This window comes from Diadema setosum, chromosome 14 (genome assembly GCF_964275005.1).
Source record: "Diadema setosum chromosome 14, eeDiaSeto1, whole genome shotgun sequence".
Taxonomy (NCBI): domain Eukaryota; kingdom Metazoa; phylum Echinodermata; class Echinoidea; order Diadematoida; family Diadematidae; genus Diadema; species Diadema setosum.
In genome coordinates, this window is record NC_092698.1 from 33,432,025 (window position 1) to 33,504,113 (window position 72,089).

Below are 72,089 nucleotides of genomic sequence, written 5' to 3' on the forward strand. Positions count from 1 at the left end.
CCCCTCCCCCTGTCTCCCTCTCCATCTCTCCTCTCTCTCTCTCACTTTCCTTCTTCCTCACTTCCCCCTCTCTTAAAGAAGTGCTGGAAGAGGGGAAAATGGCTTCCCCTAATGGAAGTGTTCCGATTTGTGAAATGTTTTCGACAGTTGGCTGTCATGTCAAGCGGGAGGGGCGGTGGCGGAAAGAGACTTGAGGGAGAATGTTGCCCCGCAATCTGAGCTGCTATTGGTGGTGATGCGGCCAATCAGGAAATTGAGCAATGCGATTAGAGCACAGGAACCACCTCGGGGAAGAACTGGACAAAGGTGTCCATTAAATATTGACACGCATATTCTCTGCGATCGAGGATGATTCATTCCTTAACACGGCATTTGCCGAAACTTCTTTTCTTTGTATAAACTCTCCCATTATCTACACAGCCCCAACATTTATCGGTTTTCAAAGGATGACAAATAATTCCACTTCTCGTTGCAGAGTGAGTATCAAAGTTCACAGCAGTTCACAGTGTGTGAAGTGCACCGAATCATTCATAAAATCCCCCTTCTTGAGCTACTGACTTTCGTGTATCATTGTTCTTGTCATAGCTTTCCTTTACTGGGAAAATTTCTCCCGTTTGTTGGTTTCATATCCGCCCGAAGTAAAATGACCAGGAAGTATGCTACACTTAAGATTCATGGTTGCTGCCTGCTTGGCATGTAATCACAAATTATTGTGCAAGTAATATGGCTCTGCAGTTGTATACATTTGTAATGATATGAAACAAAGAGTAAAGTCATAACACATGGCTCAGTGGTTATTTTCAGTCCACTTATAATCATTACTGTGCCATAGTGTAGATGAATGACTTATTAATTGCTTTGTCATTGCAAAATAACCAGTCTTATTTCGTCACATTTCTATCTGGATCCAATTGAGGCATCATAGCTGAAGTGCTTCTGAAGCACTTGTCCAAGTTGTTTTGGCTTTGTGAATAAGTTACCAACTTTTATTCTTGAAGTCCCTGGTTCAAGTCTGTTGTCAACAGCAGTAGTGTCTCTAGCACTTGTCCTCCAGAAGTGGGCGGTGGAAGGCTAAGGTTTTGGTCTCATGGATGCTTTGCTAGTGAGAATTTTACAGGGGAATATGCAGAGATATCAGAAGAACACATCAGCAAAGCTAGAGGAAAATCGGACAGCCTCCGTAAAATTTTTGAATTGTTACAATTTTGGTACCGCCATCGCTGGATAAGAAGACTACAACAAATCATGACGTCACAGTAGGAGGATATTGAGAAAATATAAAAAGAATTCCACAAAATTGTATTTTTAGGTGAAAAGTACACATCCCTTCTATTTGTTACTGACATATGTAAAGGGTAATTATACTTTCCCTACATTCTGAAAGAGGTAAGCCAAGTGCTCTTTCATTACATAAAAAAAATGAAGTACATGTATATTGAATTCTCTGTATGTTTCTTTTTTCATAATTTTGCGTGGATGACAATAACCAAAACAAGACAAACCCAACAAGAGAAACAGACTTACTCATAATATTTGCAATATTTATGTTTGATACCTTAAGTCAAATTCTACGGTTAATGATAAGTTTCATGCACTTCTTAAGCCATGTATTCTTTTCTCTCACATATACATTGCTCCTACTTGTCTATGTCCAGTCTGCCATAATGAAAATTAATAAGTCGATTATTTTCTTTATACCTAAAATCTATCAAACTTATACCTTAATCCTCCTATGTTCTACTTCTGTCATAAATTATCATTTCTTGTATCTTTGTCTTTCTCTTTTACTTCTATTAATGTAAACTACTTTTCCTTCTACTACTCTTCTTATTTCTTCTATTTTTCTTCTACTTCTGTCTATCTCCCTCTTTCTGCTGCGTAGTCCAATGCTCCTCCTCCCATTTTCTCCGTTATCTTTTTGAGTGTCATTACTGCCATATTTCATGCTTATCATCACTTTGTGCATTGTATGACGCTCCACTGATATGGTATTTGTGTGAGGAGGGGAAAATAAAGAAAGGAGAAATGTCGAGAGTTGCAGCTGGTTCCTTTCTCTACCCACTAGGAAGGCACATTTATTGGGGAAACTGTACGTTTGCAGTGTCTTCACTTCCCAGATTATGTTGAATCCTGCTCAATTATACCCCTTTCAGTTATCTATGGTCAAACTGCCCCAACATTCACATGATGCATATGAAACCAAAGAGATTGTATTCATGTTTAACCTTGAGAAGTCTGCACATTCTATGACGACTTAATGTTTCCAGCGATACAGTTCGACCTCGATTATCCGACCTCCTTTTATCCGGAAATCTCTATTATCCGGACGCGTTCACGCAGTGAAGGACATTTTTTTTTCATCCAAAAATTGAGAAAAAACAGTGGATCTATTTCACTAATTTCATAAGATTTGCATGATAGGTTTCTCAATATCTAATGAGGTAAAATATGTATGATTTTCACGTAAAGATATACTTTATTTTTGTGAAGAAGGGACTACAATTTTGCGCAGGCTAGCATAGATTACACCACCGTTGCGGGGTACACTACCTGCCTAGTTGCCAGTGCACTGGGACGGCAGGTTTGGACGGCGGCTATATACATTGACATCGTGTCTCCCATATCTGGCCAATTCGCTTATCCGGATGAGCGCTGGTCCTGACATGGACGGATAATCGAGGTCAAACTGTACTCTGAAAATGCATGCTCACAATCTGAGCAGCTTATGGTGTGGGGATGATCCACATGCATGTGCATGCAAGGAAACACGCTGAGATACAGTGAACATGCGGACTGTACCATCAAGCAACCTTTTGCTTGGACTTGTCTGAACATGTCACCAAATGCATTCATGTATTCTTCAAAGAAGTCTGCATAATACTTGGAGTTGTTATTTTTCATATAATAGCAGCATAAAAACAGCGTACACGATTGTAGGCCTATAATCCTATTCACATAAGTGGTTTTGTGTGTATGTGACTTAGCATTCAAATTATTGACAGCTGTGATCACTGGAAAGGGGTTTAGAGTGAAGCAGTAATGATCCATAAAGGATTTGCTCATAATGTGTGGTGAAACATGCACATCATTCCTCTTCATACTTCAGACTTTCATTTCCCATTCCCAAACTTGTCTGTCTGTTTGTTCCTCAATTTTTCGCTCAGCATTTGGTTTTCCACTGTTTCCCATCTGACTCGGTTCTCCATATTTTTATTAGAGTTCAGTTCATGTTGCCACCACAGTCTCATGCAACAGATGATGGGTCTCACTTAGAGCCTGGCTAGAAACCTGAGGACATATCTATATCCAGGAAGGATGTGAATTTGAAACCCGATCGCCCTTCTGAGAGACAAGAACCGTCCCGGGCTGACTGCGATCCAAGCCAAATAGAGAGACATCTCAATCTGATCACCTTGGAATGGAGTAAAGAAGGGATTTCCTTCTCGCGAAGCCCGATAGCCTCACAAATTAGCGTTCCAACGGGCAGCACCGCACTGCGCCGCATTTTATCTGTTGATTGTTATTATTATTCAGCAATTTTCATATCAAAGCCCCAGAAATGTGATGGAATTTCAAATGTGGACTAGGGAAGGATTAAGCAGGTACCTGGTAGGGACAGATTACTAACCCAACGAATTCAATACTTGTCTCATCCTAGTCCTTTGCTCAGTGCAAGTTTGTAATGTGTGTTCATTTGTCTATAATAGTAACAATCATACTCCTGTAATGTGGAAATTTTCTTTTGATGATGTGTGATACTTCAGTGTTTTTCCCCATCGAGGGTCTTCTAGCATATTTTAGTGCCATACATATGTATAGTACGTGGGCTATTTATGATTTCACATCCCACCTTGAGAAGCTGTAATAGTAATCATCATTGTACCTTGTTATTTGCATTCTGCCCACAGTCTGTTTATTTTAACCCTCCCATGGCTACAATCCTGAAATCCTGAAGACATTTAGAGTGAAAAAGTTAACATAATGTTTCCTTGCGGAAAGACTTGCATTGTATATCCACGGGAGCATTCGTTTTATTGTTCCTGTCAATTTTTAATCATATATTAATGTCTGATTCACCCCTCCAGTCCTTGTTCAATTTTGCTGAAGAAATTATCATCTTTTACGAATTTCTGAATTTCACTGCATGGACTTAGAGTAAGACCAGATAGGACTGGTCAAATTTGTTGAATCTGTACAGAATCATGAAGAGAATGATACAAAATTTGGTAATTTGAGAAAATATATCAGGCAACTTTAATCTTCTTTTATATGTTGGCAACATAAAGATTAGTTTATAGATTTAGGGAATGAAAGATTTTTGATAGTTTTGCAAGTGATATACGTAATGGTTTATAACCAAATCGATGACCAAAATAGGGATTGAATGAAAGAGAAGTTTTTCTTGTCTACCTTATGAAATACTATATAATGAAGGTAGATATAATTATAACAAGATACAGCTATAATTCTAGGACTGGATAGGTTAAAGGGGAAGATGCTCACCCTTGATAGTCAAACTAAAGCTACTTTCAGATAGTATATAATATAGCAATGGTGTGACCTGTAAATCTGTTTTTTGCTTGTTTGTTTTTAGATATTTGAAATGAAGTATGATTTATACTAGCAGGCAGGTAGTACAGTATAGAAAAAAAAATCTAAAGCTTATAGAAATATTTAGTGGGGTTGAAACATTCATTCTGTTGCCTTGGTGTGAAAATAAAATGAAAAAATGAAACTGTTTGCCTTCTGTATGAGAAGACGTGAATATGACAGACATGGGCCCTATTCAAGTGAAGAAAGTTAAAAGTGATTTTTAAGAAATGCCCTTTTGAAAACTTTTCATACTTCTGGTGAAATCTGAGCTGCATATCTATGGATGCTATTTGGGTCAACAAGAAAACCTGCCAAAACACAGGAAACATTACACGAACTCTGTAGATGGTCTAGCAATTAAAATATTTCTCTTGAAAAAGGTGTGCAAACTTTGTTTCAAAATCATCAGCTACAAAGTAGATCTAGTTTCACATATGATATGGTATTCCCTGTATGAACTATTAGCAAGGATAGCTCTCAAACTTGACCTTTCTGTGAAAGAACAAGAACAGATCCATGTAAACTTGGAAGATTTTAGAATGTACTTTATTTCATCAATTTCAAATGTTTTGTAGTGATGAACCCAAAACAGGATATCAGATGAAAATGACAGCATCTTGTAATTCATATCTCATGTCTGTATTTCATCTAGATAAACTTATTGGTGATTTTGCATGTTGAAAACGATTGTTGAAATATTTCATTACTTTAGGGGTGATTTCCAGATTTGTTCATGGGCCATGAAGTTGATTGGTGCATCATATTTCCAAATCATGGAATTTTAGGGGAGGATGGGAGGCAAAGAAAACTTCCCTGCAATTTCTGGTGGGCGCAAGTGATATCTGGTATGGAATTTGAATGCAAGGAAGGGTACGTTGCACTGACTTTATGGCGGAAATGTAGCCCACATGACTGTTTTACTGGGAATCATGCTTCATTCACATATCATGATAAACTCCTGGTGCATCATCCTTCTGCTTTCAGACCGAACAGAAACTTGGAGAAGGACCAAAGAGCATGAAGCAAGAAAGTGGATGGGGTGGGGGTGGGTGGAGCTTTGAGTCATGACAATGATGAACCACTGGTAAAAACCCCAGTTTTTTGAAGAAGGGTTGCAGTTCTATAGGTAAGAAGATTTTGGAAGACAAGTAGAAATAAAAAGTGAATAATGTCTGAGAGAAGGGAAAAGTGAAGGAAATTCAGTTGAGATAGTATTGGTAATTATGTGATGAGGGTCATTCGCTAGTGAATGACTATAGGGCTCGGGGAAAATTGAGAATTATCAATATTACATCAGAGCATTGAGAATATTACAGGGATGCACATTGAGTGAGAGGGGTTGAATCTTTATGGCATGACATATCTTTATGAGATGTAGTGTTATCTGTTTTGTTAAAGACATTGCATGTCTTAGAGCAAAAGACAGTCTTTCCTGCGTTACATGAAAAAAAAATATTTGGGCCTCTTTGTATCTGTATGTGTGTGGGTGGGAGTGAATATGTTTCGCCTGCATGTCTGCTTCTATGCCATAAGGCATCGTGGTGTGTATTTCTTTTCTGTCTCTGTTGCAATTTTTTATATGATCCTACCAGATAATGTGTGCAGTGTGTATTATTTCACTTGTGCTCACCAATGTGTGGGTAGTTTCCATCACAACTTGTCCATCTTGGCCGGATCCCACTGCAACAGGCAGAGGGATACAATTTATATAAAGATGCGAGATGTTTTCAGGGGTGGCATAAATCACCATGCCCAGGCTAAATTGTGAATGACAATGAACGCTTCATGAGTGTGAATGGCTTCTATTGTCAGGGGCATCATCAGGCAGAGATATAAGTGTAAGAACCTCAGTGTGCTACCATCTCAGCTAGCCTCTCCCACTATATACTAGCCAATAACGGTTACACGCCGAAGTTCGCCGCAGCATCTGTATCAACACGTTCAGCAAATAAGTTGATTATGTGTCATAATGTCACACATTTTCCCCTATCCCCTTAAAGGGCATCCATTTTCCTTTTTTTTTCTCCCCTTTTTCAGACCCCCTAATCAATTTTGTCGACCGTGTGGTGATATTGATTGTCTCCGAAGAAAATGTTAAAGGGATTTGATTGCTGCATGTGGCTGAATACATTCTCTCATTGTTATTCCTTTTGTTCTGCTTATGTGAGGTAACAGGGATAAAATATGATTCATACAGGCCTGCACAGTAGCTAAGTCTTTTCTGAAACCTAATGATGCCCACTTGCTGAATCATTGAACTGACTTTCCAAGAACTTGGGTTTTCTGTGTTGGAGATTGGTTTGGGTAACACAAGGAGGGGGATTAGCGATACTGAGTGGGTGACTGGGGAACTTGATCTTCAATGCGGACATTTAGAATGAATGCGATGTGAAATGCCGTGACATGAGAACATTAGATTTGCAATTGACAGGTAATCTAACACAAATGAATGCTGAATCATTTGATGAAAGTTAGATCAGTGAGAAAACATATGGTAGCCAAAGGTTATTTCAAGAAAAAGGTTTCTACTGCAGAAGAAAATATGGATAACCCAGAAAGAAATGAAGAGATCAACACAGTGTGGAAAAAAAAAAACCAACAATCAGAAAACAAAGACAACTGCAAAAACAGAAGTGGAAGAATGGGGAAGAAAGAATGAAGCAGTTAAGTGATGAAGAAAGAAAAATATGAAGTGGGACAGGAGTTTAGGACAGGAATGGATAAAGACAGAGAGAGTGTGTGGGAGAACGAGAGGGAGAGAGAAGAAGGAATGAAAGAGAAAACTTGTTGGTCTATAGCCTGAAGCCAATGTGGCGCCTTCATGCCGTCAGTCAGGCCAGCTCATTGTCGCGGCAACCAAGATGCTGTCCCCGCATCCTCCTAGTGATGACTTCTCCCTACAGGATGAACAGGTGATAAATCTTACCAGCATCCCAGCACGGGGGTCTCCAGCTCCAATCCGGTAATTTGAAGTGTAAAACTGGCATTCATCCCATCCCGTCGTAGTCATAGGGGAACTATCATGGCAGACAGAGTGTCTGGCGCTCCGACACTAAGGTTTCAAAAGCAAGCTCGCGTTATTCGTCATAAATGTTTTATTAACAAATTCACTTTATATGACCAAGATGAAAGTTTAGTTGCCACAGCCGACTTCTTACGGACCATTATAGCAAACTTATCATCATCAGTTGGCAAATTAAAATGCAATACGGTGCCGTCAGAAGCAGAAAAAAAGAAAAAAAGATGCACTTTTTTTGCAGGAGCTAATCAATGTGCAAAGAAACGTTGATGAGTGCCAGTGCTACTTTGTCTTTGTCTTTTTTTTTTGTCCATAATGTATGTTGTATTTTAGAATGAAAAATCAAACAGGCATAAAAAAGTAAGATGATATCGTTCAGGTGAAAGTATTACACCAAATCTATGGAGTCCTACACTCCTTGAGACCATCACTGACAAGGTAGCTCCACCCAGTAAAACTGGATGAAATATACCTGCATTCTCTTGCTGGATTTGTTTGACAAGATACTAAGAGAGAATGAGTCAACACTCTTGTCAATATTCATAATCTTTGTTTTCATCTTAGTTGTTTCAGATAGTGAGAGATTCATTTCACTGACCTTGTGCTACAAAGCCATTTTGCCACAATTAGCATGTTGGTCCAAGATGGCCGACAAGGCAGAAGTGTAGTATATTAACGTCAGGGCAGAAAGGAGGTGTGAAAGCTTGAGGTTTTATTGTTGACCCAGTTTTATTGGCCAGACCCTACATACATTTTTGTTCCTGGTGAACCTCCATTAGTCTGTGTTTTATTTCATACAGTTCTTCTTAAAATGAGAGAATAGTATGTCTCAGTTTCAGTTCCTTGGATGTTGGTTATATTTTGCATCAGGAAAAAAAGGTAGATTACATTTGATACATGTTTTGTCTCATTGGAGGCAGGTGCAATTTTTTTTTTTTTTTCTACAGGAAACCATGCATCTCTATATTTCTATTAATGTGCATTCTATTGAAAAAATGATAATTTGGAGCAAAACAGGCTGTTAAAGCTATTTTTGTGTCTTGGAGCTTTACAGGTATATGGTTTTCATTAAACATGTTTTTATTAACATGTCCAAAGCTCTCTCTACCTAGTTGCATGAATGGTGTAATTCTTGAATGGTGTAATTCTATGCATTTGTGCAGAGAATGCTCCGGTACAAAGTCTTAAAGCAAAGAGGATATCAGAAAGGTAAAACAAACAGAATTGATTTATGGGAAAATTTTCTTGCAAACAGTCTGCGCCATTGTGATCCCAGGAGGTGTTAATTCAGAAGCTGCACACTACCTAACCATCCTTCTCCTTGTTCATGTGAGCAAAAATCTCCATCTATGTCATGGTAAATTTAATCAATGTGCATTATAAATTTAATCTTATGTATTGTCTTTACATCTCCCTGTGGTGTGTCCTTTACTTAAACAAAACCGATGCTCTTAAATGTACGATTTTTTTTTTTTCCGCCAGCATCCTTCTAGGAGTTGGGGCATAGACTCCTGTCTCCATATCCTGTAATCCTCTTTTCAACACACCCACCGTGGTGTTGCAACTGTAATGTTTAAGTTTACTCAATTTTCAATTTAATCTTTCCCCTCTCTCTAGCATGTTTTCGCATTATCTATCACATTATTTGGAGTTTTTTAGTGCCCTACTCAGGGCTTATATAGTTGTAGATTCTCGCTCCTCACAAATCACCATGAAAACAATCCCGGAGACAGGAGACAGCCAAAGTAAAAATAAGACAGAATTAGTTAGGGGGGTTCGCACTGGCCGAAGAAAAGGCAAGACATAGAAAATATGATTTTGAAAAATTTGTTGCGGTGCCACATCGCCTGTCTTGTCGTCGCCGAGTCGTTAATTTAGTGGAGGTCTGCGCGTAGTCGTCGCGTGGCTGACTGCGCCGAGCATGCCCCGAGGAGAGAGAAGGTGTTGGGCACGACGAGACGGCACTATTCTCTATTCCAGACCACACCATTATTGAGGAGAAATTGAATATTCGGAACAGAGGGAGAGAGAAAGAGAAGAGAGAGAATGAGGTTGGTCGAGGAGAGATCCAGTCATCTATCATGGCTTGTCACTTGGTCTGTGAGCCAGCTCCAGCTATCCACACTAGATGCTGGTGCCTCCATCTTCCCTGGTTCCTCCTGACCTCATAGCAGCTCAAATCATCTCACTTTGGTGGACATGCTGGAGTTTATCTCTTTTTGAGTCATTTGCCTTCTCTTCCAACTCCTGGCTTGGTTTCTACTGTCTCTAAACAAAGGATTGCTCTATAAGCCTGTGTTTGTTGGCAATAATCACCTTTTCCATTACCTGTTATAGCAGTGGCAATTGAGAAAAAAAATACTAAAATCAATATAATATTTTAAGTACTTTATGTAATGAAAATTATAAATTTACTACCATCTCATTTTAGAAATACCATGGTACATTCTTTGAAATATAATACCAATTGGCTCATGATGCCTTCCACAAATTTCTATTTGATATGCGCTTATGTTATTCATGTCACCTTCTCCCCTTATCCCCAAATATTTTGTGCGTAGAGTGAGTAGAAGTGGTCCAGGGCTGTTTCATTGAAATCAGCTGATGAAAATAGTAAGAAGGTTATACAAGAGAGAGCTGTCCTTTTCTCACTCAGTGATGATTTCATTTTTCACCCAGCAAGGACAATTGCATGTAAACTATGCAAAGAGAATTGACAGACATGGTGTCGTTGAAGGGGGGGGGGGGGGGGGGCACACACCCTGCCCTACTTCCTTCCGATTGGCCCTCACTTCCTTCAGCCTGAGGAAGTGGACAACTCCCTTTTGTCCAGTCACTTTCAAGGGTGTCAAATTACGCCCTCTATTTGGCCAAGTCCCCAGTGTTTGTACAGCAATTACCTTCCCCCTTCTCATGCCCACTCAACCCTCTACCCCCTTTTTCCTATCCTGCTGTACTGTTATCTTGTGTGTTTGTGTGAGTGCATGTGCGTTTTGTTGTTTTGAGGACCACATACACAGTGGCCACTACTAGGGGGAGATTTTTTTTTTTATATAATTATTTTAGATTTTTTGTACTATGTACTTGAATTTAATTGCTTGTGTGCTATAGATTTTAGCCCCAAGAAATTGAGATGGGTCATGATAAATCTCTTCATGTTTGTGTGTACGTTTGTGTGTGTGTGTGTGTGTGTGTGTGTTTTGATTTGGTGGTGGGGTATCCTGGAAGAATAAAAGTGCTGAAATAAAAGCAGCTCAAAAAAGAAAAGAGTAAATTATTATTATTATTATTATTATTATTATTATTATTATTATTATTATTATTATTATGATTATGATTATGATTATGATTATGATTATTATTATTATTATTATTATTATTATTATTATTATTATTATTATTATTATTATTATTATTATTATTATTATTATTATTATTATTATTATTATTATTATTATTATTATTATTATTATTTTATTCAGGTAAATATCTAATTCAAATACAATGAGGAATGATTAGCTGCTGAAATTTGAGGCAGTCAACAGATATGATGTTCTGTGGGTATATTGTCACATTGTAAGTATGGCTTGTATAGTGTCCGTCTGTCTTTGTCACAATGATGTAGTGATTTCATTTTTAAAAATTCCCTTACCTGGCTCTACAAACTCTTTTCCACCTGAGGACCTCACCAAGATAATTTCAGTTTCTGTTTTTGTTTGTTTTAAGTTTGTTTTTTTGTTTTGTTTTTTTGGTATTTTTACAGTCTTCTGTAGGCAGCCATGTGAAAAAGACCAAACTCTCTGGAGAGCAAGACTAGCAGCAGACAAGCCATCTGATTGGCTGGGTGTAGATTTCAGTGATTACCATCAAGGGGTCAAGGAAGGTCATCAGGATGACACCAGAGACTGGGTTACTGGTTACAGAGCATCAGTTGGTGAGAGGTGGTGATGTACTGAGGAGCAAAATGTCTCCTCTGCCATACTGTGGATAAGATGCATCCTATTTTCCGCCTCTTGCTGTTTATTGCTCATTTGTAATTACACATTTATGCATTCCCTCTCTCTCTCTCTGTCTCTCTTGATAGAACAGTCTACTTTGCATGAGTTGAAGTCTTTGGGACAGAAGAAAGTGCTTTAACTCAAGTAGCATTCGACTCTCATGAGAATGATATGGTTGTGTTTTGTTTTTTTTTAACGGACTCAAGCGATTTTTTTTTAAATTTCTTGAATTTGTTTACAGGACAAAGTTTCTTGTTTTTGATTTTATGTGTGTGTGTGTAATAAAGGTGTGTAGGCATGTATCTGTAAACTAAATGGATTTTGTCTGTGAATTGCATGTACTCCCACTAAGTATTGCTGATTGGACATTACCTGGAAAAAAAAAAAAAGATATGCATGTGCTAATGTAGGTACATTGTACTACATATGAATTTATGTTTCAGTCTTTGTGTGCAAAATCATTACATTTTAATATTTAATATTGCTGTTTGGCTAGCTGATGTTCCATTTACTTGAATAGTCCTCATGGTAGACCATTGATCATGACAGCCATCTGAACTTTCATAGCTTTCATAATCAAAATCAGAGAATTACGCAAACAGACACCAGCACATAACACTGCATACTCTGCAGTTCTTATGTTACGGCTTCATATAGCCATCATTCATTTTCATTGTGACTGACTTGTCACATTGATTCAAAACAGACTGGATTCATCTTTCTACTCATCCAACACTTGACTATGCGACTTTGACTCATGCCAAGTTTACTGCATATATTTATATATATATATATATATATATATATATATATATATATATATTGTGTGTAGATGGTATAATCTAATATATATATATATATATATATATATATATATATATACATACATACATACATACATACACACATGCACATAAAGAGAGTGAGAGAGAGAGAGAGAGGGAAGAATTTTATATTGAAATTACATAATGGTATCTAGCTTCATACCAAATATCTTATGAATTCGGCTAAGAATAAAAAGATGGACTGTCCAGACACAAGAAGCAGATTGTGCTATGGGTTACTTCCAAGACTGACAAAGAAGATAAACCCAACTGAAGAATGAAGATAATCTCTTTGTGCTGACCCACACCAGACCAAAACCATGCAAGACAGAAGCATCCGCTTGCCTGAGAGAAACAATGAAGAAACAGCACACTTGCCAATCAAATATTTTCTACAATATTTATCCATGTATTTATGTGTGTGGTCATACTCACAATGTTTGTGCATTTGTATAAAGTTTTCACTGAAGTATCTAGAGCAGATTTCAAAGAAAAATACTTCTTTAAGAAAATAGAGAAATTGGAGATATTATGTGCTGAAATCAAGCAAGACATAATAATCAAATAACACTGGACTCTGTGATGAAGATTGCTGTATTGTATCTAATTTACATTGAGGTGGTCATTGCTTTTTGAATGTATTTCAAAGTAAATTTGCTTTTGCCCAGATTTGTTGGCTTTTAACACATTTTTCTCAAACATCTTTTTCCTCAGGGAAGTCCAATCTTTGATTTGGGAAGTGCATATGGCAAACCTGGGATTTCCTTTCATCAAAATGTACTTTTGGGAAATATGTATCAAAATGTCAGAGGAGAATTTGCCTCAAAAAAAGAAAATGATATGTGAAGGAGATTGACAATAAGAGAAATATCAGAGCTATGGAGGGATTAATGTTCATATAATATCCACAGCTATCAACATTTAGAGGGTCATGAAAAGAAGAGGAATTTTGTCTATTGATTTTTGTAACTATTGCATTTATATAGTTGTGCATTTCAGTGATGCTCGTTATTCTATCATCTGCCTGTTCGTGGAGCCACATTTTTAAGCTACCCTTGATATTGTCAAATGGCAGTTGTCATCAAACATTAATCATACCACCAATTATTTTCTATTTCTGGTCAAGATATCTACTTAGCAACTTAAGTTATGACAATTTTATACACAGACCCCAATTCTAATCAGGCATATATCATTGCAGTTATACTATGTAATAGTAGTGTAGTAATTTTATGTTTGCCTGCATACATGCAACAATGAACAGTTAGTAAATGCTTCTAGGAGGACCAACTGCACTCACATTATAAATATCTCTGAAATTTTTATTAAAACTACCATCATTGTTTCAATTTACACATTGTCATCTTTTTTACCCCTTTGTCTCCCTGTAAGAAAATAAATGTGTTTTATGTCTGTGGTCTGCTGTATATTTTACTTCAATATGATAAGTTGTCCATCTTGTTGACTGATCATAATAATGGTTGTTTTTAAGGATTACCACATTCAAATAACCTGTATCACAAATGGTATGTTTTAACCAAACTATTGCTAACTGGTCCAATGTCCCAAGGATATAATGAAGAAGATAGAAAGATAAATTTTGTGTGTGCATGTGTATTTGTAGACATTTGTAGCTGCAATATTTATGTCCTGGCATTGCCAATTTGTATGTTTCACACTACATATGTATTTTGTTTTTGTTTGTTGTACAGATGCACTTTACTTGTGATTGTTTGTATATGTTTCCATGTGTGTGTGTGTGTGTGTATGTGTGTGTGTGTAGAATCACATCATATTTATCTTAGGATACCACACTTCACAGTAACATGCTGTTTAAACAATAATATTTCAATCAAGATCCTGGAATGTGTTCCTGTCCATATAGCTTATTTATAATGATAAAGGTATATTGCTGGTTTAAACAGGAGCATAGAGTCCTCTCATAGTAATTTTGTCATTGATATCTGTTTCTTTTGTTTTATATAATGCATATTTTCCCCTCGTATGTCTCTTTGAACAAACTTTTTATGCTTGTGCCCTGAAGGGTGCTGGAAGCATTGTTTTGGTAGTATGTCCATCTGTCTGCCTCAATCTCCTTGAACACCAGTGATCACCTTGTACTTCCACAATTCTTGCTGATCCATTATTGTTCCTGTGCACGAGATGTGAGACAAAAGAATGTGAAGAAATTACAAGTCTTTGTGTTTGGCACTGAAGCGATGATGGCACTGCACAGGGGGGTGGGGTAGGGTTGAAATGGACCAAAGACACAAAAATGTTCCATCTATCGCCTTTAGTTTTTAGTAGACAGCTGGCCACTCTTTACCACAAAATGGGGATACCATCCCTCTCTTTGGGGGAGGTGGGTGCCACCTTTCCTGCTCCCTTCCTGTTCTCTTCCTATTATACTTATCACATCCCCCATGGAGGAGAAAGCTTGTCCTCATAGTCCAGGCTCTTTCTAGCCTTCTTTTATGTCCACCCATTTGACTTTGCAATTTTTTTTTGTTGTTGTTTATTTACTGCATGATATACTTTACAAGTCGTCCTCTTTGATAGGAGAACCGGTGGCTTCTTAGACAAACAAAGATAACAAAAGGTGTGCTTTGGAGTTGGCAGTCCATCATGAACTTCCTACTAATATGCATATACAAAACCACACCTGACAACTCTTTGTACCTACGCTACTTCACCAAAGATTATCTCTGCCCCCTACTGACTCGGTTGGTAGTACAGGAGCTTCCCTTTTGTTCTCCCACTAGTGAGGTGAGACGCAGACCACACTGTGCACCTGCCACAGAAATATTCCCCTTGTTCTTCATTTGCATACAGCTGTTCAAGAGCCAGGCTCCCTACCAGGATTCTTCACTTTTACATCTGGGAAAGGTATTAGCAGCGGTGGCACCGTCTCCAGCCCAACCCCCACCCCCACTCTCTGGTCCACATTCTAATGAAGGCGGTGGATGAATGGGTCAGGATAGATACATGCAGGCATTCTTTCTTTGTCACCTCTTGCATGTGTGGAGAACTCAACGAGCAGCATGCTTGCTTGTAAAACTTTATGAAGCAACCCTGGAATTGCCATCTCCTTGTTGCTAATCATGCAGACATACCTTGCTTTCTGAGAGTAATTAAAAATACGTGGGGCTCCGTGTGTGTGTGTGTGTGTGTGGGGGGGGGTTGTTTTTTTCTCTGGCTGCTTTTTCGACAAATAAAGAAGCATAACTGCTTAGTCATGGGAGTAGAAAATACTATGGAAGTTCTGTATGCAACCAGAGATGTGACTGCAAAGCTTCAATTTTTATGTGCATGCTAAATGCATCTCTCTTTCTCTGAGTGGGAACGTTCTATTCTACACTTATCTAATATCTGAGATGTAATATTATAGATGAGATTTATATAAGATATCCGAGTAAGATTTACAGATCTAAGATGTATATAATTTATATATATATATATATATATATATATTCCTACATATGTATAGTCCTTCTCACCTAGTTATGGTCTGTTGAATTCACATGTTCCTCTTGTATTGATTTCAATACAAATTGTGCTTGGAATCTATTTTACATGGAGTAGTTGTTGCTCTATTAGGCAGTATCAAGGCAAAGATTTTGGTTGGTGGGAACACGCTTGTCCATAAGATCTAATTATATCCAATAAATTGTAATAGATATTAGAGAGAGAAAATGCATTTTGAAGGTTAATTAATAATTTAGCAAAGGCAATGGCTCCTTATGCTATTGATTGTGTCTTTCTGTCCCCAATGACCCTTTTTCTCGCTTTTTCTTTTCTTCATACTTTGCTTCCCATTCTTCTCTCTCAAAATCTCTCCTCCAAAGTTCCAATCTGACCTGAATGGATGATAGAGCTATCATTGATGATGATGATGATGATGATTGATAATAATAATGATCACAAGCAGCATTTAAGAAGCACATCATACAACATGATTTAAGGTGCCAAACATATGGAAGTGATTTACACTGATTACTATCAATGTCCAGTACCTTTATTACAAATGAATATAAAATATCTACAAAACCATCACCCGATACAGACTATGGAAGAATATAATCATATGTATATAATATGTATATATATATATATATATATATATATATATATATATATATATATATATATATAATATGTATATGTATAATATATATATATGATATTATATATATATATATATATACACATATATATATATGTATATATATATATATATATATATATATATATGTATGTATATATATATATATATATATATATATATATATAGTGACAGCAATGGACTAAACTAGAACACGGCAGGGCGATCCAAGGACGGGTAGACGGTTAAATATATTGCCAACAAAAGTATATATATATATATATATAAAGTATATTTTTGAATTTATAGAATTAATATATTGAAGGTTAGTTTGGTTCTGTACGATTTTACACCGTGGTTAATTTTGTTTGAATGTTGTTGTTACACATTGTCCTTGTAGATTTTGAAGAAGGGCAATCAGCCTCAAAGCTCAGTTAAAGGAGTTGCAAGATTTGTTGGCAACGTGTATATAACCTCGTGTTTTGTGTTCCTCTTTCCTTTTTTAGCCTCAATATAATAATTTCATCCATTCTAGCCACGAGGAACACACACAGTATGCACACGCGCGCACACACTCACACACACACACACATGTATCCATATACCTTAATGCTAACTCCACACTGCTTTTATGGCGTAACCCCACACTGCTTTTATGGCGATCATGAAAGGACATCTTTGACTGCATGGATGGCGAAACAATCTGTCGAGTATCAACTTTGATGCATTAAAGATTTTAAATTAAAGAGATTATACGCAGTTTAAAGATGCGCATCTACGTGAATTCTACCTCATTCTTAACCCATCCCTTCTCTTTCTCTTTCTCCCTGTCTGTTTCTCCTGCCATTATGTGCTGAGAGAAAAGTACATTGTATTTCCTTTTCTTTCCCTGTTATGATATGCATGTTTCTCTGCTCTCGACACTTGCTAACTATAACATCCCACTTTTGTTTATCACACTTCTGTTGAGGTCCGCGTTCGTGTAGGTTTCATTCTGTTTATGTTGATTTCTCTCTTTTTTTTTCAACCAGACTCGATTGTACGACGTAAATTAAAAAAACAAAAAACAAACAACTGTCATCATAATTATGGTTGCTTGCATAGACGTAGTTTAATCACACTGTGTTCACCACTATTGTTACAAAACAATCTTCTTTTTTAAAAACATGCATATCTATGAATTTAAATCGAAACTGAACAGCTTGCCTCCCTTCAAAGAACTAATATCGAGAAGGTAGAATTATGCCCTTCTTTATTCTTTCCTACCTTATTCATGCAATATAATCACATGGTATATTGTAGAGTTCTTATACCCTACGATCCTCCCATCACTAAGAGAGAATTAAACCAAGCGAGCAAAAGCAAAAAGCGAGCAAAGATAAACAAGAAGAAGACATTTTAGAATACATTTCTGGTCATATTAGAAATGTCTTCTTTGTATTGAATGATTTCATATTGGCATAGATATCTTCCTGATTTCTCATTTAGAAATATGTTATCAGAATGCGTATACAAATATAGTGATTATGTATAAGAAAAATCTGTTTACAGATATTGATATTTTGGCATATGATCAAATAATAATCCACTAACTCTGAACACACTTTTTAAATACGTTGTTTTTCAGAATATGCATGCATGGGAGATTTTAGTCTTCATTCGAAACATACGCAAAACATAGGTTTTCCAATAACAATTTTGTCCAAATAGATAAATATAAGTCATTCACATGCCAGTTATTTCGTTTCCGCTTTCAAATGTGCGTAAATATATTTTAGCATTACATTGATTTCGTGTTTGCATTTGAAAGAATTTATAATTGAAGATTTGAATTGTATTGAATTGAAAATATGTTGAAGACACTACTGTATACGGTTATGAACGCCGAGTGACAAATGATGTATACTACACACTAAAAAATAGGAGAGCAAATATGTACCCCTAGAGGTACAGATGCTTGTCCCTATACAAGGAACCCTAGCGGCACTTATATGTACCCCATACAGGGGTACATATAAGTACCCCTACCTGGGGTACAGATATGTACCCTATGGAGTACTTATTTGTACGTTTAAGGGTACTCATTTGTATCATCATAGGTACTTATATGTTCCCTTAGGTGGTACTTATATGTTCCTCTGTATGGGGTACATATAAGTACCCCTGTATGGGGTACAGATGAGTACTTCTAGGGTTCCTTGTATAGGGACAAGCATATGTACCACTAGGGGTACATATTTTTACTCCTATTTTTGGTATGTGACTGCCTAAGTAAACAATATGACACACACACAAACACGCACACAAACACATGCATGCAATCTATGAGAGTAAGTTCACAGCATACAACTGTATGTATAAGACATGCTAAGGTGTTTTTCCTTGATATACAATGTACAAATTATATGCTTTATTTACTGGAAACTTATAACAAAGCAAAAGCATCCACGTGTTGAAATTGCACTACAAACACAGAGGGCTATACATACGAATAGGGTTGTTGCATTTAAAAATATACATGTACACGATGTAGTAGTGCATTGTACCAAATAAGTTGCCATTTTTGTGAATTTGTGAATCATTTTTGGTTGGCAAATTTACCAAGCAAAATTCTTACCAAGCGCTACTGGGGTATAATATTTAGTGCATTTAAGATGGTCTCAGTGTCAATTCACGAAAATAAGATCTTGTGACAATTCCTGTGACCTTCTCATTCACAAAAATATTTATGTAAGCAAAGACGAACAGCTTATGCAGTACAGGTAGTTGAGACTGCTTATCTTTGGCACAATGTACAACAGTGTAGGTACCTACAGGAATACATAACAATTGCACAACAAAGAAATATGTCATAATATACACTCAAATATTGAGATTACACAGCCATGAAATCCATACATGCTCAAAATTCACATTTCCATAATTTCTCATGAATCATAAGTTGGCTTGAAGAACATCTTTCACTTGTCCACACATTGAACATCCTACACAATCATATCAAATGAAATATCACTTGATTTAATTTGTTTGTAAATCACTTCAGTTAAAATTATAGAAACAGCTGTTCATAATCTTTAAATCAAAGGTAAAATCTTTGACAGAAAAACACTGTGGCACTTATAGGTAAATATGGAACGAAATTTGGCATCAAACGGGCAAAATGAAACAAGTATATCAGAATTGCTCTGAATTAAGAAGGGTTTTGTTTTTGAAATGGCCTTTTTAAACCTTTACCTTTGAATTTCAAGAGAAATGGAATACATGTAAAACTAGAAATATTGCTATGGTAAGTGGTATACATCCACCATAATGCACGCTTCTCCCAATAGGTCTATGTTATGTCTTGATGTGTGACGACAGTTTCACATAAGTGGCAAAATAGTAAAATGAAAAATGTTACAAGTGTCACAAATATGTTGAGTGTTTACTTTCCTTGAACTAATTTTAATTGGATAATAGCTAAGAGAGAGTCTTATAGTCTAAGAAAGCAGGTATTTGGGGATCGAGGAAAGTTCTTTGCTTTCATAATGCACATGAACAGATTTTATGTCCCATGTGTATATCCACTTCTTCGCAGTAATAGATACTTACTGTCAATACACTGTTAATGTCTGTCTACCTGTGCTTATCAAAATTCCTCTTACTCTGTCACGAAGAAAACTACATTCAACTTGACGCATTATAAGACAATGTACAGTGAGTTTTGATTAAACCAAAGTGATACCCCTTGCTCTTCACACAAGAAACACATTTGTATCTCAGAAAAAAAGTAAACAGATTATGCACCATTAAGAAATGGGTAGGCCACAGATATGAATTGGATGGCGGTAGTAGACATACTGCATGTACATGTATTATTATCGCACTGTTTGTCACCATCAATTATATTTTAAAGTACAATATTTCTTCCTATAGAACACAATTTTATATACTGGCGCATTTAGTGAAAGAGATTTGTATCTTCATTATGTAACAGCACACTGGTCATATCATAATGTAGTATCAAATCCATGTAGTGAGTGCTTGTTTTGCACGCTGCGTAAATACAGCTTTATATCCGACTGGAGAGAAGTCATGACCCCCCCCCCCAAAAAAAAAAAAAAAAAAAAAAATGAAGATGTGTGAACCCGCTGAAAAGTCGTGAGTATACTGAGGCAAATGTCTATGGGAAATGTGTGTTGTAGCAAAATCAAACCGTCCTCAATGGGTTAACATGGTCTTCTCTATCAGTTCACCACTGAACAGTAACTTTTGGATGAGGATCACATTTCTATAAGTAAGTTTTGACCATCAGGCTAAATCTAATGGCAATCTCCTTACAGTTCTCCCATCTGTTGAGGTAATCTCACTTTGCACAACACTGCCCACTGGCACTGGTAAAACAGTCCAGGACCAGTGAAAATCACCGTTGGACCAGTAACTGTTCGGAATGGACCATTAAAGATGGACAAACTGGGTACCTACTGGTCAAACAGATGGGTATGGCCAGTAAAAAAAGAAAAGAAAAAAAGATGGGTTAGTGTGCAGCCATGTCATGCAAACCATTCAATTGTCTGCTCATGTCTCGTACACCGCAGGTACTACTGTATGTACATGTATATCAATCTGTTCGAACATACTACAACACACTGCTCAAATGTAGTGAATGCTCTCAAGGAAATAAATAACTTAACAGAATATCGCTAGATCTACGCAAGGTCAACTTAAGCAAGGTTGATTGCACTTCATATTCATTCTAAATAAGAAAATATAGATTTAGAAACGGCAGTGGCAATGACAGGAATCTTCATGAAAGTAAAGCTCATGCTCATGTATTTTTTCAGATTACTGGGAAACACGTAAGATCCTATTGTACATAGAAGCTATGTTGAAGTTTGTGTTTTGCTTTTGTGTGAGCTTGGAGATTTAACTTCAATATAAGTAAAGAGAGGGCAGGTATATGATTCAAAGTGACCAAATCCTCACCCTGTTACTCACAATGTAAAAACCTCAAGAGTGATTTAGTTTTCCACTACCATCTGAACCTTTAGAAATTCTTGACTCTCCTTTGGCTGTAAAAATATACACTGCAGTCAACCTATATTTGTATGGTCAGCACTTGGGATTAGTATCATTTTGGTGAACTGCTTCAGTTGCCAATATTCCTGTATCAAGTTAGTAGGCTCCGCCTGCAAAGAATATGTACACTACAAACACATTTTATAACAGATTTTTCAATTGATACTGCATCTGGTGCATGTGTACCTCAAACGGGGAAGGCAACCTTTACTATGATTTGCAATGAATTCAAGTAACATGAAAAGATTTCCTTGCTCATAACTATGATGGAAATCACACTTTAAACTCAGTGTTAAGAGGCCAGAGACATACAATCATTGTAAGCAGCAAAACAAGAATTGTATTTAAGGATATTCTTTTAAATTCAAGTTAACATACTTGAGACATTAAAGCTCCAAATGAGAATTTGTTGCCTAAATTCAGCGGAGGTAAAAGGTTTCTGTCCTATCAATGGGCCAGAAGAAGTAAAACCACCATGAATTTATTGGGATATAACGTTAATCAACTTTCCTATCTTAAAGAACGAATTGCTGGAAATATTCAAAGCAATTTCCAGAATCGACCTGAATCTACTGGGATATTTAAGTTGATCAATCTCTGTACCTGGAATGGTAATTACTTGTAATATATCCTAATCTTGTGAGACAGGGTTGGATGAAATATTGGTGCGCTCTTCGTGTTGGGATATTCCAGCCCAAATGTGCACTACACAGCCAAAGTTGAAGCAACCCCTGCAGAAATGTTGGTGCAGGTGCAGACGCGAGAACTGTTCCTTCCACCTCCATGAGAAGGCCATCTGGTGCAAAAGGAATCCCACATATTACTAATAGGGACTTTCTGATTGTGTGGACATGGCCATCTTTCTTGTACAAGAGTGGTTCCAGATTGCTACAGTTCGTTTGTCACATCTGGGATGATATTGCCCATTTTGATTTCCAGTGCACGTCGTTCACTACGTACTGCTACGACGTCATGGCTCCCTTCCCTCCAACAGGCTGGCGAGTGGTTGCACTAAGTGATGACATCACTCGTGTTCTGAATATAGGTGGCCATGAGATCCTTGGCAGACGCGTTTGCAATTCAGGCGTTGGGATGTACTGGAGAACATGGAGTATGCACAGTTCCTTAAAACGACGTCATTACTTCGACGTCGACATTCAGGAGGGGAAATCGAAAAGTCCCTATCGTTGGATGTGGTCCCGCAGGTTTCTGGGCAAATAGTGAGGAATGAATTCACAACAAATTTGTTAATAACAACAAACAAACTTTTATTCACATTTTATTAACTGCAATCAAAAGTGCAACATTCAAAAACATTAAATTATCAGTTAGTTTCAAACCCTGGTTTACATTGAAAATGTTACTATATGTATTATCTATGCTCAAAGTAACCATCACCTTTTATATTATTTGAGGTTGATGTGAAAAAAGAAGAAGCAGCATAATTGCAAAACTTATCACATTTGCTTCAATAATAACTATCAACCCCTTTTTTTTGGGGGGGGGGGGCGCAAATAGTTAACTTACAACTCTATAAACATTTACTTTCCACAAAGCATTTGGAATGTACAAAGGCTCTTCTTATTTTGTGACAAAATATCCAATCAAATATAGACTCATTCCCTTTCAAATCATATTTCACTTTACACAAACCTGTGGTATTACAGCCAGGGTCTTCCAAGATGGGGGCCCTTTTGATGAGAGTCCTTGCAGCTTCAGAGTATTGTAAGGGTGAAGAGAACCCAAGTGTGAATCTATGGACAGAGAAAAAGAAACAGGAAAAAAAGGGGACAGTTTACCTCATTTGAGATAAAGGAATTGGTCACTTTATCTGATTGATTATTCATAGGAATTACAATCATGTCATATACGTCCTACATATAATCTAATAGGAAAATCATAATTTACAATACTTGCAAAGTCATTCTTTCTGCAAAGGTATTATAAGAATTTATAGTAATTCACAGCCTATCATGGACCACACATACATGTATCTTGCCACTTGTTAACTGATGCTACATCCAGCAGTCATGGGGCCATCATGCCACTGCCACACAATCAGTAGTGCTGATAAGTATAGGCCCTACCCAAAAATGGACATGCATCTTCTGGTGTTACAAGTCACAATTTATCAAATGATAGTAAGACCCAGGGCTGAACTCATGTAACTACGTGTACATCATGTAGTATTGTGCTCTGCATGGTTCTTTCTCGTTTTAACTACAGTACTTATGTGTCATTAAAAGACTTACCATTACCAAGTATGCTTGATAACGTCCTTGAAGAATTCTTGAATAATCTTTGCTCTCCACTGACTTCCAGATGGTTAGAACAGATGTATTCCTCACCTCTGTCACATCCATTCACATGTGACATGAAGTTATCCACAGCTTGGTAGTGGAACAGCTGCATTTAGCTGCTTGTCTAAATAACAACAACAACAACAAAAAGAAATGTGTAACTGGTAGCGTTATAATGTGAGGTTTAGGTCTTACATCAGTTTCTTGTAAGTGTTTATTGCCTTGTAAATTCAGAAAGGGAAAATGTTCGCGTCACAACTGCTTCCAATAAGAATAAAAGTTTGCGAAGGTAGGAATGCACTGATGAATATTGCAAGTGACATCAACAATAGGTTCATACATTTTACTGGAACTACCCTGTCATGATCCTGAATGCCACAGTCCGCAGCCCCATTACGCTATGCGTATGGGGCTGCCGGTCGCAGTTAGCACAACCCTAACCCAACAAGACGCCAGGCAAGGCATGGCGTTGTGTAGACTACAGCGACAGGACTGTACTCTACCTCACCGATACATTTACTAGTATTATAGCAGTCCAGCCAAGTCTAGCTGTGTGCAGCTGCTACATAGGATTAGACATGTTTCAAGAAAGATCAAGGATTGATGCTGTGAATTGAGATCAACATAATTAATACTATAGGTTAGTCATGTTTGTTAGTTGTCTTTGTTCTGACATCAGATTCTATACTAATCTAACAAAACAAAACAAAAAACTGTTAGATGTCAACTGGCATAATTTTCAAGCTGTGGTAGTGGTACCATTATCATGTAGTACCGGTAACTCACTAACCTAACTTAGTAACTGCTTTAAATTTGTGACATGCACAATTGTCTCGATAATGGTGTACTGTCACATAGACACGGACACTATACAATACAGTACAGTGCAGTGCACTCCCTCTGACATGACCTGTATAGTTTACTAGTTTGGCTGTAGTAGTGTTATTGTTGGGACTTAGTATAAACAACATTTCGACAAACAGGCCTTAGAACTGTTAGTGGTCTGCACACTATATACTAAGAACATTCTAGCTAACAATGTTTTTAGATCCTCAGACAGACTCTAAGTCAGTTGTGATCCGTCAAGGCGTCATGATCACCATACACTCACTCACCGTGACATTACGAGAAGTGGTCAACACGTCTGGTCTAGTGCCGAAGTTGTGCATCAGTTAATGGCCTTCTGTCGACTGCGTGCTTGAATTGAAGATCCTTACAGTTGCACGTTTTTTACCAGCTGAAGCGCGATAATAAATGTTTAATCTTGCTAGTCAGCTTGATACACTTGATGATCGACACATTTTGGATCAATACAAAAGTTGCTCGGTTACATTCGGTTACGTGTAAGCTGTATGCAGCGCGATCATCCTGCGTGAAAATCTACCGCTCGGCGACACGTACGTCGTCGCCGCCGCTCCAGACATTTGAATGAGTGGCCAATTTGGCTAGTTGTACAGATGAGGGAAAAAAAAGAATAACTAAAATAATCATACGTAAATTTTTAAGTGAATAAATCATTATAAATATTTTGTAAACATTTTTATTAATTTTTTATGTGATTTCGTCCATTAATTGGGTATATCATTCAGAAAATTACACTGGTGTTTGATAATCGCAGGAATTGATTTCTTTCTTTTCGCTTATTGGTCAACCAGTTTGGCGGTAGGTATTCTCGTTATCAGAACGTGAATTTAATAATCGTAAAGCCTCCGAAAAACAGTTCCAAGATTACAGGTGTATTGACACTTTGTCTTAAAACACGTACTTGCAAGTTTTATGTATACCAAGATATGTAAAATGTGTTCTTTGAAATAACCTTTGTATCCACTACCAAGTCTTCCAAGATGTAATGTAACATGTACATGCATAATTGGTCTTTGTTACAAGACTATTCAGGGTAACGACAAGTAGGAAGACCTACGCTCAAGGATACCTACCCGTTCCCGCACCAACGAGTACTCCTAGACGAACTTACTTGCTCACAAGCCCGATACTGGCACACAGGCAGAAACGCCTACCCCAAATGTACCGCTAGTTTTTAGTGTGTAACTACCTAAACAATCAATGCACAAAACCAGAATAATGATTAAAAATGGAAGATGAAAAGAAACGACATGGAAAAATATATGAAGGATTGCGACGTAATAAACATGGGAATCTATCATGTCATTATACGAAGAGAGAAAGAAAATACTCTGACTTTTGTTGAAATCACCTGGGGTCTGTTTCGTAAAGAGTTGTGATTGATCTTACGCTCGATTTATTGAGCGTATCTCGGTTAATCGAGTGAGGTTCAATACATGTATTGAGCGTAAGTCCTGTTTTATAAAGACACTTGCGCTTAATTTCAAGAAAAATCAAGCATAATTTTTAGTAGATAAAGCGTTACTTGCGATCAATCGCAACTTACCTCAATCTTTATGAAACAGGCCCATGTTGTCTACCGTGTCTTACTCTTCAAACAAGCTCCGCTAGAGTAACCAATCCTGCAGGATCAACTAAGCAGGACAAGAGAAATTCATCCGTTCATGATCAAGATGACGTTACTGAATTATACCAATCAGCAAGCAACTTGAAAACTGACAGTTTTCATTCGAATCGAACAAAAGAAAATTGATGAATATATTATAGTCTCGCCTACTTTCACGCTGCCATTGGTTTATACATTTATCAATTACAAAATAAAAGAAATCATTAATTTAAGTAAGTGTATAGTATAATGTATCAACTCTCTTATACAAAGACATTAAAGCTAAATTGGTATAACTCTCGAGTCATTTACAATTATGTTATGTTTCTTTATCAACTTCCAAAATTTAATTTCAGCGTGGTATTCACAAGGCCATCACAAGGTGTCGTACTTCCCATGCCATAGCAGGAAGAAGACTTAAAGTTTTATATTTGGTTGATCTCGATTTGGCTTTCTTGGAAGTGGCTAGTAGGAGATCACATAAGCGCTCCTAATGGGTGTAACTGCAAAGGAAACTGTGACTGAAAGTTTATTTGGGTAATGAATGAGAAAGAAATAAAAGAGAAAAATCGGTCTCCATTTGTGTCTTTATACACGTGTCATTTGTGAAATCACAAATAAAAATGGAAATTATCCGTGTTCCCCACGTCAGTGTCTTTCGGTTTGTCCGTATTTTTGTAAAAATTGTCCCTGACCTAGGGTTGCTAAACCTCGATACAAATCTTTCTTTTTCAAGTCTCAGTCGGCAAGATAACGGGCTTCATGACAGCTGACGTATTTTCTCATAACCAAGCCGTGATTTTTTTCCCTGATTTGTTTACTTAAATTAATTTTCTTTAAGAGGGTGTATAACATCATGCACTGAACGGTTTATTCAAACAACATAAGATTATTCAATGTGCACAGAAAGAGCATCTTTTACGAAGGTGACTTGATTTGCAATGATTAGCACTCTCCGAAAACAATCAGAGTTTTATACACGTTACAAGTTTGTGAAAAACTTAAGATTTCCTTTAATGATTGCTAACAGTATAATGATGTTACTTTAATAAACGACACACTTTACCACAATTTCAAATAAACGCAGTAAAGTCCTGTCAAAATCCAAATACGCGATTTATATATAGACAAACATTAAATAACTATAGGAAACTATAAGTCAATGAATGTCTGAAAACATCTTTTGGTGTCCAGAATTAGCTAAACACTTTTTTTTTTCTTGTTTACGTGCTGTTCGTCATTCATTTTTAACAAGAAACACTACTAATTTCATATTTTCTCAAAAGATTGTACGTTTTCTGCAAACTTACAGAAAAATAGTAATGTATATTATTTCATTATGATTTCATGGTAAAGGCGCCGGAGGCTCATCCGCTATGCCTGAAAATATCCCTTCGTCTTTGTCATTTTCTCAACGTGTAGCTGTTTTTTAAAATGTATTTTACATGCTATCCAACGCAATTTATATGGCAAGAACGTAAGAGAATCAGTATCATACTTTTTTTTGTTTTTGTTTATGATCAATATTATCGTACATTCCGCAATCAATAATTGCTCTGATCCACCAATTCTATGTCCTGTAAAGTAAAAGGGTGTGTACAGTTGTGGTCGAGGTAAGGATTTAGCTTTTAACGTTTTGCGAGATATTCAGAAACCACACTGAGATGTCAAAGAGCATGCAGTTCTCAGGGGTATCAAAAGTTTATTCGATGAAAATCGGTTTTGAAATGGCTGAGATATCCAAAAACAAGGTGAAACAAAGAGATCGTAATAAAGTTGTGGCATGTCGCTTTTTATTATTAGCACTTTTTTTGGATATCTCAGCCATTTGAAAACCAATTTTCATCAAATAAACGTTGAATCCTTCTTAAAATTACATGCTCTTTCATATTTCATACGAGGCTTTTCATTATCTCACTTAGGAATGTTCAAAACATGAATCCCCACCTCAACCAGTACTGTACAGTCCCTTTAAACTCGACTCCATGGTTAACTTCAGTAGAACGTGAAATAAAAGGATGCAGAAGAAAGTAAAAAGTTTCATTACATGAAATAACGAATATAGGAAATTCTAGTATTTTATTCTTGTTTCTCAACTCCAATATCTTAAGATGCAGTATTTAAACATGATTATGTCAAAAAGATGATTATAGTAAACATTTGAGGAAGATCGGAAAATAGTACGTTCAAATGTGAATTTTTACAATTCCAGTTGTTTTCGCGTTTAATTTCCTCCAGGTATAGGAACTAAGATTTATAATACACATCTCGGTTGTTGAATGATATCAGGAAAATGTGAATTTCATAAAAAGATTACTCTTTTTTCGAAAAAAAAAAATGCTCACCTCGCCTTGACCCGTTACAGACAGTATTCCTATTCATATTTTCTTCTTATTTCTACCTCTGTGACGTCATAAATTTTCGCAGGATTCCTATCTAGAGAGGGCGGCATATGTATAATCTCTTAATGAATTATACTGTGCTTTGAAAAAAAAAAAAAAAATCTGATCTTTGTGTATTCGCTTAATCCACAAAATGTTTGTGGAAACACATTTCTAAAGCTCACAACTGAAGTCGAAATGTAAGATTCCCTATGATACACAAGACGATAAGCATTAGAACAATAAACATATATAAAACAGAAAAGAAAACAATGAACAGATACATTGTCTCTTGAGAATGTCACGCTAGCTGTAAAAAAAATATGTGTACATGCGTCGCAGGTATAATCGTCATGTATCGTCGTAAAATGCTGTCTTGAAATACATACAGTATATTATAGTCATCACAGATCAACTCGTCACTATTCGACGTATGAAGAGTTCTTATTTTTCTAGTAAAATCTTCAATGCGTGTTCGTGGGAAGGCAAACATGCAATCAATTAAAAATAACCAGAAACAAAAATTGTCCTACCACATTTCGACCCTGATGGGACTCGAACCCACAATCTTCAGCTCCGGAGGCTGACACCTTATCCATTAGGCCACAGGGTCTGGCGCCTTGCGCGTGGGTATAAATTATTATATATAACAGTACACAATATGCACGCAATATTCTTGTTGAATGAGGTGAAAATGTTTCTGTCGACCAACACAATGAGTTAATAGTTATTTTTTCTATTTAATTCCTAGTTTTCTCCAAATTTTTGCAAACACACGGCAAGGGAAGATAAACCACGAACGCACAGAATGTACGGCATTTTATGGTAACAAAGATTCACGAGATGGCGCTGTATACAAAATTTGTACTGGGAACTTCAATAGATATCGAATGTGATTGTGTGCATTGCATGCTTCTCGCTCTCGGTCGCCGACGACGCGTCGACGCGATCGCGATCGCGACAGGAAGACCGTATATAACATCAAAAACAGAAGAACAAGAAAAAATCCGCGAAAGTCAAAATTTTTTTCCAACCGCTGGAAGTAAGTGTGCTTGAGACCGGATTTAGTAGTTACTTATACAACATCAAACTTTTTTTCATTGCCTCAGGTAAGAATTGTCACCTGGTTATATGACCAATAAGTTGTTCGTTTCAGTAATAGATAAGAAAAAGAAACCCGGACCATTGGCACAATTATGTGTGCAGTGCCCTAGTCCCAGTCATTTAAATTGGTGTATTGCATCGAGTTTGCATTCAATCATGTAAACTGCAATGATTTTATTCAATAACTTAGTAGTAACATTGGAAAGTATTTCTGTGTCTTATCACGTGGTTTAGAAGAAAACATGACCTAACTCGTTACACAAAACGGGAAAGAGACATGGAGAGCGTGAATTCGGTTTTCAATGTTTCGTTTGTCGCGTGGTTTGAAAGCGGCAAGTCAAGAAACGGAACGAAAAAGAAAATGGAATGATTTTGATTACCTGGTAATATGTTATGTGGTTTAGAAGAAATATGGAAGGAACAGTGCTCGGTTATTCGTCACTGATAATGGGCGATGAAGAAGGATAACGGCGGGACTGAAACATGTTTGTTTCCAAGTCTTCCCGCTTCAACTACCGCGGTAGTACATACATGTATAGATCTAGAGATCGAGACGGGACTGTCACTTCAGTTCGGGAAACCCACTCACAAGGGGGGCCCCTCCTTATAAGTAACCCGTCCCCCTTATAAGTAACCCCGTCCCCCTTATAAGTAACCCCCGGGGCACCCCTTATAAGGAGTCTCCACGCTTTTTTGCAATGCAACGCGAAAATGAAAGGACTGCGGCAATTCGCTTGATTATGTCCATAAAGCTTCACAAGTTTCCTAGTTACTCACGAAATTTGAGCAAAATCGGTTTGAGGCATCATATCTAAAATCATGGATTTAAATGCGATGTCAAACGACCCATGCGAATGCTGAAATGCGAGCGATTACTGGCGTGAGTGTCGCCAGGCGCGGCGGGGCGGCAATGTTTGAGTGCAGACGTGGCGAATGACCTCCGTACTCAGTCGCCACGTCTGCACTCAGGCATTGCCGCGCCGCCGCGCCAGGCGACACTCACGCCAGTAATCGCTCGCATTTCAGCATTCGCATGGGTCGTTTGACATCGCATTTAAATCCATGATTTTAGATATGATGCCTCAAACCGATTTTGCTCAAATTTCGTGAGTAACTAGGAAACTTGTGAAGCTTTATGGACATAATCAAGCGAATTGCCGCAGTCCTTTCATTTTCGCGTTGCATCGCAAAAAAGCGTGGAGACTCCTTATAAGGGGTGCCCCGGGGGTTACTTATAAGGGGGACGGGGGTACTTATAAGGGGGACGGGTTACTTATAAGGAGGGGCCCCCCTTGTGAGTGGGTTTCCCGAACTGACTTGTGAATGTATTACTGCGTTCAGCACAGACTCTGTAAAACGGGGATAGCGTGAATTCGCTTTTCAATGTTTCGTTTGTCGCGTGTTTGAAAGCGGCAGGTCAAGAAATGGAGCCTCGTTGTATCCGATCAAATTGCTTATGTAACTTTTTCTTTATTATGATGCACCGAAAATGTCTTCTATATACAATGTAGATATCTAACCGGAATCTCGTTATAACTGAACTCGTTATAACTGATTCGTTCTGCCATAGGTTTACACGCAAAGGAAAACGGGACCGACGCGATCACCTCGTTAAAAGCGGTTCCTCGTTATAACCGAACTCGTTATGACGGGGTTTCACTGTAGACGTCTAGTATACTTTTACCTGAGACTCTCGCCCAAGTTCATCATTGATCATTCTTGGCATGAGTGAGAATGGGCATCGATTTCTGTTTATAATTTCTGTTCTGTTTATAATTCTATATGTAGGCCCTACAGACTGTACATCATGCAAGGTACTAGTAGAAGTAGGAGGCTCTAGTACTAGTAGGCCTATACCACTATCTTCCTCTATTCTCCTCTTTGCAGTGACCTGTGGACCCGTGCCCGTGGAGTATATCAGTCCGGGAAATCGCGCTCATGTCACGGGCTCCATCTCACAAGTCACACTCCCCCTCATGAGCACCTCTTGGGTACTCAAAAGGCTCCCTCTCCGCAGTGGTCATGAGGCCTCCTCTTCACTTCTCATCCATCTCACATCGATATATAAATGGTCGCAAGTTCGCACTGTGATTTTTTGTTCCACACACATGTTCACTTTCCATGATGAGAAGACAAAAATCAAGTTGTAATGCTGCCTGTGTCATCAACCTGGTCAACAAAAAATATCAAGTTTTAATCGAAACAAATAGAAGTTTTTCTTCTTCTCATCACGGAGAGTGGACATGACTTATTGTGTGTGTCAAAAAAAAAATCACAGTGCGAACTTGTGACCATTTATACAGTATCCAATCGATGTGAGATGGACGAGAAGTGAAGAGGAGTCCTCATGAGCTCTGGAAAAGAAGCCTCTTGAGTACCCCAGAGGTACTCATTAGGGAGAGAGTGCCTTGTGAGATGGAGTCCCCCTCTTGAGCAGATTTCCCAGACTGATAGGCATATTAAATTTGTTTATGTTATGTGTGGACATCTATTGGGGTTTGTGTCTGTTTGCATATCAAAAGGGCTGAGGTGGGGGAGTGAAAAGAATGAGAATTTAGAAGAAAATAAGTCCTTATAAGAGTGTGCTGTTAACTTTGATTGTGCGTGTTGCTGTGATGTTCAAAGAACACATGTCATCAAGTTAGCCCATTGAGGATGAGCTGATTTTGGTGTAAACATGCATTTCCCATAGACACCTGTGTGAATATACTTGGGACTAGAGGTCTAGTCGTAAATGGGTTGGAAGAACAAAAGGCAATTTGATGTGATATGTCTTGTCTTCTAACCTCTGAAAGAGGATTGTATCACACACACACACACACACACAAAATCATGTTTTGTTTCACAAATACATTTGGCTGAAAATAGAGCCAAAGAAAGTTGTAACTTGTCACTCACTGCTTGATTGACAGTGTTACATGTCTCTTGGTATCTTACACATGTACCTGTTGCATTGCCACTAATGGCATTGGTAATCCTATAGGCCTACAACCTTTCTGGGTGCTATGGTCCATAGCTTAAGAGTTTGTACCCCAATTAAATGGAAGAAAAAAAAAATCTTCTTTCAACCCACATTGATGAATTGGGGGTCACTGTGTAGGAAAGAAGTTGGAGATTTTACTTTTGTTTACATGTTTCTCAGCTTTTTTTTCTGTAAATTTCTTTTCAGTTTACTATGCTTCATGACCTGAATGCACGCCCGATGCTGCAATACTTCTGACTTCTTCTGTGTCCTATAATTCGTCATCATGCGCTTCAGGGCTAGACTGACGGATATCAGCAGCATTGAGCAGTTCACAAGTATGTGTATGTAACAGTAGATGAAATTAACATCGAAACGTTTTAGAAAAAAAAAGGAATCATTTTGTTTTGAACATTTTATGTGATAAAAATGGAAACAAAAATAACAGTATTTCATACTGCTTACCTCCTCATCCAGGTGTCACATGTGAGTATGTGATTTGCAGGGCTGCCAACTCTCACGCATTGAGCGTGAGACTCGTGCATTTTGGTCCTTTCTCACTCTAAAACTTTATTTCGTTTGCATGCATTTCTATTGATCTCACTCATTTTGACTCCTAAATTATAGCATTGGCCTATGGGAGTCTCACTCTCAACTAGTTTCCAGTGTTGGCAGCCCTGGATTTGGGGGAGTCGTGATCGCGATGGGCTCTGTAGGTTATCACATGACTTCAAAACAAAACTACAAGAATCAGTTAATGCCTCCCACAGTTATCTGACATCACTCGAGTAATTTCTTTTCCTGTTTCAGGTCTGTAGTCTTCAGAGATCTACATGCGCATACTTGTAACAAGTGTGCAAATTAAGGCAAATCCATAAATGTCTACATGAATCTCTTTATCCCTTGTTTGCCTAGATATCCTTGGTTTTCCTATGGAACTACAAGGAAATTGACTGCTATAATTTGTGGACACTCGCACAAATCCCTAAGCTGCTGTAATTCCATGCATATTAGAATCAGTTTCCTCAACAGTCTGCACTCTGGCCCTCTCAGCATATTCAGTATTTTTATTTATTTATTTTTTTTTTCATTTTTTATTCATTTATTTATTTATTTATTTATTTTTTGTATTTCATGCTCCCTTGGTCAGTTTGTACTAATTTGATGTTACACTTCTGTGCTGAATTTCCATTCCCTTACGAGAGCTTTTCTCCATGCTGCTTTATCATGTTACTCTGGAAAAATGTCACAACAACAGATGTTCAAATGTTGGATAATCATGATGTGGTCAATACTGTCCCCATGATTAGTATTCATGAAAGGCAGTACGAGTGGACTTCTCATGTTGTTCTGATGAAAATGATCCCTTCCTTGTAATTACAAGAATATGGCTCTCTGTGGCAATGTGGCACACTGTGACTGAAGTGAAACTATTTCATTTTTAAATTAGTACTCATCTGATTTTCTGCAAACCACTGAGAGAACCAAATTTGCATTTGTCATCAAATGCAATAGAATGTACCCAGCTCAGTTGTTAGGGAACAGTTCAAAGCAATACAATTGATTTAGTTTTCATGTTGAATCGTCACCGTTGTGTTTGTTGTTGCTTATGATGTTTTTTATGTTGCCTAATTTGATACCTTCAAGCAACACATAATTTGATGCTGTACTCTTCTTCTGCTAATATTGTAAATTAAAATGATTTCCCTGCAGGAGTCTTTGGTACGATAGCAAAGCTCACCCAGCTATGTGTGTTGAGGATATCAAAAGAGAGAATGTTCTTCATCCTGAATGACAAAGTGGCCAAAGGCAATCTCTGGTGTGAGTTGCAGTCGGTGAGTCGTGTCTGCTGAATTCAGTGGCTTCTTGATAAAAATCTCATCAATGTGCATGATTTAGGAGATGATGTGGTAGGCAGTTCTTTAAACGACACAATATCACAATGGGTTGTTAACATGAATTAATGCATTGTGACACAATACTTTTGCTAAACATTCACAATATTATGAGTGAAGGATCATATTACAACAGAATCCGAGAAACTGATAACCAGCAATTGAAATGTTTGCTCAAAAATAATTTTGTCCTCTTTTACTTTTAGAAAGTTTGTGAGATGGTCGTCAATTTCTCTGTCAGTGATTCTGAGTGATGGGACATTTGAATTATGGACTGGTTACTATTCAAACTTTGAGCATTTCAGGTGTTTTCAGTCCTCATTTACACGTATGCCATCACTGTTGATTACATAATTGTATGATTTATCTGACATATGTATACTGGATGCTATGAACAAGACTAATAAGAATATTAATTTTTCATAAAATTGTCATGCATTGTTGCCATATGAGGTACTAAAATGGTTAATCGTTACTGAACTGTAAAAGTTTTAGGCAAGTGCTGTAATGCATACTTCCGAATGTCAGGTGAAAACTCTATACAACTGTTCAGTCATCTGTATATTTTCCCGACTGTAAATCTGCAAGACATGACACAATCATATTGTAGAGTAATGGGTGCTGTCATTAATTTTTTGTGGGGTCTGCACAAGCAAAATGGCGATGTAATTGGTTTCCTTTGCAGTGCAGAGCTGGTGCTTCTCATTGGGCCAGGATATTAGCAGTTCATTTTCTGCCTCACCAATTCGGGTATACATAATGTGTGAACGTGGTGGGCAAAGAATGCACAGGATCAGTGAAATTAAACATCGCACCACTTAATTTTACATGTCCACTATCTGCAGATGAATCTCTGCAGCGAGTACCAGATGGAGGGTGTTGCAGAAGACGCCGATGAGATCTACCTGGAGATCACCCCCGATGACCTTGTGCGTGCCCTGAAGACAGCCCAGAGCGCCAAATCGGTCAAGATCAAACTCACCAAGAAATTCACCCCTTGCCTCTCTCTTGAAGTAGAACTGGTAAGAGTTCAGACTTTGAAAATGTAACTGGCAGATATCACTGATTACAAACAAACAGATATTTGAAGGAGAGGGGGCATAAATCTATTCCTGTGGGGTTACATCCCTAAATCCCCAACACTAGGTGTTATAGCAGCTTAGTAGATAAGACAGTGGACAGTCAGTCAAGACACTACTTTATCCTCATTGCATTGAAAATGGGACTAGAAGGGATCACTGATTATACACAAATTGATACTGCACTAAAGGGATGACAGGCAACCAAGAGCATCTCAAAGACTAATGTGTGAATTTCATTGTTGACAAATATCTGTTTCCCATGTTCAGCCATCGAGGACAGGTCACAGCCGGGTCATCACCCACGACGTCCCAGTGACGGTCATCCCCAGGAGACTGTGGTCAGAATACAAGGAGCCCAAGCTGCCAGACTTTGATGTAAGCTGTAAAGGAAATTGTAGGCCTTCTTCTAGACCTCTATCCATGTGGAGGGCACTGGCAGCCTCGTGTCATCACGGCACCTGGGTAGCCCATCGCAGGAAGAGGTCTCCTGTGGATGAAAGAGAGTCTATCAGACACTTTCAGATAATCCATTTCATTGATATTCCTTGAGACATTACATGTTAGAGTTAAACCGACCTCTCAATATTGCCAAAACAGACAAGTATGTCTTGGCTAGAGTCTCACATTGACTCTAAACATGGAGCAAGCAACAGAGATGTGAGAGAATTCAGTTAAACTTGGGTAGAAGGTGAACACCAACACCTCAGACTTACTTGTAAAGGGGGTTTATTGAATAAGAGATTTACAGCTTTTTAGATTGACAGCACCAGATGAATCTTCTGCACCAACAAAATGGTAGACAGAGAAGATAGGGTATATAAGTTTTGCACTCAGAACCAGGATGAAGATGAATTTCATGTCTCGTCAATTTTGCGAGCGGTCATGACAACTGAGCAAGCACTTCAAAGAGCTGACTGCTGCCACGGCAGCTAAAGGTTTTGGCAGCACATGCTACGGTAAACGTAAATGGTCTGCATCATGACAGCAAATTCACTCATGCTGCAGGACTAGCCAACGTGAAGACAACTACAAATAACATAGCAGATATACCCCTCCAGTATACCTATCCTGAAATAGAATATATGAAATAATATAACATATTACATGCAAGATATTTGCACACTTCTATTATCGTGTGAGCTTTATGTTGCACAAAAAAAAAAAAGATAATTAATAAAAAATCAATTTTTACAGTAGATTAGAGAAATAAGTGGCAGAGAAAGACATATCCCTTTATATCTTAGTTACTTTTGCTTTTGTGCATCTGTTCCACCTTTCTTATTTAAAAATGTAACACTTAACAGCAGTATTCATGCTTCTATGTGTACAAGAGCTCTAGCTCAATTGCATATAGAGTATTTCATGTCACATATCAAAATGACTTTCCTTACCACTGACTTGTATCCATGTTATCTATAGACTTCCTTACAATATTTGCATTAATTAGATGTATGCTATCCTTTGGCGAAGAGTAAGTGTTGTTTTCACACATGCTTTTCAGTAATGATGGAAACTTCCAATTGTTCATAATGATTTATGTTTTCCTTCAAAGGTAACCATATGCATGCCACCCTTGAAAGTGCTCAGAACTGTTACAGAGAGGATGAAGAACCTAGGGAGTTATCTGGTGAGAACTTCCATCAACTCAATCTTTGTAGTATTTCATTCCCTCAATGCCAAACATGGTGAATGGAGATGAAGATGATTAGGCAATTGTTAGGTTATTGCTGGCTGTGTATGAAATCCAGATATTGCAGCATGTCAACAATGATGACATTCAACCTGTAAGACCCTTTGATCATCGAGGTAACCAAGATACGCCTTATTTGATTCATATACAGACCACAGAATTCAGACAAGAATTAGGAAAGTTACAAAGAGTACCAATTACCATATGAGAACAAAATTAATTGTTGAGACATCATGGAGATCTCAATATACTCCCCAACAGCTGGAACAAACCTTGATCAGAATATTTAGGACTTGCAGGTGCCATTCCAAATGAAAGTCGATCTGTCTTTCCCCTAAAGAGACCTGAAAATAGCATCTCATTGACCCCTACTGGCATAGGACCTGGAAGTCATATTTAAGATATGGACCGAAGGCACTGTGAGAAATTCATATTAGTTTTCATGGTCTGATGGTGATCCAGACAGGTTTTACTCTGACTGACCAGTGGGAGTGCTTCTCACATTGTTATTGTCCATGCATCAGGAGCTGTCGGCCAATCAGAGCGGGGACATGAGACTCGGGGTGGAGAGCGAGCAGGTGACGGTGTCCACTCATTTCCGGGACCTGGAGAATCCGGAATGGGGTAAGCTTTGTCCCCCCCCCCCCCCCCCCCCCCCCCAAAAGACTCGCACCTGTGGTGATGCTGTGGTCTAGTGCATTGCACACCACACTCTCAGTGAGGAGGTCTAGGGCTCAAGCCTTGCCCCAGCATTTGTGTCCTTCGGCAAGACACTTTATCCACAACACTCCTCTGTACCTCGGTGTATAAGTCATCTCCCATTAGGAAGCTGAATGATAGGTGGTTGGATTTGATGCTGTAAAGTAACCAAAATGCCTCCTTTTTAGCAGCATGAGTGCACTGTAGGTTCAGTCTTGTTTTATTTTTTTGACTAAGTTAGTAATATGCTCTAGATTGCTTTGAACTCCATGATGCGGTGGAGAGGCACACTACAAGAAACATGTACTTTCTTGATAATTGTTATCATTATCATATTTTTGCTATTACAGCATGTTTAGACCCAAGAAAAAGTACCATAATTTGTAATGTAAAATTTGTATTTTCAAACTGATGCTTTTTTTAATGTCATCTTTATAGAGTCACCTTCAAGTAACTTTCACTGTAAGTTTGATATGATGCAATGATAATGAAGAACAGCTAATCATTAAAATGATTACCACCATTTTTAGCCCATTGAGAAAGATCTGATTTTGCTACAACACGCATTTCCCATTGACACCTGCCCAAGTATACTCAGGACTCGTCCTCAATGGGTTAACAATAGTATAGGGATAGAATTGAAAGAGGATGCTACCTCTCTTGGTAGGGACTACAAAATTAATTTCTTTAATGTTGTGCTTGCATGTTTGCTGCTCTGCCTCTAGAGGGCACCGATTCCCAGTCAAGCCAAACGGACCCCTCTGACATGGTAGGGGCCAAGGTTGACATCAGAAAGTTCATCCACTTCTTGTCTGGACAGCAGCTGAATCCCTCCAGGATTGTATGCAGTAAGTATGCATTCATATCCATGATTGGTTTAGTCTGAAATTTGATCAAATGGTTTGCTCTGTCATCGTCATGATATATGTGGTATATAGACTATTTAAACAGTGTGTGCCTAGGAGGGAATTTCACATATATGTTTCCCAACAAGTTTTCAATAAGGGATTTCTCTGCATTAAAAGGAAGAAAGAAAGAAAGAAAGAAAGAAAGAAAGAAAGAAAAAATATATATATATACAACAAGTATTGTTCATTGTTACTGTTATTGCCCATGTGTTTTGTTTCTTGTTTTGCTTTTGTTTTTTCAGGATAGTCATTGCAAGCAATAAAGTGAGTTAGGGTCTCGTTTGGAAGGTGATTGGTTGTCAATGTAGAATGGACAAACGGTTTGATTACATACATCCATGTGAGTTTTATTAGATAGTGCAGAGATCTTGCAGTGTCTTGGGTTTTGTCTTGTACACATACTTCATGTGGATTAATAGCTGGTTTTATGACCTCAAAAAGCCCCAGATGTAACCTGTGTATAATCTCTTTAATAGTTATTGCTAAGTTGGACACAAGTATACTCTGAGGATATTTCCTCACTTCCTATTTGGAATTTCTGTTTCTCCTTTGCAGGTATCGTAGATAATCGAATCATCCATTTCTTCCTGCTGCATGAGGATCTCTCCATCCAGTACAGCATGCCTGTCATCTATTCATGAGGATCAGGGCCGAAGGAGATGGATGGAGGAGTTGGAAGACATGGCCCACCAGAGGGAGTTACCGGTACTTTGCAAAGATGGCGCAGATATCATGGCAGGACAGTATATTTTCTTTGCTGGTACATGGTCATCGTGATGCAAACTCGTAATGTGTCCAGGTAGAGGAACCATGATGTGTATCTATCTATTGGATGGACCATCGGAACACAGAGCCTGGTTTCTGTCCATCTTCAAGCTCGACCTGGATTGGATTGTCATAGGAAAAATGCCCAAGGGTATCAGACATCTCTGTGTATGTTTCATCATGACTGTTAATGCGTCATCAATATGTGGTTTATGCCTTCTTCCCACTAGGATCATGAAGTTGTCACAGTACATGAGTAGCACTGCCTCTAGGATGTTTCAGATACTACAAATACTGCAGTCGGATCCTGAAGCACCTCTAGAGGTGGATGTGACGTTGCCTAGTGGACTGTGCAATCATGATATTCAGGGTTCAAGCCCCAAAATGGCAGCTGCATCCTTCAGTAAGATGCTATACCCATAGCACTGCTCTGTCCTCTGTACCCAGGTGTATGGGGTATGTTCCCCAACACAACTTGCTTAAAAGTTTCATGTTTGAGCATTTATCACATTTATTTATAACTGGATGGTTGCCAGTCCTGACAAGGCTGGATAACTGAGGTTGGACATTAGTATTCTTGTTCTTATGACAATCATTAGCACTTAATTTTAGAACTGTGGGCAGCATGCCCAGGGAACTAAAATGTTGCAGATTTAACAATGACACACAATTCTTTCAAGCCGTAAAACCATCGTATAGGCCTACCATTCCGTGATTGAATGAAAGATAAATGCTGTTTTAATGGAGTGGATTTAAATTGAAAAAGCATAAAGAATTTAGACGTCTCTATCAGATACCAAAGAGCTGTAACACATGTGAAAGTTAAATCATATTCAATCTGTATGTTCGCTTTCAAACATTCCATTTAAATCTTCTTCTCATAGGATTAGTGATAGCTATTTCATAAGAGCGAGTTCTATGAACAATTTGGTTGAATGGATATGAAATAACTTCACACACCATGGCACGACCTCTTTAGAGACATGTGAAGAGTTTAACAATACTGTAAAGGTGGATATTTTTGCGTGAGTAATTTTTCGCACTCAGCCAGATAAGATGAATTTTAGAATCAATACATTAATCACTGGAACATATGGCAAACAAAATATTGTAGGGCTCCAAGTTCACTCTCATATTCTTAGAGGCAGTACAACTTTGTGGTAGTCAAGACACAGCTGACACACGGTCTTGCCTGTATGAGATCTGCTGGTGAACTGTCCTTCCCAGCAATTTTATTGTATATCTTATCCAGGCACTTGCCATTCAATGAATATTCATTGTATACAAATAAGTCAACACAGGATCTGAATATTCAAGAGACTCAGCACAGGATCTCAACAGAGGATGAATTACTATTCATGACTCCTGTATGTAAATTCATAACAAGGGTGGCTGCACAGATAAATATTCATTACAGAGAAAACCAATCAGGAGAAATGGAGGGAAATTCTAACAGTGGCTCAGGTACTGGTATGACATGGAGATGTGGCTTGGTGGGTATAGAAGGAGAGTGGAGTGTACCATATTGTGAAAGAGGTGTGACATGGTGGATGGCATGGGAAGAGATAAAATCTGAGCTCACTTAGCACTGGGAAAATAAATTAGGTTAAAAATAGGTCTACACACTAGTTTCTGGCTGCATGAAATGCGCGAAAATTTCTACACCGCAAAAATTTATACTTTTACTTGTTACTTTTACAGTAGATAATGTATTACTATGTTGACTTTGAAATTTGAAGAAAGTTAAAGAAGCCATCACAACATGTACTTTTCTGATTTTCATTATTGTCTGCAACCAACTGCATAAACTTATTGAAAAAGAAATATGTATGTATTCCTTTGATACACTCTCTGTCTATTTATTTATCTACAATGTATCTCTTTCTCTATCTCTTTTTCTCTCTCATGCCTATTTGTGTAGAACTGGCTGAACATTTATTATTAATTCATATTGGCTTGGCACCTGTAATGTTATGTGGAGTTACACAATGAAATTCAGTAGCATACTGTACAAGTGGATATTGTTGCTCGGTTGATTTTTTCGCACTTGGCTGGATAAGATGAATTTCACATGTTTTTAATTCCATGGAATCAAGAGATTCTTTAGTGGAATATATGATGTGCAAAAGTATTTGTGTGTTTTTTTATTTTCGCGCTGGTTTCTGGTCACGTGAAATGCATGGAGATTTCCACACTGCAAATGTTTCCACCCTTACTGTATATGATGACTGATGAGGTATTATAAATACAAACATATAGGATGTGTTTAGCCTTGAGGTGAAAGATCATGCACAGAGGTCACAGTGACTTGAGTAGCAAGTGGTTTAAATATGTGTGAGCTCAGGTGACATCAGGGTTTAATGCAAGACGCCATAAACTCTATCAACTCAAATGTTTTAGGATAATTAATCAAGTCTGCAACCCGTATGGGAACAAAAAAAGAAATGAGCAGAGGTGATTCCAGGCTAGATTATAGATATGGCAAAGGTCAGGGTTCCACTTTGGCTGGTGGGATTATGCAGACATAACGGTGTAAGTGCTTGTATGTGACAAAATTTAGTCAGTGGCATTTGGATAAGTTGTTGTTGTTGTTTTAAAGAACGAAAGAAGAGAGAGAGAAAAATGGGGCCCTATACAAATAATAAGTTATCACAAGTAAATATAATAACTTATGCTGTTGATTGCATGTAGGCACAGCTGTTGAAAGACGAGTTGAGGAAGGTGACAGACATCATTTTCTTTGGTTTGTGTATGAAATATAAGTAATGTATTGTACCAAACACAAATCAGATTTGTCATAGCAAGTTGTTGAAAATAAAGAGAGAGAGATGTAGAGGCTTATTGATCAAGTGTAAAAAATGTATACTTTGTTTTGAGTGGTGGTAAGAAGTGGAAAACCCATCAAATGCAATCATATATACTGGAGTGAATTGTTTTCTCTTTGTAAGCAAATTATTCTTAGTGTATAAATTTCCAATGACACTGATATGTGTGGTCACTACTAGGGACAGAGGTCTATCTCAGTGGTGTAAAGACAACTGGGGGAGCTCTGGGTGAATTTATATTTTCTTTCATAGGGTTTATCAGTGATTAGTCATGGATGGCTAGGAGTGCACCCTCTATATGCAGAGAAGTGTAGAAAAAGTAAGTACACAATGCAGCAGGTGTTTTCATTGCAATGTCTGAATTATGGAATAGAAGAGTCTAGGATCTGACAAGAGCAGTGTATCAGTGAATGCCAGATGAATGCCAGCATCCTATTTCAACCAAAAATAGATAGTAAAGAACATTAAAAAAAAAGTAGCTGGAACAAAACAAGACATAAAAGTGCGGATTGCCACCCTCAAACCTCACCTTGTTCATTTGTTTTTCATGATTGACTTGCTTTACCTTGTCATATGACTATCCAAACCCCATATCAGATATATTTAGCTTCTAGGACAGGCAAAGGCAATACTTTGTTGCTGTTTTCAGGTTTTTTAGCTCACCTGAGCCAAAGGCTGAAGTGAGCTATTGCGATCCTCTTCGTCCCAGCGTCTGTCGTGCGTCGTCGTCGTGCATTAACTTTTTACATTTTCATCTTCTTCTTGAGAACCCCATGGCCGATTTTCACCAAACTTGGTAGGTAGCATCCCTAGGAGGAGAGGATCTCAATTTGTTCAAATGGGCACCATGCCCCACCTTGGGGGGGGGGGGGGGGGGGGGGGGCAGGGGGCCCAAACCCCCAAAATAAGGGAATTTTTAAAAATCTGCTTCTCTAGAACCAGAAGTGATAGAGCTACGTTAATACTATGAATTAGTACATTGATGACTGCAGTTTCAAGTTTGTTCATGGCAGAATCAGGGGTGCCCCCCTTGGGACCCATTGGAGGGGGTGGAGAGGGGTCCTAATGGGGCCTAAATTGTACATTTTCTTCATCTTCTTGAAAACCCAGTGATGAATTTCCACCAAACTTAGCAGGTAGCGCCCCTAGGAGGAATAAAATCTCAAGTCCTTCAAATGGGCACCATGCTCCACCTAGAGGGCCCCCAGGCCCCCCCCCCCCCTCCTGTAAGGAATCTTTTAAATATTTTCTCTAGAACCAGAAGTAATTGAGCTAAGTTAATGCTATGAGTCAGTATATTGATGACTGTTTTTTCAAGTTTGTTCATGGCAGACTCGGGGTGCTCCCCCCTTGGGACCCAGGGGAGTGGGATGGGATGGGTCCAAATGGGGACTTAAATTGTACATGTTCATATTCTTCTTGAAAACCCCGTGATGAATGTTAAACTTGGCAGGTAGCATGAATTTGTTCAATTGAGTACCATGCTCCCCTTGGGGGCACCCAATCCCCCCCCCCCCCCCAAAAAAAAAAAAAAAAAAAAAAAATGAAATATATATATATATATAAGTCTTCTTCTCTAGAACCAGAAGTGATAAAGCAAAGTTGATACCATGAGTGTGTACATTGATGAGTTTAGTTCCAAGTTTGTTCATTGCAGATCCAGGGCTGCCCCCTGATCCAAATGCAGACCTAAATTGTACATTTTCATCTTCTTGCTGAAAACAACATAATGGACTTTCACCAAATTTGGCAAGTAGCATTCCTAGGGTGATAGGATCTCAAAGTGTTTGAATGGGCACCATGCTTTCCTTGGGGGCCCCAAACCTCCTTAATTAAAGAATATTCAATAGTATTCTTCTCTAGAATCAGAAGTGATGGAGCTTTAATTCTTTTTTTTTTTTTTCGAAACTGCATAGTCCAACCTTCTATAAAGTCCAAGGTACTTGGCAGGTATTTTTACCAGTGCAATGGAATATGCAAATGGACACCATGCCCCCAGCTCTCAAAGCTGCCCCTGCCCCAAGTTTCCAATGTTCTCGGGAAAGAGTCTGCAAGAATGCATGGAGGATGAACTTGTGATACTCAGGTGAGCGCAAGACCCCCGGGTCTCTTGTTTAAATAATAATTGTAGCAGTCAGTTTCTCATCCACACCTTATTGGTAGGGGTTGAGACAGGGGACTGAAAATGTTTACGCAGCTTTTCTGATGATTCCATGGCTTACTATACAATTACAATGTGTATCTCTTACTTTCTTTTTTATTTCTTTTTCATTGCTGACACAAGATGCACTAGTTTTCTCAGTCTCCTGAAAGCAATATCGTTTTTGTGTTTCCTTGCATGTTGCATTGAGATTTTTCTTGTAAAATAAAATTACTGAGGGCAATAAAACACCCCAGTCGAATAACTATACAATGTATTCTGTCCTTCTGGTACTTGTCGAGTCCGTATATCTTCCAAATTATAATACATGTACAGTGTATATATACTGTGTTTATATATATATACTGTGTTTTTTTTATTCCACGTAATTCACCAGTATTTCATGCAATCCGGTTGCTCGTCTATTCTATTGGCTAACTTATACACATTTTTTCGTTTCGTTTCGTTTCGTTTATTTATTTCCATTTCAAATAAAAAATACAACGAATACAATGCATACAATACACTTACTGTAATCAACTCTTTCATACAATCTGAAATTACCCCTTTGATTAAAATCGAGGTGAAATGTGAAATAAACAGAGAACTTGAAAAAAGGCTCACAGGCCTTGTGGGGGAAAAGTCGTGTATAGGCACAATCAACAAATTACATTAACACATGCACAATACAGAACACACATCATATCACAAACAACTGGAGGAAATAGTGGAGACATTAAATGATCAGTATTTAGTGTACTACAAACATTTTTTTGCAAACCACATCAATTCAAGTACTAGGTGTTACAGAAAAACATTTCCCACTAACTATATATCAGATAACACTGACTGACATTGATATGAGCAATAGCTAAATAGTGTACAATTTTGTTGAAAATATGTAATCTAAAAATGAAAGCATAAATCAGTTTCATTGAATGCAAGATTTATTTTTCACCCATTGAGGACTCGGGCAAGTGTCTCGGAAATATATTTTGTAGCAAAATCAGTCAGTCCTCAACGGGTTAAGTTAGAGTTCAGATTTTGCTTTATTTTCAATCCTCTGTACAAAACTTTAATTTTGCAAAGTAGTCAGTTGGTGTGTATGGGAGCGTGTGGTTAACAACCAGACAATGGTCCTGAAGGTTTTGAATGCTCTATTATATATTTATGAGGAAATCCACTATCACGGATAGTCTTTATTCATGCCTGAAATGTAGTGTATGCAGGCACATGAAAACATAACTTACTTTATTCATGTGTGTGCATTTTACCCTTTTCCATGAATTAAGACTAGCAGTAGTGCCCACGGCAATCCCTTATGAATTATTAATAAAGCATTCATGTGCTTTTGAGCAGGAGACCAGAAGCCTAGTCAGCATAGCTCTGAAAAGGTGGTATTTGTGACATTCATATCTATTGTTCAGGGCCATTGTAAGCACGCACTTGTATACACATCATTGGTTCCTGTGCAAAGTACATTTTTTTTTACGGAAGGTTCAAATTTGACCAAAATTTGGAACTTCAAAATTAATCAAGGATTTAATGAAACTGATTCAACTTTCGTATTACTTTAGTCAGTGAGGACAGAAATAAGGGCAAAGTTTGTCTTTGAGAAGGGCCCCAATATGTCTTTTCGCCTGGATGTCAAATACAATTTCTGCAATGCAAGCTAGAGATGGTGGTCAATACAGAAAATGCGCTTCAAAGCCCATTTTTGAAATGCATTTCTCGATACAGATGACGATGTTGATGACCCATTGAAAGAAAAGGTATGTGGTGGGGGAAATAATTTTTGTTAGTAATGAGTACCAGCATGAAATGTACCCGACTGCCATGTTTATGACAACTCCATACAATGTCTTTGGGATGAGTTGAAACATTTTGTTTTTTATCTGCTGTTTGTTTTATATCATTTCAAATCCGATTCAGTGTATGGAAGGGTATTATCTAAAATTTAGTTATATATCATTGTGGAATGTGATGGCAGTCATGTGCATTCAGTTTTTATCCTTCTGATAATTTCTTTCACATTATTGTTTTTATTTCTTTCTTCTTTTATTTTAGTTTTTGTCTGATTAATGACGATAAGTTGTGGGGATGTTAAATTGTGTTATGAGAAGTGCAATACCCAAATTAAAAGTCCAACAATGTGTCAGATTTTTGGTTGGATGTTGGGATTTTTGATAAGTATAATAATATTATGTTGTCTGTCAGATGTCAAATATGTCATTGTATTTGTGATGAATGTGTTGTGATTTGCGATTATGATTAGACATCTGTTTCATGACCTTAAAGTGTTTATTTGTAAGACTTGAAACAAAAGGAATTTCCAATTGGACAATACAGTTGAAATTGAAACTGAAATTGAAAACTGAAAATGATATTCAAACCATGATGCACTGGACAGAAACCCTCAGACGCGCAATTGAGCCCAAAATGTCTCGTTTCCTCCACGAGTAGTCATTTCTCCTGAAATTTTGCAGTTAAACTTAATAATTGTTCATTGTATGTATTGAAAAAAAATGTATTGTATGCAATAAAAAAAAGTCCACAAAGGACGAACATGGAACAAGTTTCTATAAAACACTTGATTTAAAAAAAAAAAGAATGAAATAGTAAGATATGAATAATTGATATAATGTTATGATATAATAATAAGAGTTATGAATAATTTGAAATGTACATTGCCTTGTAGTGTCCTCTTATTAATAATGCATTTATTTTACCCCACACAGTGATTTGTAATGTGCTGTGGGCTTCTTTACATCCCTTTAAAGTGTCAAGAGTGCTCCGACTCCAGAAGAAAGCACTCCGTGGGTGTGCGAACACTCATTATTTGCTCCGTCAACACCATTGTTCCACCGCTTTCACATACATGTACTGAATGTCCATGAATGCAATGTCTTGCATGTTGCCTCTTTCATGATGCATAGGTAGGCCTATTTCACCAAAAGCCTTCCCCATACCTCACTGAAATGTTTTGTTTTAATGAAAAAGTACATAGTTACAACACCCGACAATTAACTAAATTCCACCGCTAGAAAATGAAAACAAACACCCATTCAAAATCGATTCGCCACTTTGGTCCGGTCAATTGGAATTCACTACCGCCTAGTATTCTAAATTCACAATTATTAACAGGACGTCCAAAAAAAAAAAAAAACCCAACAACAACAACAACAAAAAACAATTCAAAATATTTCTCATCGCCAATAATATTAGCTTCAGTTGCTTCACACTAGCTGTGATCCACCACTTGTATTATTTACCCCAAAAAAGCGTTGCACTTTCTTTTATTCTTGTGTATAACCAACTCGGGTGCTGTTCGTTATTCCGAAGGTTCGTTATTCCGAAGGGTCGTTAATCCGAAACACACAATTTCCCTATACCTAGAGGTTCGTTAATCCGAAAATGAAAAAGGGTTTGTTAATCCGAACATTTGGGGCGTTATTCCGAAGGTTCGTTATTCCGAAGATTCGTTAATCCGAATATGAAATTCGGAACAATGAACCTTCGGAATAACGAATCTTCGGACTAAAGAGCCTTCGGAATAACAAACCTTCGGAATGACGAGCTGTAACCCCCTAACTCACAGTCTGGTGATCCCATCAATGCAAGCCCTTGAGGCTTATACGGGACACCTTTTTCTTTCAATTTACTTTACTTCTCTTTTCTTGTTCTTTTTGAAGTCTGACTTGTTACCACTTTGTTATGATGACTCATGTCATCCCTCTATGTGTAATGCGTGTGATTTATGCTGTATTTCATCTTTTTTTTTAATTGTATACATTGTAAACGTTGAAAGAAACAAAGGAGAGTTTTATGCTCTCAGTCATACATGTATCATAATGAAAAGATGGGTATCGGCAATGGATGCCCTGGCTATACTGTAAGAAAAAAATGACTTTAAAAAGTCTTGTAAAGACAATGAGATTTTGTGACTACATTATTTTCTTTCAGCCGATTTTTTTTTCTTATTTCTTTTTCTTCCTTTTTGCGCACATCGATATCGCTTTGGTTTTATTAAGTGATGTTCATCCGAAGTTAGCGAATTTCATGAATAAGAATATACGTTCGTCACTTCTATATGACATTCAAATAATCTGAGATCAAATTCGATGGAAACTTCAACCCAAAGAAAAAGCTGTTGTAAAAACAAACCAACAATGGTCAGATTAAAAACTACAACAGTGGCAAACTTTGAGCTAAATCGTTAAAATTTAAGAAGTATCATGACGCCATGAGAGAAGAAAGAGCCTCAAAATAGTCGTCTGTTTACATGATCGCGACCTTATAACGGCGTCGCGCTTTCTCGGAATCCTTGTAAAGAAAAAAAAAAAAAAACATGCACACACACACACACACAAAAAAAAGACGACTCTAGATATTAATGTTTAATCGGGTAATCAGTCGTTGAGCTGCCGGGCAGACTTGTTTTTATATTTTACTAGCCATCGACATGTCCGTGTATAAGACCAACCCACGCCACATTTTCTTTAACGGCCCTACCCTGTGGCTTTCAGATCCGCAGTTTCATAAAGACTAATGTACGTACATGTATACGCCAAGATTACTCTCATCAATAAATTAAAGCGATACGGCATCTACTGATGAAATACGTAGGTACATTGGAGTCGTCTGCTTACATTCAATAAGCTTATTGTTACTTTTTGTTTTGTTTTGTTTATTTTCCTCTCGCTAAAACTACACTGTCAAACGATATAATCAAAGGACCTATATAAATACGCAATGCAAAGGCGTGTTAATTTTCGTTGATTAATGATACCCTAATGATCACCACATGGAAGATCTGGACCCCATTATATATATATATATATATATATATATATATATAAGAGTTGTTATAATAACTCTTGCTGGAATGACAATTGTCATGGTTACGACAAGAATCCAGCTTCCCGATCGGCTGATGCTATACGGGCAGTTTGTATATTCCAGCAAGAGTTCCCATCCTATAACATAGTTTATTGTAGCTGAATAGGGGCTGTCCAGTCCTCTCCTCAGATGGACATGAAACAAAGAAACAAATGTGCTGTCTCATACGCAAAAAAAAATCCAAAGTTTTCGTAATTATGTTCGTCTAATATGCACTTCATCCATCTCGACATTTTTAGATATGAAATGAAGACATTCGATAGATTGATGTTATTGACCCCTCTCGTTCATATTCCGCATGGTCGCATATACCGCAGATTGTGAAAGTAATACATGACATTGTATAATGTACAGGTTATATTAATATCACACCTAAATAGGATGCATAGTATCAAATGTCTTCAGGTTGTGTGCAGTGAATCGTGTACAGATCCCCACCCCCTTCTTTCATCGTAACTAATGAGTTCACTCTCTTTCACCTTATTTGGGTTCTTCCTCTTCCTCTTCATCTGTTATTTGTTTCCCTTTCCTATATTAAGTTTGTCATCAATGTCTTCGTGTCAATGACATCGTTGCCATCAATCGCTGATCACGGTGTTGATCTAGCAGTTTTGGACATTATCAGTAAATCAGGAGGTGGGATGGGATCTTCCACCTCAATCCCTGAGTAACTCGAAAAAAAAAATCTATATACACAAAATGGACTACAGGGTTCGTGACGCCCACCCATTCTTTGTAGCCCCTCCCCGACAAAAACAAAATAACAAATAAACATCTTGTAGATAATAAAAGTGAAGGGGTTTGACCGGCCTTTTTGTGACGAATAGGTTTATCCATAAATTCAGTTCATTTTGATGATTTCATCTCCAACCTCTCTGCTTATTTTACTGTCATAATAATATGTAAGTGTGTTGAACGTCCGATCTTCGTCAATATGTCCAGAGGGTCCAGATTATCTTTGCGCCCACATTTTATTTTTGTTCATTTTAATAATGTAGATTAAATGCCATCGTCTGAAACATTGGTTATTGCTCTCCCCGCTGTTTACGTCGACCGTCAAATCACCTACACATACTTAGCAATCGGTTGTTGTGACAATTTCCCCCCCCCCCCCAAAAAAAAAGAAGAAAGAATAAACTCCTTCACCAAAGTCTCGCTTCACGAGACAAGAATATTGTAGAGACTGCGGAGGAAGTAAATCCGATGACAATTTCATTTACCGAAGTCGTTCCATCATTATAGTAATCATGCTGATGATCTATTTTGATATTCTTAACACTGCGTCTCCATTAGGAACTCGATGTAAGATAGCCATCCAAGTTCAGGGAGATAAAACGTCAAGAGTGAAAGCAAAGTAATTAACTGCTGAGATTGCACTTCAAGAGGAAATTCGACCCCCAAAATAAATAAACTTCAAAAGAAAGAGAAAATTTCTCCCTACAGAAGGATACAAAAATGACAAAATCGGATAAAAAATAAGGAAGATATGACATTTTCAAATTTCACATTTTTCGGAAAACATTTCTTGACCAGTACTAATGAATATTCAAATCAGCAAGTTGAAGTTGACATGCTCTTATAATTTCTTAGTACAGAAATATACAGAAATTGCAAAAATCTCATATTTCAGCTGTATGAATATAAAACTTGTCTAAAAACCACCCAAAATAAGAAAGAACTCAATGTTAACTCTGATATATCTTGGTATGGGAACATGCTTTTACTTATATCATCTAAAAATATTTATCCCCGAATTTCATATAAACATAAATGAAAAATTGTTGGCGTATGACATCATTAACTAACTCATTTGAATATTCATAAGAACTGGTCAAGAAATGTTTTCCGAAAAATGTGAAAATTCAAAATGTCATATCTTATTTCTTATCCGATTTTTGTCATTTTTGTATCATTCTGTAGGGAATATTTATCTCTCTTTTGAAGTTCATTTATTTTTGGAATGGATTTCTTCTTTAAATCGAACAGAAAAGAAGGGCACTGTGTGATTTCGTGTACACACACACACACACACACGTACACACGTACACACATGCATATATATATGTATACATGTGAATATATATATATATATATATATATATATATATATATACATATGGTTATATCAAATTCACATGCTTATATTGGTTCCAAATATAATAATTAAAATACAATGTAGGCCTATATACCTGTAGGATTCGACACTAACTTTTCTCTCTGCATGGTGACCCGTTATAGGGCCAATAAAATCTTTATTTTGAAATTTTGGTAGCCAGAAAAAGAAGAGTATTGGCCCGAAACGAAAGGCAACATAACAATCCATTTTGAATCGATCAGACCATCAAAAGATATCCCTTTTGGAAATTTGGTGGCCCTACATCAATTTATAAATATATATATATATATATATATATATATATATATATAATATATGCTATACACTCACATACACACACACACACACATACATACATACATAAATACAAGTATTCGGTGGACATGCACTATGATATTATGAAATATGAAAATGCCATATTTCTTATCTATTACTTACTTCGAACTTTTTATGTGATAATACTATAGTCATGAGAGTCGACGTGATATAAGCTAGGAGTGGAATTCCCCTAATATCCCTACTGATGAACACCCCTCCTTCTCCCCCCCCCCCCACCCCCCTCTATCTATCTACATGATAATTATGTGTATGTCCCAGCCATGATAGCAACATCTCTGTGTATTATCTATAAAAAATTTCATGGACCTACGATGATTGCACACAACTCTTTTATCCTAAAAATCTGACAGAAATCCATGACACGGCTAGTTAGCTAAACAAAGGAAAAGAATAATAACTTTTCAGGTACTAAAAGTAACACACTGACACAGAAATCGGTGTTTTATCACTTCGAAAAAGTAGGCATGACATCGATGAGTTGAGGATTACCGGGTATCATCACCACACGCAGCAGGCACCAACACACATGCGCATAATGTACCTATCCTATGCTACCGAAAACAGCGAGAGCACGCGCTTGGCATTTCACAATACTCGTACATCCCCTTTACCTCGTAACACTATAGTGCGTGTATATGACTCGACTTGTGTGTGTGTGTGTGGGAACTAAGTAGGAGGGTGTGACGTCAATTTCTCTTTGCCCGAATGAGCCCGCGGTGTGGATTGTCACAAAAATTACGTAGAAAATAAAATTCAAATAATTTGGCAAAAAGTTGAACGTTCTGCAAGAGGATTTTTCCTGCCGATGCCCAGTATTTCAAGAGGTAGGTAATTGTTCATGAAACCTGTCCTGTTATCTTGAAAATTATTCATGGCATGTGGACGGCGGCGGTCAGCTCACTCAGCCCATGGCCCTTCAATACAACAGCATCCTGGTAATGTAGTCTGCGATGATCGCGTGAAGTCCTATGTATGGTAATCTGTGTATGGTTTAATTTCGTCTCGGGAATTCACACGTACACGCGTGTGGTACTGCACTGTCTGCTGTAAATTTATGTAAAGTTTAGAAATCTGTAGACTATGCGGATGACTTGCCATTTGATGGGTTCTCTTCTATGTTTGTGATCATTTATCGTCTCGACAAGTTCTTAATAGATCTACTTATTCAGGCCAGCTCCGGCCTGGGCCACCGGATTTGTCTTTTGCCTTTTTGCCGGCTTTGATTTGAATCCAAGATTATTTTTATTTCAACTAAATTCTAGATCTATGTTGTAATTATAACTTGAAGTTGTATTACTTGTATTGCAGTAACCAGTTAGTTACTTGTAAGTTGTAGAATCTATCTCTAAAAAAGTTTGGGATAAAGTCTACAGTAAAATGTTCTGTAGGCCTAGTGTGTGACGTGTGGCACTGAGTGTCAGTGTTTACTGTTCGCACAAACGATGGTTGTGAAAATAGTCTATAAATTTATAGACCTAATTGGAGTTAAGCGAGGTGTTAGACTGCACTGGACTCCTTGATAACACAATCTGCATGTCTGGAGACACAGAGCAGTCAAATGTAAAGAATGATAATCTTGAGCTTGACTACAAAAGACAGAAAGACTCGAGTATTGGGGATTCCATCCCTAGCCTAGAGTCTTGAGACAGTATCGACAGCAACATGAACATTCAGATATGATTGTCTGAACTACATCTAGAGTTCAGGTGCCTACTGTAAATTTAACTTTTTATTGTTATTAGGTAGGATCTATACCAGCTCTTTCTATATCCAGGTGTAAACGAAGTGGTTATACCGTATGTATTCCTATGTATTTACCATCGGATTGTGCAAAAAAGTGCCCCCGCCCCCCGGTTCCGCCAGCCCTGCAGTTTAACTTATGGCAAGTAGGAGCGTGAGGTGCTCTGAAAAGAGCGTAAAATACATGTGTTCTTCTAGGGGTATAGGGGTAGTGTCGCCTGAGGCATTATGTTTTCGGGTTGTCTATCCGTCCGTCTGTCATATTAGCGTCCCTCCGTCCGTCCTTCCGTCCATCCTTCCTTCTGTCCGTAATCAATTTTGTGGACAGCGTAAACAAACAAACCAAAAAAAAAAAAAAACATTTTGAGGCATCCTAATGAAACTTGGCATAATATATGTATGTATGAGTGGACGAAGTTGTGCCTATTAACTTTTGAGTGCACATGCTCAAGATCGAAGGTCAAGGTCAAATGCTCAAACATTCACTATTTCCCCCATATCTATGCAATGCCTTCAATCTTTTGAAACTTAGTGACCTAAGTGTATATGCCCCACATGTATTACCTGATATGGTTTTTTTTGGGGGGAAAAATTTTGATCCATGGGGTCAGAGGTCAAGTAAAAATGCTAAAATTTCACTTTTTTTCTCCATTTCTCAGAAATGGTTCAAGGTATTTTCATGGAACATTGTCATACAATAATGTAGTACATGCATAGATGTCCTGCCTGACAGTGATATTCTTGGGTCTTTTGTGGTTCATAGGGGTCAAATGTCAAGGTCAAACCCCCCAAATTTCACTATTTCTCCCATATCTATGCAATGCCTGAAGGTATGCTCTTGAAAATTAGTGTATGTATATGTATAACCAGATTCTCTGTGAAAGTTTTTGGCCATTGGGTTTAAGATCAAAAGGTCAAAGATCAAGTGAAAATGCTAAATTTCACTTTTTCGTCTACATCCCAGAAGTGGCTCAAAGTATCATCATGAAACTTAGTACATAATGCATTTAGTGCCTGACAGTGATTTTATTACGAATTTTATGGTCATGGGGTCAAAGGCCGGTTTAAAATGCTAAAATTCTATTTAAAAACGCTAAAATTACACTTTTTCTCCAAACCTTAGCAATTACTCAATTCATAACTTTTAATAATATTAATAATAAAAGGGTCAAAGGTCAAGTGAAAATCCTCAAATCCCTGAATACCTGTTCTCTTGAACGATATAGCCATCCATCCAAACTATACGTAGTTCAAGGAAAGTAAACACTCAATTGCATTTGTGACAATTTTTTGCCAATGATATGAAACTGTCGTTACACATTGTCAAGACGTACTATAGACCTAATGGGAGAACCATGCATTATTGCAGAGGCATAGGGCCTACCAGTCCCCACAGTGACATTTCTGCTGTTAATAGGTGTGCATGTTTTCAAAATTGTGTTTCAATGCCCAGCTGTATTTTAAAGTTCAACGTTGATAGAAAGTCTAAATGAGGTTACACTGTAGGTCCTTGTGTTGAACGAAACATGAGTTTTTGCATTTCCCTTTTGTCATTTGGTAAAGCCTAAAAATCCAATTAGGAATAGGGCTTTCAATGATTAGAAAAGAAAAAGAAAAAGAAAGGAATTTCATATGGGTTCTGGTGCCACATATCTGTTTACAGTGTATTTGCCAAGTTTCAATCACTGATAAAGTCCAAACAGTTGCAAAATTGAGCTGAGGTGTACATCCGCTACTGCCACAAACAGTAGTTCAAAAAGAAGATACAGCAGTGTCTAATAATTCTGTAGGAAATGTGTGATTCTATTCTTTCAGAAGTTTTTACTATCTTCAGAATAGAGGGTCATACCTGTTGTATTATTCATGAGTATGAGCTCTCGTTTCAGGCCAATTTTGTACACCAAATAATTCACCAACAGAGTACAGTACAAAATGTCAGATCTCAACAAACCATATTATTATTATGCAGTGACATGTAGGAGTTCAGTGCACTAACATTGATAAGTATAAATGAGGTAACACTGTAGGTCCTTGCAATGAGCAGAACATGAGTTTCTGGATTGCTCTTCTTTCATTTGGCTTTTTTATTTTTTATTTTTTATTTTTAGAAACTACTATACTTGATTGAAAGATTTAAAGGATGGATTGTTTAACCTTGCCCATAAATAATTCTGAAATCACCTGAGATCTAGTAGAATCCAAAATTAAACAGATTCAGTTTTCACCACAGGCACATGGTATACTGTATACACCATATATATTAAGTGAGTCTAATTTTTCATGAATCAAAGACTTTCTGACAATTTAGTGAGCAGTTAAATTTGTGATCGTGGAGTACAGTACTGAATGGAGAAATGTATGAATTGTGCTTGTCACACTCACTTTGGGATCAGAGTCAATATTTTCTTGTGTTTGTAAATTCGCGAAAATAAAAACCTCACAAAATATTTACTGTATACGGTAACACCTGTTTGTCCATAAAAATGAAAATTCTCACACATTTCCCACCTTGTGAAACATACAAACTCTGTGAAAGAAATCTTGATATGACACACAATATATTTGTGTACATGGGATTAATCTCATTGTAGGGGTCAATGAATTTAGGCAAAGCAATAACAGCTGTCATTTTGGTCTTCAAGACAAATTTTGTTTGATTTTCTTTATTCCCATGTTAGTTCTTACCATACTTGCACTTTGGTTTTTGTGTGCTGAAGGAAAGGCTAGGGCACAGACTAGGTGAGATGTAGTTTAGGAAGAAGATACCTTGAGGCTGCCTTGAGAGGCAGTTTGCGCTCTCTTTCCCCTTTAATATCCTTTGACAAAAATCCAGGTATGTGACGGAAACTGGTGCAAGGCACTCACGGCAGAGTATATTTAGATCAGAGCTAAGGTGCTCATTGAAATCTCCAAAGCATTGAATCTAAGCCAAAATACATGATACATTCATTTGCTTTTCTGTGCACAACAAATAACAGCCATAAATTATTATTGTTGAATATTTTGATATACATCTCTTCTCTGCTTCCTAGATTCTTTCTTTTGCCACAAAGGACTGACTGCTACTTCAGTCCATTGCTATGTATGGTTACCTGCCAAAGGGTCAAGCTTATAGCTTATTGTTGGCGACCGTTCTGTATGGTAATTCATAACACATGTACTGTAATTATGTCACAGATATATTTGTAATCAAAATTTTTGATATTGTAGAAACTAGCTATAATGAGTATCATATTTGTTTATATTATGTTAAAATGTAAATGATGCCATACGGAGAATAGATAAATAAAATGAAATCAAATAAAAAAAACAACAACAAAAAACATGTAGGGTAAACCACATGGGCTTTCAATCATTATTGCTCAATTTCCAGGCGTGGGATGGATCACTTCAGTAGTATTACACTTTGCACTTTGTAGTGAGATCTTTCAAGGGCCTGATTTGTGACCGTCTTACACATGGTGACCTACATTTTATATTCAATCCGAGGGATGGAGAGTTTACATCCCTTTATGGATGGGAATGAGATGACAACACATTTACAGTGGTCAATTCACACTGGGCCCCACACCAGAGACTGCTTGATTGTCTTAAAGGCAGACAATGCTACGGAAAGAGCCGGCTGACTGTCAAAACTTCTTGACTTCACCTTAAATATCATCAGAGGAAGTGTGTCCAATATCAGTAAGATTTTTTGGTGTATACCATTGCCGTTTACTAAGTCAGCATGTGGTTGTTTGTTTTTTCAAGTTAAAATAAATTTCATCTGCAGATTGATTGATTACTGTATATGCTGTTATTTTCGCGTGCAGATATTCTTGTGAATGAGGAGATCATAGACATTTTCGCGAGATGTTGTTTTCGCGAATTGATGCCGACGCTAACGTTATTATAACAGCTTATACAGTATTAGGATCTTTTCAGATTTGAGGTCACAGCCCTCAATTGTGTATCATTGGGGAAGGGTCTCCATTGTAAGTGGCGCACTACAGCTTGACTTCTCAATGACAACTCATCACATGCATGTACCACAACTTTTAATGGTTCCATGATGTTTGCTCCTGCGACAATTGCTCCCAAGAAATATCTGCGTGCTACGCCAAACATAAATTCTACCCAAAAACATAACCCTGACCCTAATTGTGATCCTCACATCAAACTGTACCATAAACCCTATAACCCTAACCCTATTAAGTCCTTGGAGGAAATATGACCCCGTTTGCAGTGCGGGGCTGGGCCGAGCCGCGGCCGAGCCACGGCCGAGCCCAGCCTCAGTTTTGTCTGTTTACACTGCCAGGCTCGGCCGTGCTTTTAATTCAAACCTTTCAATATTTTGTCGTAGTGGCGCTCTGCTTGTAAACAAACGCAATTTGGTTTAGCCTGGTTTTCAGACCCTTTGCCAACTGGATTCCGTGGCGACAAAGTCGCCGTTCGGGCAAAGGCCTTTGCCAAAGGAAAAATCCTTTGCAGGACAAAACCTCCTTAAACTATACTACTTTTTGACGTTGAGGGGGTTAATATCCTGAATAGCGAAATAGTAGGGGCAGAGGGTCTGGAAGCCAGCCTAAAATTGGCCGCGCATTTGGCCCAGTTTGCGTTTACACCAAGAAGAGGTCGGGCTCGGCCGCGGCCGAGACCACCTCCAGAGCGAGGCCAAATGCGCGCCCAATTTTGGCCTCGTATTTGGCCTTCTGTGCATTTACACTGAAATGAAGGAGGCGGCTGAGCCTCGCACTGTAAACGGGGTCCTAGACCAGAGCAATTGTCGGAGGAGCAATGTCATGTCACTACTTTCAATATGTAGGGCTGCAGATGTATACTAGTTCACAATAGCCACATGAAGCAGACAATTTCATCCTTTGTCGATATGAAGACTTATGACATTCTCTGATGCCGAATGCTATCGTTATGCAGAATTTAGTGGATAGTGAAGGGTCCTCACACAGACGATCACTATCAACCTCTCATACAAAGTGAAGCAGATGGGTTTTATAGCCCTTTACTTTCAAACCTTGATCGTGGCTTGAAGGTGTATGTTAAACACTCTCAAGCTCACCATTCCATATTGGAAAAAAAGAAGAAGATATGGTGTGTGATCTGTCACTGCTTATTTAAGATAGCAGAATTAGGGCAGGATCCGTCCATTCAAATCCTCTTGTCCCCTGTCCTGAATTTGCAGTGAAACGTGATGATTTTTTTTCTTAATCTTTATTTTCTGAGAATACTTCAGTTTCCCAGCAGCCATGCCCAACAATGAAAATAGATTGTGTTACTATAAGAAAGATATTGAGAGTTTGTGATGTAGCTCCAAGGTAGATAATTTTTGTTGTGTTTGTTTGTTTGTTTGTTTGTAAGCAAGAAGCCATTTTCTTTTTGAACTTCTTAATTCATTGCTAAGAACAGGTGCTTCCAGATTAATCTTCAAGATACCTGTCCTTGTTAAAACACCTGTTTGAGACCAATATCTTTGTTTGGCTGCACCAATTGACCTCTTCACAGGGCAGCATGAAATAATCATTAACATCAAACAAGTTTAAGATGATTAATCCACGCACAATACTGTGCTGTTGAGGGTCGTTGACCCCGCACTGTTCAGTATAGATTTACAATTTTGAATTATTTGTATATGGATGATACCATGGGTTATCAGACAGCTGTTTTTCTCTTATGGCCCAAGTGCTTGTTTGGCAAACCTCCAGGAAATTAGTGTTGAACTTTCTTTCACTATCATATATGCAAGGAGACACAGAGCTGTGTATGTGAAAGTTGGAGTTAGATATTGAAATTGATCTATAAACAAAGGCATACTTATCAAATCACTGGCATGTTTTCAAAAGAAGTGATGGTATTTTTCTGACACATCTGTAACTGTTGGTGCTGAGTAGCATCAATGGCCTTCTGGGTGTTATCAATTTTATCACATGATTTCATTATTACATAATGACTAGATCAAGTCTTAACTTGGCCTCTCTTGATGAGCCATTTGAGCAGTATTGAAACAGGTTTCTTTTAAAGAAATTATTATTTACAGAACATAATAATGTTGCATGCTTTAAGCTGTTTTGCTAAATAAGCTAAACTAATTGATTTCACCGTACTGAAAAATACATGAACACAAACATGTGAGAGAAAAATAAATTGATCCCTTGGGCAGGTATGCTTTTCTACTTTCTGACAGTTGATGGTAAAGCTTTGGTTTAAAAGATAAGTTTGTTTATGCCTTAGTTTTTATGATATTGACACTAATGTAATAAGATACATTGTGAAATGAAGTTGAATCAAAATGTGTTTAGATGTTTGAAATTATTTGCTCAGTCATACTGTATGCAACTTAATGTTCAAAGAAAAAAAAAAATACATTGAGAGAGTGAGAAAAAGTACAATCATTGCATTGAGGGTTTCCTGTGTTTGAACATGTAATGATCAGTGATGTTGGTCTGTTGCCTCACAGACCAAGCACTAGTGACACTGCACTATTGACACTGCTATGATGTAAATGGTGTCTCATCGATCAGAGTAACCCACACTATTTATTCACTTTAAACTACTTTAATAATTCACATGAAACCCTAGACTATGGCCACAATGATGAGGGTGGATGGTATGCATGTATCGCTGGTCTTGTGTGTATGTCAGATACTGCATCGGTGTTGTTCAGAAACAAAGTGAATCTACGCTATCAGAGAAGTTTGTCTATGACATGGTCCCCTCCTTCCTCCGAAGTTTGGCCACCGCACAGGCTGCACCTATTTTTTGTGGTTGGAGTTACCATGGAGATGCATCTATTCAGGAAGTGCTGTAGATAATGATCAAGGTTCTGAGGAAGTTGTTCGAGCTCTTTCGTAAAACATGTTGAGCCTATATGCTGGAGTAGTGAGAAAGAAGTGGGTGGGGGGGGGGAGGGGGGGGGGAGGGGGGCAGTGTATCCCAACTGAATAGTATGCTTCTTTGAAATACTACTTAGTCATAGATAGAAACTTGATCACAATGCTATATGTATGGTTCTTCTTTAGGACAAACTGTAATTACCGGTACATGTAATATGGTCACATTTTATGAGGTGTTCAACCAGATTTGAATGATTATAGCTCAAAGGGACACAAATATAAATGTGGATTAAGTGAAAGCAGCAGTATCAGAATACATTCAGTGAAAATTCGAGGAAAATCAAACAGTTCATTCAAAAGTTATGAATTTGTAAAGTTTTGGGGCTGATATTGTTGGATAAGAAGACCACTACAGTTCATGATGTCATTGTGGACAACAATATAAAGAAGATATAAGGAGAATTCCACAAAATTAAATTTTCGTCTCGCCCGTGTAGCAGAGGCAGGACATAGGGGTCACTTTTCTGTTGACGTCGTTGACATCTCCAACAATTTAGTGTACTCTCTTTGACCCAAATTCACGAAGGTGGTACAATCTTGTCCATGGTTTAAACCATGGACGAAGACCATAGTTTTTTATTTCATCAACGAAATGATACTTTCGTTAACGAACGTTACGTCTGATTTCGTAACAAATAGGCCATGCGACACTTGGCGCCTCATAAAAAACTACGGTCTTTGTCCATGGTTTAAACCATGGACAAGATTGTACCACCTTTGTGAATTCGGGCCCTGAAGTTTCCACAGCTTTGAACTATGGCCACCATACTTGCATTACAGGTACATAATCTGAAAATTCTGGTCAAGTTCAGATACGGGTGAAGCCCAGCCTGGTCAAAGGTCAAATGGTCGATGAACTTGCCCTGATAACCACTGTACTCACAATATTGTGGTGCACTCTCAATACCTTTTGAGCTGGTACCACCAAATTCACACCACAGGCACACCACAGGCACATCACCCAAAGATGCTGCTCAAGTTTGCATAGTATGCTTTCTGACATGGTCAAAGGTCAAAATGTCAATGAACTTTCCCTTATAAGTACTATAAATTGTGTGTTCTCATTTGCTTTCCGCAGCTTTGAGTTATGACAACAAAACTCACACTGCATTTACATCATATCTATATATCGATGTAGATTTTGATTCATCCAAGTAGTATGCTGAAAGCTTGTAGATTAAATCTGTTCGACTGGACTGACATGAGACAATCACTTAAAGATGCTGGTCTACAATGTAGTTCGAGTATTGGTGAAGTTGGGCAAGGTCAAAGGTCAATGAACCTACAATGAAAAATACTATAGGCACAAATTGCAATATGCAGGCAAGACATCACTTGACATTGCTTGGAATATGAAGGCTTCTAGAAATTGTTGACGTTCAGCAGTTTGTTATAAATTTATATGTATTTTATTCAAAGGATAATTGCCTACCCTAGGCAGTGCTTGTGCTGTCGTCTGATGAAAGGATAAATTTCACAAAACATTTCACACATAAAATAGTGTGTGAAATTGTATATAGTGTATATTGATTTTTGCAAAGATTAAAGGCATTATAATTTACCATTTGCAGTTGAAACAAAAACTCAGCATTAGTGCTTCAAAATAGTTCTAAAATGTGAGTTATGGATAGAAACAACCAATGTAAAAATTTTGAACCAGTATAATCGATGTTAAGTATTGTTGAATATACAACATGTGAACAATAGTTATAATAAAGATATTTCCTAACCAGACCATCTACAGTTATGGTTTAATGAGAAAAATAGTGATGTCTCCTTATATTTTAGGCTTTAGTGCAAAAATGTTATATGGTAGGATGTTTTGTGCAACTGACCTACACATATGCATCAAAAGTGATATCTTGAACATTTTCTAAATCACTGCTCCCAAAGGTAAACAGGACCTTTAAAGATGAAAGGTTTAAACATATGCATTTTTTTTTTAATGAAGAAATTCGGTCTTAATATCACTGACAAAAACACAGACATGTGAAATTGCAGGTATTCATGTCAACAGAGGCAGGTGGAAAAATATGAATTGTTTTCTGTAAATAAGGGTTGTATTTTGATAGTGCTTATTTGAAAATAAATCCAACATGATAGTTAAAGTGGTAGCAATCAACGGCGTAGCCAGGATTTCATCTTAGGGGGGGCGGTTAGTCTGCGAGGGAGCGAAGCGACCGAGCCCGAGCGAGCGGAGCGAGCGAGGGGGGAGGGTGTGGGAGGGGGGTGTCCCCCCTCCCACGGTAAGAACTTTTTTGCATTTGGATGTTGTAAATGGTGCAATTTGATGCATGTTTTTGCGCGTTTTATCGACGTGAAACAGTCCCACTTGTTTATGGTAGCAGTTTATTTTGATGTAGATTATTATTGAACAATTTGCCTATAAAAGGGTATAATTTAGATACACTTCTTGTATTAATTCTTTTCACAGAATATCATGAACGCGACTGAACCCGAGCGAGCGGAGCGAGCGAGGGGGGAGGGGAGGGTGTGGGAGGGGGGTGTCCCCCCTCCCACGATAAGAACTTTTTGCATTTTGATGTTGCAAATGGTGCAATTTGATGCATGTTTTTGCGCGTTTTATCGACGTGAAACAGTCCCACTTGTTTAAGATAGCAGTATATTTTAGTGTAGATTATTATTGAACAATTTGCCTATAAAATGGTATAATTCCAATACACTTCTTGTATTAATTCTTTTCACTGAATATCATGAACGCGACTGAACCCGAGCGAGCGGAGCGAGCGAGGGGGTAGGGGAGGGTGTGGGAGGGGGGTTTCCCCCCTCCCACGGTGAGAAGTTTTTACATTTTGGTTTTGCAAATGGTGCAATTTGATGCATGTTTTTGCGTGTTTTAACGACGTGAAACAGTCCCACTTGTTTTAGATTGCAGTATATTTTAGTGTAGATTATTATTGAACAATTTGCCTATAAAATGGTATAATTCCAATACACTTCTTGTATTAATTCTTTTCACTGAATATCATGAACGCGACTGAACCCGAGCGAGCGGAGCCAACGAGGGGGGAGGGGAGGGTGTGGGAGGGGGGTGTCCCCCCTCCCACGGTAAGAACTTTTTGCATTTTGATTTTGCAAATGGTGCAATTTGATGCATGTTTTTGCGCGTTTTATCGACGTGAAACAGTCCCACTTGTTTAAGGTAGCAGTATATTTTAGTGTAGATTATTATTGAACAATTTGCCTATAAAATGGTATAATTTAGATACACTTCTTGTATTAATTCTTTTCACTCTATATCACGAACTCGACTGAACCCGAGCGAGCGGAGCGAGCGAGGGGGTAGGGGAGGGTGTGGGAGGGGGTGTCCCCCCTCCTACGGTGAGAACTTTTTGCATTTTGATGTTGCAAATGGTGCAATTTGATGCATGTTTTTGCGTGTTTTAACGAGTTGAAACAGTCCCACTTGTTTAAGGTTGCCGTATATTTTATTGTAGATTATTATTGAACAATTTGCCTATAAAACAGTATAATTCAAACACACTAGTCTTCTTGTATTAATTCTTACACTGAATATCATGAACGCTGTCTGTTCAGCAATCAAACAGAAAAAGCATGCACACGAGGGTGTAGATAGGGGCATATCCCCTCCCACACGAAGGTGATTTTGCGTTTTCAGACCTGAAATTCAGCGATCTGGTGCAAATTTTTGGTGCAACACTTTTTCATCGAAGTGTTAAAATCACGGAATTTAGCTCTTATTCCGAATGTGCACCATCTGTGCGTATGTATAAAGTCTAGTGAGGTAGAACTTAGGGGAAGGGGGATTCCCCCTCCCGCTCGCGGAGCTTTTGCGTTTTTAGAATTGAAATAAAGCGATCTTGGTATAGCCACAGTCTACTTCTTTGCATGGCGGGGGGGGGGGGGGGGGAACAGGAAGAAGGCGTTGGCGAGTGTTATCTCCACTCTTCCCTTCCGATGGAGCTTGTATCTTTTTAAGGCTGAAATTGAGATATCTCGTATACGCATAATAAGCATATTTGATGGAATCAACATTTGGGTAATCAAAAAAAAAATGATGGGGGGGGGGGCTGAGGGAGGAAAGGGTCGATTAAAAGGGGAAATTCCCCTTATACATGAGGGAACCTTCAGTTTTCGGAATATTAGTGAAAAGTCTTGTGCACTCAGAATTATTCAGAATTTTTTTTAATCTAAAAAGTGTACTTAGCTAGGGAAAGCGGCAAAGAGGGGGAGGGTTTGGGAGGGGGTATCCCCCTCCCAAGCACGAGAGATTTTGCATATTTTGAATTGAAATTCAACGATCTGGTGCACACTTTGAGTGAAATATTCAAAAAAATATATCTTATTTGATGAAAGGTTGCAAAGGAGACCCGCTTCATGTGCATGCATACAGTATACACGCATTTTTTTTTCCGCCTCCCAACTCCTCGGTCCAAATCTTAGGGGGGGCGACCGCCCCCATCGCCCCCCCCTGGCTACGCCAGTGGTAGCAATGATGGTGATAAGCCAGAAATGATAATGCTAGTGATAGTGTTAATCAAGTTATGATGAAGAAGATGTTAGGAGCAACAAAGTTGTGTATTATCTAAAAACTGTGATGATTTCCCAATGCCGACTGTCCAAGGATAAGCAGTTCGACCAAGCTAGTGTACAGTCATATTTGAGCAGTGTAGACGTTGTAGATGTATCCAGCTGTATCACTATACACACATGATATTAGAATATGAAATAGGCCTACCTGCAGTGCTAATGGCATTGTTGTCCATTGTCTACATAGGGCTGTGGCTGTTGCACATTGTATTCTGTATACACCATGACGTGATGTATCATTCCTGTCGTCTGCGTGCAGCAACCGTAGGTTGTGGGATCGGAAAGAGGGGGGGGGGGAGATTTTTACATTGCTTCACCTCATTATGATCAAATTTCTGTGCTGACCCGCCCCAATTACAATTAGCTATGGCTGTCTTAAGAGTGAGAGCTATTACAGCGATACGTTTCCAGTGCATGACTCTGACAGAGAAGATGAGGGTATTGTACCAGTATGCGCTCAAATGCAGGCACTGTGACAACTGCAGTTTCCACTTTTCCATCATCACTAATTCATGGTAATGGGCCTATCAGGAATCATTTTAACAAGCAAGCCAACCACCAGTGCAGCATGCATATTCTGCAGAATGAGGACAAAGTTGCATGTGTGTGTGTGTATGTGTTTGTATGTGTGTGTGTGTTGCTGCAAAAGTCAGTCTTGAATTAATAGCCGCTTGGCAGCGGTGTCATGTAATGGTTTTCAATGAGAAGGCTGTTATGTGAGCGTCAGATTGGTGCAAGAAATTGAAAATTCAATATATTTGATGCAGTCTAATAATCATTGCTTCTCACTGATGAAATGGCAGTTGCCTATGGCGTGGCCTAAGATAAAACTAAATTGGGAAAATTTAATGACTTTGATAATGATGATTGTATTGATCTTAATATCCGTAGATTCATCATGAATGATAAGATTAAGGTAGTGATCATCATAATTTTTCTAATTTATTATCATCTCATCATCTCGTTGGTCATTACAAGTAGTAGTACCAGTATTCAAGCTGATGGTTATCATTCAGAGCACGTCCACAAGTGCAGGATGATTATAAACATCCAAAGAAGGAAAGCAGAACTTCTGTTTAGTTATAGAGATAATGATAGAACCCTATTAGTAACCTGGAATACTGGCAGGCCTTAAAGGGTGTGTACAGTTCTGGTCGAGGTGAGGATTTAGCTTTTAACGTTTTGCGAGATATTCAGAAACCACTCTATGGGATGTCAAAGAGTATGCAATTCTAAGGGGTATCAAAAGTTTATTTATTTTGATGAAAATCGGTTTTGAAATGGCTGAGATATCCCAAAACAAGGTGAAACAAAGAGATCCTAATAAAAGGCGTGGCCTGTCGTCTTTTATTATTATCACTTTTTTGGATATCAGCCATTTGAAAACCAATTTTCATCAAATAAACGATGAATCCTTCTTAAAATCACATGCTCTTTCGTATTTCATAAGAGGTTTCTCATTATCTCACTTAGGAATGTTCAAAACATGAATCCCCACCTCAACCAGTACTGTACAGTCCCTTTAATGTCAGGGTGACATGTCCCCCTACGCTATGAAACTATGCATATAAAGCTTTGCCCTAAAACTCAGTTGTCACCACCCATGGCCCATAGAGTGAAGCATATTGTGTTGATACGTCCTGGACTCTGCAGCACACATAGTATCGTGCAAGCTCGTGGCAACACCATTCAGAAGCGAATGCAGCCCGATCCTAACTTTGACTTCTCTTGAGGCCCTAGTATGAATGATTGACAAGGTCACACACATAAAACTCTATGGACAAAATGGTTGCTCACATGTGAGTTCTTCTAGCTACTATATTTTCACTCTGTCCTTCGCCCAGTACAATCAAGGAGGTACTACAGTAGGCGAGCACCACCTTGGTACATTATACATTGTATGTGTGTGTTGCTTTAAATTCAGTTTGAATATAGTTTTATTATTATTATTATTATCATTATCAATATTATTGTTATTATTATTATTTTCATTATCACTATTATTGTTATTATTGTTGTTATTATTATCATTATTATTATTATCATTATTATACTGTTTATTTGCTTTATAAAAAGCATATATGTGACCGTGCATCACAAAACAAACAAAAAGTCACACCCCTTGATTTTACATGAGGACTAAAAAAAGGTGAAATGGATCAACCAAGTCAGTACTGATTTTTTGAAAGAGCTACCCTTCTTCTACATTGTTCTTAAGTTTGGGATCATAAAATGAATGGAAAAGGTGCATTTGCAGCAGTTTTTCTACAACCCTTTTTTTGTAGAGGAGTGAGATCAGGTATGTCTTAGAGGCCCCTTTTCGTTTCTTGATAACCCTTTGCACACTCTTCACTTTCAAGTCTCTTGTAACTTTTGAAGGGATAATGCTACTGCTTTAAAAGTTGGCATTAATCATGGAAAGAATATGTAAATAGAGCATGCTCAATTTCAGCCTAATCTGATAATCTCTTCATTGTTGTTGTTCCGGTGGTTGACACCCTGTTTTTTTTTGTCCCATTCATCGCACAGCTAGCATGGTTTGGTGAAGAATAGACCCATAGATAATGTACTTCAGAGCCTCTTTTCTCGGTTCACACTTTTCCAGAGTGTGTGCGTTCTTTCCAATATTTAGATAGGTTAGGAGAGTCCATTTCAATTGAGCTATACATCATTTTAAAGCTTAGAGTCTTCTCTTTCAAAATCTCCCCTTACCTAAAAATCTGTGTCTGGCGACTTTTTGTTGGTTTTGTGATGCAGGGTCACATATAATAAGGTATTTCGTATTTTAAGAACATGCAGATACACAAGTAAAAACATGATGTATAAAAACAACAAACAAACATACATTGAAAATACCTTCAGGGAGATCCACAAGACATCCACATTATTTTTGTTATTTGCAATTCTAAAATAAATAGAGTTCAGCATTTGGGTAAACCTGCCATCTCCCACCCCTTCCCTACCTGTGCCAACTCTGACTGTTCAGGGAAGAGGCACACACATCCATATATTGTTCAATTATCAACTCTTTCTTTAGTTGTAGCGTAAGCATGATTAGTTCATACCTGGATAAAGCATCTATTGAAACTTCGATCCACCTTCAATTTATGTCAAACTGTTGTTTTCTGTTTCAACAAGGAATGTATTGCTCTGGATAGGGTGTTCATCATGCTGCAAACTTGTGCAAATCAGAGAGCTTGTTAAGAAAAATGTTGCAAGGATAACTGGAATAGATGAGCAACACAGAAAACACACTCAGTTGGTGTTGGCATTTGCTGTTTGCTATCAAAACCCCTCCCCTCCCCCCCCCCCCCAAAAAAAAAAAAAATAAAAAAAAATCATAGTTTAGTAGCAATTGATGGCAGTGATAAGTTACTGTAATCTTGAATGTGCTACTTGTCAAGTCAATGACATCTGCAATGTACACCGTCAGAAGTGCTTACAAGATATTCATTTTGAAGATCTGCTGTTTTTAGCATGTAAAACTTAGTTTTCTTTCTAAGGCAAATGCCCAAATCTCTGACAGTGATTTGAAATATTGTTAGAATGTCAGATCTGAAAAAAATCCAAAGAATACAAAATAAATGTAATGTTGTAACCTACAATGGATTAATGTGAAACAGTGTGTTTGGTATTCAAAATGGGGAAGCTGGCTGGATAATAGTTTTCTTGATCTGTACATCTTTCATTGCCTTCCAGAGCATTCTCTTCAAGCAACCAAACTGCCAGCTGCAAATACAAGAGCGTGTCTGAAGCCAGCAGAAATACTGGACCTTGGACTCATTGTGACTGTTGGGCTGTACAGAGAGGAAAAATCATTTCTGGTGAGGGGAAAATATGTTCAAATCTGTCTTTATGTGGCCAGAGCATGGTCAGTTGACAAAGTAGGGAGACCCTACTTACATCAATCTTCATAAGATCTGACATTCAGAAATCAATTATGACTTGCCACCGCCACCATTTTACCCTTGAAAAGTCACAAATACATAACCCAAGAAACCTGCAGAATGAAGATGATATCATCACATTGTAAGATGTTTGATCATTGTTTTATGAAGAGAAAACCAAGTTTGATACCTTCCTGTAAATCTACCCAAATTTCAAAGTCTAGAATTGTTTTGAAATGTAAAACGTTTGGGCCCCAATTTCTAAACCATGAACAAAGACCGTAGTTTTGTATGGGGCGCCAAGTGTCGCATGGCCCATTTCGTTACGAAATCAGACATTTTGTCGACGAAATGTTAACATTATGTCCACAAAATCATCATTTCGTTAACAAAATGGTCATTTCGTTCACGAAATGACTGATTTCGTAATGAAATAGGACATGCAACACTTGGCACCCCATAAAAAACTACAGTCTTTGTCCATGGTTTAAACCATGGTTTCAATTGTACCACCTTCGTGATTTCGGATCTTGAAGTACAGTGTTTTGAAAGAACCTGTCCATTCCAATCATATAATTCTACACATGCATAAGATTCAGAATCTATTTTCTAAAATACTGTGTCTATCTGGTGGTTGACTTGCTTGCTGTTTCTATTGGTTATAAAGTGCAACAAATCATAAGTTATTGGAAAAGCTTCATGTGGAGAATTTAAAATCACCAATACTATAAATGCTCATATTTTTGCATATATACAAATATTTTTGTGAATGACAGTTGAGTGTACATTTTCAGGAGTTGATTGATCATTTTGTGCTTTGTCTTCTTCTCATTATCATAATTATGGCAAAAAAACAGCAACAACACCCAAAACAAAAACAAAACACAATCATTCAGAAGAAAGTCTGACTTCTTAAACTAACCATTTTGGTAAAGCATTGCTTGAAATGAGATAAAATCTCACAGAAAAACATACGTACACTGTACTAGTATTCAAAGAATTTGAGCAGGGTGCTTGACAGCAAGTCGCGTTCAGCTTCAGCATGTGCATATATGCCAGCACCAGACTTATATCTATGTCAATATTTTCGTTCATTGTTATTTTGGGATCGAGAGTCTATTCACAAAATTTGCAAAAATAAATCCACTGCGGAAATTCCAGCGTATACAGTAGCAGATATTCTATTTTCTATTTTTAGCTACACACACTTCAAAGAGCTTTCATAAAGTGTAGGCCGCAATCAAAAGCATCTGTTAATTACAGACAAGGTACTTGTGTATTTATACTTCCATGTGGTTATATCTTCCAGTTAGTTTCTATGTTTGATTTAATCTTATCTATTAATTGTTTTTTGTATCATATCTCACTGTGTGCTTTGATTTGGTTTTAAAGTCCCATATTGTGGTTTAAAAGTAAGGGCACAGGATCCCTGAGAAGTCTAGCAAGAAAATGCTGGCTACTTCATTACAAATGAATGTGGGGCAGGATGGAGAATAATGTTCCAGTCATTTCAGAGGATTACCTGGAAAAACAGAGCAGAAAAACAGACAAAAACAGAATTCTCATTCTAAGAATAAAAAGAAAATCCCCTGGACAGGATCTCCTGGTGAATTGGGTAAACCTCCAGACAGGATTCTCATGTTAATTGTGAGATGAAACGGGTGTAAGATCCTGCACTGAGGTGTCTCCTCACATACAGTAGTGAAAGAACAACTGAGAATGAAATCAGGCAATATAATATCCTTTATGATGAGTTTCAGAATAAAAAAAGGGGAAAAAATGTTTTGATGCCAGAATGAAATTGGAGTGAAATGATAAAGTGATTATAATGGTATTGAATTTGGGCACACAACAGGATTTAGGTGGCTCAGTTCATTGACATTGCATATATTGGGAAGAAAATGCCTTTAAATAGCATGGACCACAAGCTCCAATAACTACTGCCCTTATAAGAGGTACTGTGATGCGGTGATAATTCATGTCAAGTTCTTCAGAACCCTGCATTCCTCGGTATTCCACTCTTGTTTGAGATAAATGCGTCTGTGTGCAGGTCTCAGTGTAAACAATGAAAATGGGTAGATTCAAGACACCCGCTCTGCCAGCTCCTACATGTACATCACTTGCCTTTGATGGCTGTTGGAAAGGTGAAAGGGGACAAGATTGCCAATTTGCTACAATAGATGAGAAATGACGGGAGATAAAGAATATTTGCCCATATTTACTTTAGTCAGAGCACATGGGGGGGGGGGGGGAGAAAGATGAAAAGAAACAGCCAACATTGTTGCCAAAATTCAAAGATAGTTGAGGGGAGGGAATTTATTGTTCCTCACAGGGATTGTGGTTGAGCTTATTACTTCCAGTGGAACTCATGAGAACATCAAACAAGTCTTTAAATATCAATACATGTACCTATTAAAATTGGGCAAATAACAATTTTAGTTAAATGATTATTAAACTCAAGGACAAGCTGATTTTTCTGTAACAGGCATTTTCCATGGACACCTGCCCAAGTATCCTTGGGACTAATCTTCAATGGGTTTAATTCTATGTACATGTTAGTGTTGAAATATTGAGTGTTGTAGAGAGCTTTCAGAACCTCAGACATGCAGGAAATGAACACGGCTGTTGATTCTCTTTTTTCAGAGTGTGAAAAGTGACCAATTGTAAAATTAACATTTTTTTTAGTGACACTGATATCAATGATTTTTTTTTCTTCAACTTCTCATGGTAATTCTCTGAAAAAAAAGAAAGAAAGATGAATCTTGTACATGTGTTTGCCATGTTGTATAAACAGCATACTAATAGTGCTGAAATGGTCTGAGAATCATTAGACT

At 37.8% G+C, this 72,089-nt stretch overlaps 2 protein-coding genes, 1 long non-coding RNA gene and 1 other non-coding gene across 4 annotated transcripts in view; 2 read left to right on the forward strand and 2 right to left on the reverse strand.

Annotated features, from left to right (window-relative positions):
* Nucleotides 1-23,246: 23,246 nt before the first annotated feature.
* LOC140237447 (uncharacterized) lies at nucleotides 23,247-25,194 on the reverse strand. The gene is made up of 3 exons (XR_011901841.1): nucleotides 25,010-25,194; nucleotides 23,847-24,018; nucleotides 23,247-23,348 (listed from the first exon to the last, which is right to left on the reverse strand). It is a non-coding gene; the product is annotated as an uncharacterized lncRNA (long non-coding RNA).
* A 4,091-nt stretch (nucleotides 25,195-29,285) lies between these two features.
* On the reverse strand, nucleotides 29,286-29,358 carry Trnar-ccg (transfer RNA arginine (anticodon CCG)). The gene has a single exon. It is a non-coding gene; the product is annotated as a tRNA-Arg (tRNA).
* Nucleotides 29,359-29,723: 365 nt separating this feature from the next.
* Nucleotides 29,724-39,984, forward strand: LOC140237985 (checkpoint protein HUS1-like). The gene is made up of 9 exons (XM_072317914.1): nucleotides 29,724-29,854; nucleotides 33,019-33,149; nucleotides 34,525-34,646; nucleotides 35,552-35,728; nucleotides 36,056-36,163; nucleotides 37,341-37,415; nucleotides 38,003-38,102; nucleotides 38,903-39,025; nucleotides 39,641-39,984. Exons 2-9 carry the CDS (start codon nucleotides 33,098-33,100, stop codon nucleotides 39,724-39,726), a joined length of 843 nt encoding a protein of 280 aa, XP_072174015.1. The 5' UTR covers nucleotides 29,724-29,854; nucleotides 33,019-33,097; the 3' UTR covers nucleotides 39,727-39,984.
* Nucleotides 39,985-69,107: 29,123 nt separating this feature from the next.
* LOC140237584 (uncharacterized) overlaps nucleotides 69,108-72,089 on the forward strand; it is a 109,147-nt gene continuing 106,165 nt past the window's right edge. The window contains exon 1 of the mRNA XM_072317518.1: nucleotides 69,108-69,192. The gene's annotated coding sequence lies outside the window, so the exon portion shown is untranslated. The remainder of the gene's footprint in view (nucleotides 69,193-72,089) is intronic.

Bases quoted from the DNA above. Each gene is read 5' to 3' on its own strand.
- LOC140237985 (XM_072317914.1), top strand. From the start codon at position 33,098: ATGCGCTTCAGGGCTAGACTGACGGATATCAGCAGCATTGAGCAGTTC. The intron at 35,729-36,055 runs GTAAGAGTTCAG...TCCCATGTTCAG, and splicing joins TCTCTCTTGAAGTAGAACTG to CCATCGAGGACAGGTCACAG. The intron at 39,026-39,640 runs GTAAGTATGCAT...TCTCCTTTGCAG, and splicing joins TCCCTCCAGGATTGTATGCA to GTATCGTAGATAATCGAATC.